This window comes from Ips typographus, linkage group LG12 (genome assembly GCF_016097725.1).
Source record: "Ips typographus isolate SLU linkage group LG12, UJ_Ityp_2.0, whole genome shotgun sequence".
Taxonomy (NCBI): Eukaryota; Metazoa; Arthropoda; class Insecta; order Coleoptera; family Curculionidae; genus Ips; species Ips typographus.
In genome coordinates this window covers 3,607,718-3,678,826 of record NC_138433.1, presented here as the reverse complement: position 1 = coordinate 3,678,826, position 71,109 = coordinate 3,607,718, and the positions used below count along the sequence as shown (strand labels likewise).

The following is a 71,109-nucleotide window of genomic DNA, read 5'->3' as shown; positions in this document are numbered from 1 at the left end:
GTGCATTCTTGGTGGCCATGTCAACACCAGCTAGCATGGCATCGACGCGGGATGCTGGGCCATATCCCCCGGCAGGCCAGTGGGGCAGAACACACTGCGTCTGCGGGTTTGCTGGCCATGTTCCTGGATTCCCGGAGTAAGTAGTTGCGCAGCTACGTAGACTGAGCAGCACCGAGCTTGCGCTCAGCGATCTCCACGAAACTAATGTTCTGAGCATGATGGGATGAAAAATTCCCATGGTTGAATGAAAAATTCCCTCATATGAATATTTTTAATGTTTTTATTGCAACGATAATCATTGTTTCATAAGGTGATTCGGGCTGTGCTAGCAGTTTAATTCACATGTCTGTAAATATCGACATAATACATGGCGGCTACCCCGGCGCCCTGGACTAAGACATACCGCGAGGTGTCGCTTCCTGACCCTTATTAGGGCTTGAGCCTATTCCGTTACCCACCATCACACGAAACCACTCTCAAGGGAACCCACCATCCTCCACGTCTCCTAAAACTACCGGGGAAAGCCATGACCTATGTTGGGTTTTTTTTTTTTTTTTTTTTTTATATTAGTGCCACTTCTGTTTTCTTTATCATTTTTCCACTACATATGTTCTTTTTGTTTTGCCTTTTATTATTTTTTTTTTTTTTTTTTTTTTGCCACTTCCGGATTTTTCCTTTGGCCCTTGTTCTTGGTTTTTTTTTTTTTTTTTTTTTTTTTTTATAACATTTTAATTCTAAGAACTAACCTAGCCTAACCTATGTACATGTCCGCCGGGAACGACCTTTTTTTTTTTTTTTTTTTTTCTACAATCGTAAGTCTAAAACTATAATCTAAAATATATCTAGCCTATATGTACATATTTAATCATCCGCCGTGCCACCTTCACCGGGTTCGTCTACTTCATCCTCCTCCATTAGGGCCAACTCTCCCCACTCATTCACCCTATTTACATCCTCTCTGTTTGTTTTCCCATTCACTCTAAGTTTTAAATTACCCCAGATTATCCCTCTTTGCCCCATTTGATCCCTTATTTCCCTTCTACCCCTTGCCTCACACTCCTCTCTTACATGCCGCGAGTCCTCCTCGCCCCTTCCACACTCACACATTCCGTCCTGTTTCAAACCCATTCGCTTCAAGTAGGCGGCCAGGTCGCCGTGGCCAGTCAGTAGCTGGGTACCCCTGAATGACAACGGCAACCTGTCCATACCCACTTCCTTACAGAGTTGGTACACCTCCCTCCCCTTGGTGGAGGTGTCCCAACTGCTCTGCCATTCACTCCTTATCCATTCACTCATTTCTCGTTTAATCCCCTTTCGCTCCCACAGCCTAATGCCGCCCCACCTTCTCTGCTCGCCCTCCCATTTCGCCCTTCTTGCCAGTCTGTCGGCCTTGGCAATTCCCTCATTTTCTCTCCCCTTCCACTCTATCGCCACTCTAAAACCCATACATGCCAGTCCTGCTACCCTGTTCCTAACTCTCTCCACCACCCTATGGAGGCTTGACTTGCCCAGCAGTTCAACCGCCGCCAGACAATCCGTACGGATTATGTAGTTCCCCCTGCCCATTCTCTCGATAACCCACACCGCTTTCCCTATTCCCAGCAATTCCGCACTTAGGCTATCCCGGTCTCTATTTTCCCAGAAACTGTGACCTATACCACACTCACTCCATACTCCCACTCCCGTCCATCCCTCATGCACTCCGGCGTCGACCCAGACGACCTTGACCCCTTCCTTGGCTATCTCCTCCATCCCCGTCCAGATCTCCCATCCAGGGTATGGCCTGTCCTCCTCCGTCGCCCTGTCTCTTACCCTTACTCTCACTGATTCATCCCTGAATTTGGCAGCGGCGGCGGCCGCCAAGTACCACGGTGGCGTGCCATTGACGACCCTGAGGGTTTCCGTAGCCACCGTCCTGTAACATCGGACGGAGGCCAGCAGAAACTTCCTCTCCGCCGCCCCCAAATGCCTCTTCACCCTACTATCATTTGCTCTAACCCCCCAGATCTGACTACCATAGAGCACCGCTGGTGCCGCCACTCGTTCCGCGATTGCCCTCACTTTCTCCTTGTCCATTCTACCCTTGTTTCTGCAGAGCCCCGTCAGCTTGCTGGCGACCTCTGCCATTCTCTCCCTTACATACTTGGCATGCTCAATGAACATGCCTTTCCTGTCAAACCTGATCCCTAGTAGATCAATCCATTCACTGCGCTCCACTCTCTCGTCTCCCAACCTAACTACCGGAGGTCTTATTCGGCCGTAATTTTCAATAAACATCGCTCTCGTCTTACACTCGTTGTATTTCATCCTTCCCTTATTCTCCCACCATCTACACCTCTCCCACACTCTCTCCCACCTCTTCTCTATCTCCTTGACAGACACCCCGGCAACCAGTACCACCTGGTCGTCCGCGAATGCCTGCCCATAGACCGCTCCGCGGTCGTCCTCCGAATCAAACATCTCCAGCCACTCATTCATACAAACCAGCCACAGGGACGGCCCCAGGCTGGATCCCTGCGGGCAGCCCCTGTTCACCCTTTCACTCACGTCCCCACTCTTAACTACCCTTTCATTCAAGAAATGCCAGGCTATCTCCCTAAGGAGCCCCGGCACTCCATCCTCTTTCATCCTCCGGTCGACGTACGGCGGCCACGCCATGTTGAAGGCGTTCTTCAGGTCCAGCGTGACCACCAGTACGTGCCAGTTTGCCTCCTTGTATTCCCTCAGTTTCTCTCTCATGTTCTCTATTGCCGTTAAAGTGTCCCTAGACCTCCGGAAACCGAACTGCCTCTCATTGAGACAGCCCACCTGTTCAGTTTTTAAATTTTAAAATTAAGCGCGAGAGCTTCGCTGTTAGAACGTTTCCGTTTCCTCCGAGAGTGGGGACGAGACGGTGCGAGAGAGACCGAGCGATATGTTTTGTGTGCGTGGTTGATAACTTGGCCTTCCTCGTTAGCGGTTTTAGCGTAAGAAAACACGTGAAAGAAATCCATGTTTCGGACCTCGGTCAATTTTATCCAAATATAATTCAAAGTTTGTTGAGTAAAAATCGCGGTGTTTATTTCCGATATTGCTGAGGAAAACCCCATCATAACACCACCCTTTCATACCAATTGACTAGTCTGGCGTTGACCAGCCGGTCAAGCAGCTTGCCGAGCGTCGGTAGCAGGCTGATTGGCCTGTGCCCTCCGCTCTTTTTTGGCAGCCACCTGACCCTAGCCTCCTTCCACACCCGCGGAAAAACTCCCCTTGCTAAACTCTGGACTAAGACAGGCATTTATTCAGGGAGAAAACAGCGGCTGTTGGCATTAAAAAAATTGTTTACACGATATCGGGCACATGCAAAGATACACATCCGCTCTCCAGCAGCACATGTGCGCCATTGCCAGTACGGCAGGCTGCCTGGTGCCACTCCGTGCCGGAGTATCCAATAGCAGGCCCCATAGGTGGCCATAGGCGGTCCCCCAGACCGGGATGGCCGCCGGCAAAAATATTCTAGGCCGGAAATGGCGGCATTGGTGCGCCAAACCCACAGTCCGCACCAATGGGCGCGCATGGCCTGCGGGTGTTTATGCAGCACCCGCGGTGCGATCAGAAAGTTCACCGCTGCCGGGCATCACTATTTAACTCATCCAGATCCCTAGAGTCCGGACAGCGGACGCCGTTCCACTGCAAAAGAGCCGAGCAGCATCTAAACATCGATTAAAAAGTTAGTTTAATAGCAGACACAGGGCCCACTGGCGTTGCTGCGTATTCTCTTCGACTTGCAGATACAGAAGCGCTCCTCTGTCAGGCAGGGCCTGGGGAGGTGGGCTGTTCCTGATAGCCAGCCTTGGTAAACTATCCTTATGACGAATGGGCTCCATTAGCTCCATATGCTGTACATCTCTGCGACCTCGCTAAATATCCTTGTGATGCGCCTGAGTTCGCGGCTCATCGCCCCAATGTACTCTTCTAAGCAGTCATGTATAATCAAATGTATTTCATCCGCAATATACTTTTCATAACAGACATGCCTGTGGCTCTGCGGCCGCCTCTTGTCTAGGCTCTCCCCAATTTTTTTAATTATAAAGCTGGTTCTGCGGTGCAGGCTGCGGTGCAGGCTGCTGTGCAGCCTGGAAGAGCTGTTGCCGTAGTAGAGCATGCCCTGGCAGTACGTCTGCAGTGCAGCGGCTACGCGGTCGTAAGGCGCAAAATCTGGCTGTGCAGCGCCTGCTGTGGCCTCTTCGTGCTGCCCGTTATCTGGTCGTTCATTTCCATCAGGAATTTTCTACAGCGATGGAGCTTTGACAGGTCGTCCTGAAGATCGTCTTCATTTATAAGCACATTTTCAAGTTTGCGGTTCGGTTTTAGTTTTTTGAGATCTGAACAGAACTCTACGATGGCGCTGTTACTGATGTTAAAATACTTGAAGAGTATGGCTCTTAGAGTGTCGGCGTTGTCGTGCGCCGCTGTGGGGCGGCCATATATGAGATTGGCGAATTCAGGCCGACCACGCGCCGGCTCGGGGAGTGGAGGCCCCCTTGGATTCTTGGCCTCTCTTTCCTCGATTTTGGGCTCCAGTGTCTCTGCGTACGTCGCTAGCGTCCTGCAGAACTTCCGGATAACCTTATAATTCCTGGGGATTGGGCTCGCCTTATAGGCCCGGTAGAGAGAGTACCCGAGGCTGGCACAGCTCTTGTAGAAGGCCGCGAACGGTGTGCAGTCGCTCTGGCAGGCCTTATAGGCGATGGCGATCTTGTCGAGCGAGAGCGTCGCGATGGCTGCCCTAATAATATCGCTTGTGGAAATCCGGCCATCCTTGGCCACCCTTGGCAGATCGGGCAGATAGAAGCACAGGTCTGGCCTGCCAATGTGAATAAACAGCCCAACGATGGTGCTGATGTGCTTGGCGGGCCGCAGCCTTCTTAGTATCCTATTGAGCGATGCGACGGGATCGCTGCAGTCTATGAACGCGTCGTCCGCCGGGGTATCCGGCTGGCTATCGCGCCCGTCCAAAGCAAACAAACGGTCGCCGTATGGAGTATCAAACAGATGGCCAACAGAATCGTTCCTAATAAAAAGGTCATTTGACCTGTGATCCGCAGCACACGCCCCGCAGCTGCCGGCGCCGCAGCCGCTCCCGTATAGCCTGTATTCCTTGTAAACCCCCTCCGCCTGAAACACCCTCCCGATCCTTTCCAATGAATCATGCTCGTGGGGCAGCGGCCCGTCTACCTTCAGAAGGCTTGCTAGTGACAGTATCTGCCTGTCGTCCAGGACATCTACCAGGGCTGCAGGGCACCTCCCGCTGCCGCAGCCTGTCTTTGCTCACATAAATCAAATACTGCTTATAGAGGAGGAATGAACTGACGTCATCGATAGATGGCTCGGCCGGCGGCTTGCCAGCAGCCGATAAATCCGGGCCAGCCACGCACGCATCAGCACCAATATGGATATGCGTGCCATTCGCGCACATGTTGCTTGCCACCTGCAGTGTATTGTCGCTCAGCAGATAAATCTTCTGCACGCTGTTGGGCTCTGCATCCTGGGGTTGCGTATCCTCTGGAGCATCCAACTTAAAGGATTTGCTGATATCTAAATTAAACTTGTGCAGCACTGCCAAGCTGTACATGTTTATGTGTGTGTATATCACCGGGCGTGGCAGAATTCTTACACACGTGGCTGGAGTTACCGCCCACGTAGCCGTCCATCTGCTCACAGTCGGCAAGGCGCACCACAGGGCTCACATTTTCCTTGGACACACAGCTGGGGCAGCAGCCCCTCAGATCGATGCATCCAAAACTGCCATCGACAAATAAAATGCCCAGCCGGCCCGCAGCATTGCAGAGCCTCGCAACCGCCGGCCTACTGAGCCTTGCGAGGCAGGCTCCATCGAGCCCATAGATGCTGCTGCCGCACCGGAGCAGCAGCCGCTCCCCGAGCAGCAGCATCTCATTGACCGCTTCCGGAAGCTCCGCAGCGAAGACATCCTCCGCACAGAAGCAGTCCTCGCTGTCAATCCTGTACTTGTGCACCTTTCGGCGTGTCAGCACGTACAGCAGGCCGCCCGCACAGGCGTAGGAGTCGACCTGGGCATCAAACGCGAGCTCCTTGTAAAAATAAGGCGGCGGAATGAGGGACACCGACAGATTGGTGTACTTTAGGGTGCAGCCATCGATTACAAATCTGCTGCTCATCTCCCTGTAGACACGCAGCAGCGCAACGGACAGTGGCTGGCGGAGAACAATGCTGTTTCCCTCGCAGCACAGGAATGCACCAGCCACAGCCATCTTCCTGTACCAGTAGAAGTTCTTCATGTAGAAAATCTCAACCCTCTGCTTGGAAATGGCCAGCAGCATCTCGTCATCGTCTACTCTGAGCAGCGCCACCGACTCACAGTCGACAGGCAGCGGATCCCCGTGTTCCAGCCCGTTCGGCTCGATGAACTTTATGGCGCCCCCGACCCCGCAGGCGAACTTGTTGTATCTGCTGATAAATGCGGCAGACGCGATGGGCTGGCCTGGAGAGCTGAGCAGCTCTAAATCCAGATCGAAGATAAATGTGCCGCTAGACGTGACCAGACAGAACAGCTCATCAGCCCACACAAATTGGCACCCGCTAGGGTCAGTATGGCCTGCGCGCTGCGGGGAACCACAGTCCTGTATGTTGCTGGCCCCGCATCCGACGGGCATTCCGTGCTTCTTGCTCTTGGTCAAGTCAAAATAGGCATTGAAGATGAATATTTCTTTTTCGGTCACGATGACGATGTTGTCGCGGCCGGCGCCCACAGCAAGGATGCGGTCGTGCAAGACACCGACCTCCTCGATCTCCAGCCTGCACTTGTTGATCCTGTAGAAGACGCGGTCGGCAGAGATGAGCATATAGTCGTACTGCAGATTGCGGAAGTGGAGCACCGGGAACGGCAGGGCCATCTTTGTGGTGCCGTCGTACAGCAGAGCTGTGCCAGGATGTCGTATATTTTTATTAGTTAATCCTCTTAGCTTAGCTTGGCTGCTGCAGCGGCCACCGGCGTGCCGCGGTGTGGGTTGTTTAGCGGGATGCATCGGGCGGCTGCGCCGGGACACAGCACAGAGCGCAGTCCGCCGGCGACAATAGCGCCTCGAGTGCCTGCGAGCCAATCCTTTTCTGATTAATTCTCCTGGGCCCCTTAACCTGTTCTGATATGTAAGGGCAAACATCATTGGTTGCCGGGGAGAGATAACGGCGTGCACGGCTCTGGGGGATGGAGGCAGTGACGTGCAGGATCTGCTACTCCAACCAGAACCCGTTCACGAACGACAGCGACCTCATCAGCCCGTGCAGCTGCAAGGGGTCGCTGAAGTACGTGCACAGCACGTGCCTCAAGTACTGGAGATACAAATGCAGCATATTCAGCGAAATAAAGATCTGCGAGCAGTGCCTGTCGACCTACTCCATAGCAGCCGACGGGGCAAGATACCGGTACACGGTCGTCCTTGGGGCAGGCCTGTTCATCCTGTCGCATGCATGTACATGCTCTGCACGTTCTTCTTCAGCTCGATATTCAAGCTGTGTATTTTGATGTTCGAGGATGCGCTCTTCAGCGACATGGGCGGCGTGTCGAGCGGGTACGTCGCGGGCACGGGCTGCAGGTACCATCTGATCTGCGCAGCCCTCATGCTGATGGCGTGCAAGCTGTTCCTCAACCCCACCCTATTCACGGTCTTCAACTACATCTTCACATTCTGGCGGATAGTGCAGTTTGGATTCCTCATCGACAAGGGGCTCTTTTTGCTCTTTTCGGCCTACTTCCTCAGGGAGCTGTACTGGGCCGTGTATCACAAGATTGACAGGTTCTACTTTTTGATGAGGAACAGAGATGCGATGCTTTGAGGCGCGTTCGCAGGCAGGGGTGCTGTGCATGCCGGGTGCCGAGCCATCCCAGGTGCTGCTGGGCGCAGTAATAAATCGAGAATCTGGACAGCGCACGCGCGCCCCTTGGGCCACCGCGTCGCGGGGATGGATAATAAACTTTTAGAAGATACTTGTCGGGCATCGAACTGTAGGCAGGTCTTTGGCGCACTGGCTAGGCACCGACCGAGGCCCACCCGGGGATGTGGGCCTGTTTGTTATGAAAGGCTTCTGGGCAAGAAGTGCCGCTGATGGCCCAGCTTTATATTTATCCAACAAGTAGCTCCTGTGGCTGCAGCGTCTCCTAACTGCGCCCAGACACAAGCACGGGCTTTAGCAAAAATGCCGCCTTTGCCGATGGATATATGCTGCTCCGGCCTGTTCTTATTACAGATGCCTGGCCACCCACCGGGTGAGGCGCCAGACATGAACCCCTCGCAGTGGTGCCGCAAGCCGCCGGAGTGATATTTTTATTAGCACGGGCCAATGAACCGCACTCCGGCCCGCCTCCCTGTTCTCCACGCCATTTTAATGTTGTTTGTTTGCAGCCCCACTTCTCAGGCCTTCGGCTTTGATCAAGTGTAGCATACGTTCTTGCCAGTGTAAGAGCTGGCGTCCTCCCCGGAGGACATATTCTTTGGAACGGCCAGGGCTGCTTATCCGGACGGGTGCTTGCATTCTACGGCGGGCTGGCCGTGCTGGCTGCAGCACAGCTGCATCTTTTATTAACAAGTGCTGTTCCTGTCAAGCGGGGCTGCGAGGCGCCGGCCATGCACTCTTACCCTCACAATGCTGTCGGGCAGGCTGCACAGACTCGTCCAGCTCTGTGTCGCCACGCTCGCACGCGAGGATTGGCAGCAGCCACAAACAAAATATTGAATATTGCTGCTAAGCACAATTTATCCAAACAATCGTCGGCACGGGGCAGCGCCAAACCGTGCCGCATCCATCCATACCAAATAGGACTACTCCAGCTTCTTGCACTTTTCGCACACCCAGCCGTTCTGCGGCACGCTTGCGACCCCGACACACCTGCAGTGGTACCAGCGCACCAGACAGGTCGGCGAATCGCAGCAAATCATCAGCCCGCCGTCGGTGCTGCTGCAGAGGCAGACCTTGGACTCCAGGAGTGCATTATCCTTCGTCTGGAGCACAGCCGTCTCCACGGGCGCCAGCCTCTTTAGCTGCAGCGTGCTGCCGTTCATCCTGTTATACTCCTCCAGATTGACGAGCTGGCACTTTATGCGCTGCATGAACTTCCTGATAATTTTTTTCTTCTGCTTCAAGCACTGCTCGAGGCGCCGCTGCGCGACCACGAATGGGCGGTGGCCCGGCTCCGGCATGCGCTCCAGGATCTTTTGGTACTTCGCGTGCATAGGTCTTGTTCAGCCGCTTGATGCTGCGCTCGAAGCAGTTTGCGTCCAGGGGAAACTGCTGGATGCTGTCCAGCATATTGTCGTAGCGGTCCATGGGCTCGGGACGGGCCGGAGAAAAGTGGGGAAACAGGCAGCTGTGGGAGCATGCATATTTAAATGGCATGCCTTGGATAGCTACCGGCAGCACCGAAGACGGCGACGCATGCTGGACGACTGCGGGCAAGGCGCTGCGGTAGACGGCTAGGGTGCGAGCGCACACGGCGGCCATGCCCGGACGAGGCGGCAGCGCCGGAGTGCTGATGTGTCTGTCCCCGCTTGCCTAGCACCGGCGCTGGCAGGCGCTCTACTCGCCCGGAAATGCCGGCTTTTGGGCTCTGCCCGGCCGCCGTCGCCCTGATGCTGCGCCTGCATAATACAGCATGCTGCAAACAGATTTAAAAAAATAGCAATAAACAATCCCATGAGCAGTGTCTGCCAAAATTTCTACCGGACGAGGGGAGAGGAGATGGAGATACAGATAAAAAAGATGGAGGCCCAGCTGCAGAGGCTGGAGCAGCAGCGGGCTGCGCTGAACAGCCAGGTGAAGGAGATCAGGGAGGAGATCTCGATCGTGCAGGAGGCGTCGTCGAGCGTGGGGACGGTGGTCAACAAGATGGGCGGCAACAAGTGCCTCGTCAAGACGCAGCCGGATAGAAAGTACATAGTGAATGTGGAGGACCATGTGAGCTATGCGGAGCTGAGGCCTGGGACCCGCGTGGCCATGCGTGCAGACACCTCGGACATACACAGGATCCTCCCCACGAAGGTGGACCCCATAGTATCGCTGATGATGGTTGAGAAGGTGCCGGACAGCACGTACGGGATGATCGGCGGCCTCGACGAGCAGATCAAGGAGATACGGGAGGTCATAGAGATGCCCATAAAGCACCCGGAGCTGTTTGAGAATCTTGGGATTTCGCAGCCGAAGGGCGTCCTGCTGTACGGGCCGCCCGGGCCGGGGAAGACGCTGCTTGCCCGTGCTGTGGCGCACCACACCAAGTGCAAGTTCATACGGGTGTCCGGCTCGGAGCTCGTGCAGAAGTACATCGGCGAGGGCAGCAGGCTGGTGCGGGAGCTGTTTGTGAGTGCGCGCGAGCATGCGCCCTCGATCATATTTATGGACGAGATCGACTCTATCGGGTCGGCGAGGGCCGAGGCGGGGAAGAGCAGCGACAGCGAGGTGCAGCGCACGATGCTTGAGCTGCTGAACCAGCTGGACGGCTTTGAGCTCTGCAACAAGATCAAGGTGATAATGGCGACGAACAGGATAGACATACTGGACCCGGCACTGCTGCGCCCGGGGAGGATAGACAGGAAGATCGAGTTTCCGGCGCCGAAGTCCTCTGCCCGTCTGGAGATACTGAAGATCCACTCTCGGCGGATGAACCTGACGGAGGGCATTGATCTGACGGCGCTTGCGGAGCGCCTGGTGGGCAGCAGCGGTGCAGAGGTGAAGGCGGTGTGCACGGAGGCGGGGATGTTTGCGCTGCGCGAGCGGCGGGTCCACGTAACGCAGGAGGACTTCGAGATGGCCGTCTCCAAGGTGATGAAGAAGAGCGAGGGAGAGAATTCGTTCATGAGGAAGTTGTTGAAATAAAGCGGCGTTTCGCATTTTGCGTGTCTATCGTTGCTGTGCAGTCCAGCACCACTATTGTGTATTTAGACACGGGGCGGCATTCGGGGACAGTGCGCGCCAGTGCCGTCTTCGGCGTGAGCATTAGGTCTACGTGCGGCGGATCTTGTAGGCCGACTCCTCCAGGTCTCGCCCACTGCAGCTTGCCGCTGTCCGCCCGAGAGCCTCGCCTTGAGCAAATACTAGGCCGGCCCTCGATATGAGAGTGGGGACCGCAACAAATAACAGAGCCGAGGAGCTGTGCATCGGAGGGGCGGTGAAAGCTTCCTTTTATAGTTAGAATTGACTCGCGGTGGCTGAGAGCATGTAAAAATTTTCACTTTCATACCGGGGCTGCAATAAGATCTAGACTCGCAAGGTTTTACCAGAGACTGGCTGGGCATCATCGGCAAACGCCTCCCAGGCCCGCGGATGGGGCCAGCCCAGCGAGCAGAGGCGCCACTAGTCTATTGAGGGCGATCCGCGGCTGCACTCCCCTCCTGGACTGCCCCAGCCCATCAGCCTGTTTATTGCACAGCCTTGGGTCCGCACCACTGTTCAAGTGAACACATGCTAGAATTGTCGAGTAGTCATTTATGCCACCCACACCGTCAGCCCCGCGGGTCCACCCGGCAAGAACTGCGGGGAGGCACCCCATTCCTCCTCAAGCACCACCGCCCAGATCCGTGTTGGCACTCTGTGATGGGCCGACATTTCCCGCCTTATGCAGGAGGAAACTCGCCCGCACATGGGCGACTATCTGAGCCAGGCCCTCTGCGCTCGGGCTTACTCCCAGCCTGGGCATTTGATCCCTCTAGGCTTTTTAGCCCAGAGTCCTAAGACAACACCATTCAAACAAATACCATGCGGATAGAGGAATGATTTAATCAGGAGGGCAAATAAAGTTCGGAGTTCAGATGGATTGCCAAGGATTCGATCTCGCTGAGGAGCTTGCCGAGCAGCTCTCTATACTTGGTATTGAGGAAAGCAAGGTACTCGCTGCTTGTCCGCAGCTCATGGGTGAGAGTCCATAATTTCTCCTCATAGGCAGAAAGAATTTCAAGCACGTAGTCTCTATCCAGCAGCTTGTCTGTAGGCGAAGAAAGATACGTCCTTCTGGCCGGCCTCTTACTCCTTAGCAGGGTTGATGATGAGGTGGGTGTATGGGGCTCTCTGGGCCTAGCATCGCCGTCGCTATCCGATGAAGTGACGCCGTAACAGGAGCGCAGAACGCCCCGGAAGAACCCCTTTTGCCGCCTGCCGCTCCTCGGAGGGTTCGGCCCCGCAACATGAGCTGTCTTTTTAGTTGTTCCCATATGCTGGCCGTCAATTTCGTCGTAGCACTCTTCCGGGTCTCTCAGCTTGTATTTTTCGTCAAACCGAGCCCTAATTGCCTGGCGGTATTTCTCGATCATGACGATGGGGTAGTCACCGCCTCTGGAAAAGTACGACTGCAGAAAAATCGCAGTCGAGTTCAGGTAGAGTCGCACGCCAACGGCCGTGCGCCTCTCGTCGCTCAGCTCGCTGGATACAGGAGGACCGCAGATACTTCGGTCGCACACGTCCTGCGCCAGACAGTAGTTGTAAAGCAATATCATGTAGGCAGTTTCGCACCGGGAGTACGACAACTCACGGTTTTCGTACAGCGCAAGCTCCACCGTGGGGTCGCTGGTATCGATGCTCTCTTTCATTTTGAACTTCATGCTGTTGAATTGATTGTATTTGATAGCATGGGCCGCCACCCACATGCCCGCCTCATTGCCGTACATGCTAGGCAATTCCTCCAGGAGCCTCGGATCGTTACATAGAGTGTCCTTTCGGTAATAGCCCGGAAATAGGTTCGCGTTCTCCGAGCGGCCACCCGAGATTGTATAGGCATCGGAGAATGAAGATGTTAGATTGGCAGGCACGGCGCATGCAAGCCCGACCACAGACAAAAGGGCAACAAACGCAGACATTGGCGAACACCCACTGTACATGGGCTGGCAGTAAATTTTTTTTCATATAGTTCAAATTAAATTATGCAGCTGCAGTTCTAAGATTCCGTAAGGGGATTTTTTTGAATCGGGAACTTACTGGCTCATGGGGCACGTGCTTAGGACAGCTGTGAGGGCAACAACGGCAGCGGCCAGCGCAGACGAAGGCGTAAATCAGCATGGGCTGCTCGCCATTTTAGAACGGTGTTTCGTGCACTGGCCATTCTAGTCGTGCCAGTTTTCCCCGTGCCCTGCCTCACAGGCCGGACATCCTCCGGCAGGGTCCGCGGCAGCACCTGAAAGAGTACTCTGGGGTCTTGTTGAGGAGTAGCGCCTGGCAGATATTTTTGCAGAGCCCGGCACACCGCAGCCCCGCCACACGCCATGTATAAAATGGTCCGCACTGCTCACCCTCTGGCTTGCGGTGCACAGCGTTCCCAATTCCCTTTCTCGATCGAATTAAAAACGTAATGCAATTTAAGATGGACACGGGGCCTGTTCGAAGAATATTTCCACCGTACATGTTTGTGCGCAAATTATTTGCAAAATTTACTGCTCAAATCCTGCACAAGAGGGCCGATATAAATATTCGCAAAATTTACTCTAAAATTCCACACGAGGAGGCTAATAAATTAGAGTTTCCGAACAAAATAAATTTGCCGAAAATGTCTTATAATTTGCTATTGCCCGCGCCACCACAGTCTAAGCCGATTAAAATACTGCCTGTGCTCAGTCTCATTGCATTGTCCTCCGCCCAATCCTGGCAAGCTCTGCGGCGATGCCCAAAGGAGATGCCTCCCAGCGTCTTCTTGAGCACCTCTGCCTCGGCGCCCTTCTGGCGGCCCTGCGCTAGCTCGCCCCACACGGCGCAATCAAAGCACTATTGCTGGTCTCGTGGTTTGACGCCCCTGTCTGCACTCGTAATAGTCTTGGGTGACAAACCCGGCTCCACAGATAATGTATGCGTGTAAAATAGGCCACTGCTGTGCCTTCACATGGGGGCTGCCAAAGCGTCATCATTAGATACTGCGGCCGTGGCCGGACAGCACTGATACACGGCGGTAGACGTGATGCCGCACGCATCTCTGCAAAGGGCCTGTTGTTGCGGTGACACATCCGCAGCTGCAGTTCACCCGGCTGCATGCAAACAGGCCGGTGGCGAATGGTGCGCTCGTTCAGATGCGCCATGTTCTCCCTCACAGCTGCGCCGTTCTCGACTCGACCTAAAATAATTTATAAGCCTGCAGGCCATGGTCATCAGCGGTCCTCCAAGAAGGCAAGAGGCTGTCGGCGGGGCGCAGCAGGCTAGCAAGGGAGGTATGCCCATCACGATTGTGAAGTACACGAATGGACTGCTTGTGGACGGCGCCTTCTATGATTACGGTGTCCCGGAGAATAGAGAGCTCCTCTGCATGCTGCAGAATGGGGAGTTCGACGGGGGCCTGCTTGGTCTGTCGGACAGCCACGCCGAAGCCCTGGTTGACGAGCGGAACGAGGCCTATCCACAGGAGCAGAGCGGTGCCAAGAGTGCACCAGCGAGTCGGAAGTGCAGTAGCATGCCCGTCTGCCAGACGAGGGCCCCTCCTGCCATTTGTGCTGGCCCGCGGAGTGGGCCGGGGAGGATGCTACCCGAAGAGATAGACTTGGCGCAGGGCGGCCTCTCTGGGATCAGATTTAAGCTCTGTTCGAGTGACGGCACAACAGTGTTTCGAGTTGCAGAGCATCTCAAGGTCAAGGACGTTTTGTACTATATAGAACGGGCCACAGGACTGCGTATGGTGCTTATGAAATGCGATGGAATAGTTGGCGGCGAGGAGTCAGTTAGGGTTTTGGACAGATTTATGATTGATGCTGTGCTGCTGGACGACGGCTTTCGCTAGTCGCTGCTGCCTCGGCATCTTTCCGCTGAGCTAAGTCTCCAGGCATAGAGCGGGCGCGCACACGCAGATTTTCTTGTGCCGGAACCTAGCCTCATCCCCATGGGCACAGATAGGCCTAATCTTTGAATATCCACTTAACCCATTATGCTTTACCATGGGCTGTAATAAATAGTCATGCATTATGGCTGCCTTCTTTAAATTCCACTTGGGCACAGGCTTCAGTTTCCTGCTTACTGACCGCCGCGGACTCTACAGGCAAGAGACAGCAGTAATATGATGGGAGGGCTATGCCGCCCTACATAGAGTCGTAGGCTGTTAAAACTTTATTTAGCGGCTGCTCCGTTCCGTATCATTTCTAGGATCCTGCGGCGGATGTTTGACCATCTTGCATCCTTGTCTCCCTTTAAGTCTGCGAGGATGCCCACGTTATTGAGCTTAAATAGGTCTTTGATGGTTTCGGCAATAGTGAGACTGTGCAGCTCCACGTTGCCCTGGGATGATTCCGCAGAGTGCTGCTCGATGTACTCGTCCAGTGCCATGATGCACACCATATCCACAATATCGTAGAGGCACTCCTCAATAGCGAGTGCCTTGTACAGCTTAGATCGCTCGGCTATAAAACTCCTCCAGCCTACAAAGACCCCCGTGAAACTGCCTGGTCTCTGGTCCCCCGCTGCGCCGTTATTTTCTCGCCGTGTGCCTCTATGGCGGGTAGCGCTGCAGCGGGCGATAAAGGCCACACAGCACATTATGGAGCCAAGTGTGCCGAGCATTCTTGACGGGTGCTAAAAGTTCTCTCTTAATATTATTAAAAAGCGACAGGCACCCATCGCACGTACACCGGGACATGACCTCGATCGGGCGGCCGCAGGGCAAATTGCCCCTGGTTTGCTTGCAGAAGAACCGCGCAAGCAGAATGGCAGCATTTTGCACACGGCCTCCAAAAGAGCTGTGGGCCACATCCGCGGCGGCAAGGCTGTGCAGTCGAAACGCGCCATCCAATATGTGGCCCGAACCTGGGCTCCGTATGCAGCACACGCATTGTCGGACTGTGTTCAACAGCGGGCGTGGAGTAAAAATCTGCCTGCCAAGCACCTTAGGCCACATGGCGCAGTGGTAGCGCTTCTGATTCCAGTCCAGAAGGTCATCGGTTCGAATCCGGTTGTGGTCATGTTTTGTACATCCTTTTGCCAGCAGCACGGCGCACCTTCTTGCTGGGTGCGCGCCCACTGTCGTCGATGCTGCCCGCTGGGCGAGGGCAGGCGCGGGGGTGTTCTGCGGGAGTAGAGTCGGCCGCATCGCCCCACTCCGCTGTGCAGGGCTGCACATGCATGCTCGGGACGTCCTTGTGTGCGCGCCGTCAGATTGGTGGGCAGCGTCGTGGACGATGTCCATAACGCAATATTGATCGAGGATGACATCCTGCCGGTTACGTGCTTCTGCACGGCCCTCGAGTGCGTCAACAATCCCCTGCTCAGCCGGATGGTTGCTGATATCTCCTTTGAATATTCCCATCCTGCGGCCGTGCTGGGGAAAATAATCCACGAGATAATCCAGGTCTGCATTATGGAGAAGTCGAGCAATCTGCAGTTCATTGTTGCCACGGCCCGCAGGCTGCTCTCCGCGCACGAAAGGGAGCTGTATGCGTCGAACACATCGGACAAGGCGCTGCTGAACGACCTCCTGAAGTGCGTGAGGCACATTGTGCAGTTTCTGGAAGCGAAGCTGGATATTTCGACGGCCGAGCAGGGCGTTCTCTCTCGCGATCTGGGGCTCCGGGGGTACATCGACTGCTACGGCCCCGGGCTTATTGTAGAGATCAAGACAGGCAAGGCGCCGCAGGTTTTCCACCGGGCGCAGCTGCTGCATTATACTCTGCTGATCCTGGAGGGCGAGGACCTCCTCGACGCGGGCGGCAGACACCGCAGGGCCGCCAGCGCAAGCAGCACGAAGATGGACGGGAGGCACACGCTGCACACGCTCAGCAGCCTAGCGAATGACGCGGGGAGCACGAATACCAAGTGCACCAAGGAGCCCAGCTACAAGCCCATGATTTATTATGTCAAGACTGGCGAGTTTGTAACGCTGAACCTGAAATACTCAGAGATAGCGCCATTGCTGCAGCTCAGGAACAAAGTAGCAGCCACGAAGCAGATCGTGGAGTGCAGCTGTCCAGAGCTCAGGCCGTGCCGAGTGTATAGAAGGATCCAGGACTTGGGCGCGTCCCACTTCCTGAGGATGCAGCTCGAGGGGATTGAGGAGGAGTGCCGTGCAGAGTCTAAATACCTCAAGGCGGTGGTGACCAGGCGTGATGGGGCCGTGGCGGTTCTAAAGTTTACGGAAGAGGTGCCGCCCAGCGACTACCTGTCGCTGTACAGCAGGACCCACAAGCGCATCGCGGACGGGGTCGTAGATAGGGTGGAGGGGCGAATTGTGCATGTGAAGCTGCGGGAGCAGCTCTCATCCGACCGCGTGGTCTTTGCGTGTGCCGACCGGTGCGATGTGTTTTACAGGTACATGCGCTGGTCTCTGATATACCTGGCGTATCCCAAGTATTTCCAGTCATGCAATCCCGGCGCACTGAGGGGCGTCAGGCTGCCAAATGAGGGCAGTCCAGTGGCACTGCCGGCCAGGCCTGACTTCCCTGGAGCGGACGAGACCGCCTCAGACAGCTGCTCGTTCGATTCCAACGCAGTGCTGGACGAATCGGATGCCGGCCATGCCCGTCCATCCCCATGCCCGAAGGCTGCTGTGGGCTCTTCGTGCGATGAACGAGGAGCCTCGAGCGGCGCCGGGAGCAGCGATTCGGCCAGCTCACCGGACATTTTTGGCAGCGCCGGAAGTAGCACTGGCCTGTCAAACATGGAGTTTTCTGACTCCAGCGGTAATCAGCCGGGCGAGGATGCGCCTCTAACTGGGCTGTCTCTGAATGGAGAAGACAGCGATGGTAGCATCGATGGTAGCATCGATTCAATTTTCTCGCTGCCTGCGGGCGGCTTAAGCGACGACGATATTGAGCGGTCGAACATGGAGGCTGCAGATACGGCGGGCCGAATGTCCGGATGGAAAGCCGGCGGGGCCCAACCGGACGCTGTCCGCCCCAGGCCTGAACTCCCCTCGTTAGAAAACAGTGCAGTGGAGAGGGGGCCCAAAAGACCAAAGATAGCGTTCAATCATGCCGACATACCATTTCTAACCGATGCCTCTGCGGAGTCCCCTCCATACACCGACTCGCAGGACAGTCCCAGGTTTCGGGCGTCGATTCCTGATGTGCATTAAAATACTGGCGTTTCACGGGAAGAAGGTGCTCGTTATTTGCTACACCCATTTTGCCATAGATAATATCATAAAGAAGCTCGGGGGCCTGCGCTATTACAGAGCCAACAGGGTCGAGAGGGAGGATTTCCGGGAGGCCATCGCCTCTTCGCAGGTTGTCCTCGGAACCTGCTTCTGCTTTGGCGACCCTGTTTTCGTAGCTAGCAGGTTTGACTTCTGCATTATAGACGAGGGCTCCCAGATGCACCTGCTCCTAGCGCTGATTCCCATGTCCCTTTCGGAGCGGGTATGCGTGGTGGGCGACCATCTCCAGCTGAAGCCCCTCGCGAAGCGGAGCGGGGCGATGCGACACAGCATATTCGAGCACCTGATGGGCGGGTGCTCCATTCTGCGGAAGCAGTACCGAATGAACGACGAGATAATGCGGCTCTCCAATACCCTATTCTACGGCCAGCAGCTCGTAAGCGGCCGCGGCTCGGACTGCATGGCCCGCGGGCCGTCCGTAGTATTTATCGAAACGGACCACACCACTTATAAGGAGGCGGTGCGTTCGTTCAAGTCGTGCACCATCCTGTGCTATTTCAATTCCACGGTCAGGGAGCTGAAGATGCTGACGGCGTGCCATGTTACAACGATAGACCGGTTCCAGGGAAGTGAGGACAGCCGGGTCGCGGTGGTATTTGACCCGGTGAAGCCGTGCGAGGTGATCGAGAGCCGCGAGCGTCTGAATGTGGCCCTCACAAGGGCCAGGGACCACCTGGTGCTGGTTGGGAGCCGCAGCGCAATGGCGGGGATCGGCGTGCTGAAGGAGCTCCTGGATATTCTGTGATCGTGGACCCGCAGATAGAGTGCTGCAGAATGGAGCAAGGCGGCGCGGCGCCGAAACTGCTGGGCATTCGTGCAGTCTCGGTCTAAGCCGGGGGCTGCGGCCGGGTCCTGAATAAATATGTCAATAATACTTTAACATTTATTGGGGAGACGCGGTCGCCCATGTCCCCAGCAGCTTTAACCGGTGTTGCCAAAACGATGCGCAGACAGACTCGCCCTGTCTGCTGGGTGTTCCCAGTCGCCGGGGGCACGCCTGCTCCCACACATTCGACGCCGCTCTCAGGAGAAAAAAGAGCCTGAGATGCGTCATACGGGAATCGAACCCGTGTCTGCAGGATGGCAACCCACTATTATACCACTAAACCAATGACGCTCGTTCCTGGCGAGAAACACGCCCAAATGTGCCTCTGGGTGCAGCCCACTCAGGCTTGACAGCCTGCAGTCGTGGAGTGCGGTCTTCAGGGCCTGCGGAGGCGCATCGCGGTACCGCCTGCCTCCGGAATGCACCGCTTGTGCGACATGCTGCGCCTGCCAAACACGCGGCCCCATACGGGCTGGGCGCATCAGCGATAATTTTTCACCCTGTCCAGGCCGTTTTCACCGCCAGGCAATGCTCTCGCGCCCGGCGGCTGTGCCCCCGCTGGGCCCACTCTTATCCACAAACCGGCGCAGAGCTTCACAAATGTGCACAGGTCAACCATAACGAAGGTGGCATACTACGGCGATATAATACTGGCGCTGTGCAACAACACGGTATCGGCGATCTACAGCAATGCCGACCTGGAAAAGCTGGACGAGCTAGACAAGGAGAATCTAGGCACGAGATTCCTGCCGGGCAATCCTGTATTTATCGGATCCGTAGACTTCTACGGCGACTACAAGACATTTACAGTCGCAGGGCATGTGCTGCTAGGGCTGAGCTCAAACGGGGACATATACCTATACGATCTGCGCAGCCTGTCTGAAGAGACAACCCCCTACATCATAGAAACCAGGCTTGCCCACGCCGAGGACTTCGTCCTGGTGGAAGACCACATCTATATTTCCACCGGCGGAGCGATTCACCGCCTCCCGCTGGACATGTCGAGATTCAACGATGCTGGCGAGTACTAGGGCCATTGGCATGGTGCGTATGCTGGCACCGCGTCCGGCGCTCGCACTGTCTGGCGCGTGTTGGTGTAGGGTTGCTGAGGCCCGTATGCGCAGAGCGTGCTGGGCACTGGCCCAGAGGCTTAAATAAACAGTCCGTATGTTCTACCGTACCCTTCCTGCGTAGTCCGTCTGTCCAGGCGCGGAAATTAATTCTGAGAGCGCGTTTGGCCCGTCCTCGAGGACATAGGGCCTTCACCGGAAACAGCGAGATTTCTGGCCCTGGGCTGCCAAGTTCTACTGCCCTGCAGAGGGGCCTTCGAAGATGGCCACGCGGGAATGTCTGGAAAGACTGGCGCCCGGAGCCCGACGGAAAGCAAAAACTCTTCGACCGAGAATCGAACTCGGATCTTCAGCGTGACAGACTAATATGCTAACCGTTACACCATCGAAGACTGGTGTGGGTGCTCGTCTCACCAAAGTTGGGGTGTGTGGGCCCAAGGAAGAGATAGCCAGAGGGAGGCAACACCGTGCCATGCCGAATGAGGAGCGGAAGTATACCAGGAACAGTTTATTGGTGGAATAGCGCGCAACCCGCAGTCCCTGCCGGGCGCCTCGGCACTCCGGGATGGCACGGCGGCGAGCACAGACAGCCCTAGCGCAGCAGGTAATTCGCGATGCTGAGAGGGGCGACGACGCTCAGTATTTTGGCGATCAGCACCGAGGATGAAACCTTCGTAAAGTCGCTGTCGAGGCAGTGCAGCGCAAATATATTTTCGCAGCAGCTCAGCATGTCTATGATGATGAAGTACTGGATGATGTTGTAGTTCCAGACCGAGAACACGGTAGCAGCGGCCTCGTGGCTCTGAACTGGCACGACCTAGACGGATGGCTGCACGCGGCTACCGCGCCATTCCGTCGCATATTAAAAGTGGCATCACAACATTGCCTCTATTGGCAACTATATCAATCTAGGGGTGCTGACAGGAGTATTTCCCACATCATCTGTAATTACGCATGTTATTAATGATTTTGATTTAGCCAATATGCTGTCGACAAATCATCCTGCTAGTGTGGATTAAATTCGCACAATTTAATAAATTGCCACATGCGCTGCGAGGAAGGCGCCCCGGGCAGCCATCGACCCGTGTGATGTGGCCTGGCCGTTCCTGCGCCATTTTGGGGCTCCAAGACGGCTGCACCGGCATGCGCCGGGATAAACCATGCCGCACTGCTCCGCCTGTGCAGCTCGGTATTTGTCAAATAAATTAATTTCCTCGGCTATTAATTTTGCGGCTGCAGCATTTTATTGCCGATGCGGAGCTTCTCGAGCGCGCAATTGAATTGCGAAAATTTTGTAATTTGGATTGGCAAACAGAAAATTGTCGGAAATGCCGGTACAATTCGCCGAATTTGGACGCTGCGGGCGCGGCGTCCGCCAGCAGCCCGGGCACCCGGCACCCGGCCCTCGCTGCAGGCTCACCTCTGGCTCCGACCCTGCGGCGCCCTCCTTCTTGGCCGTTTTCCTGTCTTCCCTCTTCTGGGCCTCCTTCTTTTTCTTGGGCTGCTCGATGTCTGCGGAGTTTGTTAGAATGAGCGCGCTGTGGGGCACCCACGTGTCGTACCTCCGGTTCAGCCCGCTGAAGTGGACGTAGACCTCCGAGTCCTTGAGCGCCAGCACCTCGCATTTGATTACCGACGCCCGGTCAACCGGGCTCAGGATGGGGACTTTGCAGCCGATCTGAATGCGTCCGTCGAGCATCGAAAAATCTGCTGCCCCTCGAGGCGGCTAATTTATATTTGCTCCGAAGGCGTCCTGTGGGCAGGACAGCAGGGAGCTGTCGTCATACACAAAAAATTACCCCCATAATAATGCGATGCAAGGACCTTACGCTGTTTGACCTCGGCACGGCAGGCGACTATGTGGTGGTTGCGGGCGGCGGCGGAAATAAGGCCTATGGAAAGAAGAATGGCGTGCTGATTGTAAACAAGGAGGACATAGATGCCCCGACGGGGGAGCGGGGCGTTTTTTACCGGACAGAGGACCTAATCAAGGATGTGCAGGTGTACGCCGAGGGGGCGCACTACACGGACTTCGGCACAGACGAGTGCTCCCTGGGAGAGAGCAGCATTTTTGAGGGCAACGATGCCTCGGAGCAGAAAGAGGATGGGGGCGACAACCCCGCTGGTCCGAGAGCCGAGAGCTCTAGGGGTGTCGTGTACGTCGTGGCGACGGGGGACGACTGTCTCTACATGCTGAGGTTTGACGGTGCCTTCAAGCTGCTCGCGCGGGGAAGCTTTCAGGCTGCGCAGGTCTACTTTCGCCGGCACCTTGTGGTGCTGGTCGATGGCACGGTGTATGGCTTTTACGATCCGGCCAGCAGCCCTGGCTCTCTGAAGCTGCACAGCAAGAAGAGCAGCCCTGCAGGCTCCCACGAGGAGTACTTTTACAAGATATACAGACGCAACAACAGGCTCATCTACAAGCGCGAGGGCGGGACTGTGGATGTGCCCGATGGCTGGAGCAGGTTTTTTATCCACCAGGACAAGATACACAAGGTCGTCTACGCCGGCGGGGTGAGCACCTTTGTGTTCAACAGCAAGAAATACTCGTACGAGGGCGAAATATCCCGAATTTACGCATCTGCAGGCATGCTTGTCTTTTACATTGTGCATGCCAGGAATGCCCATCTTTACTTCATCGCCGAGGAGGAAAAGGTGTTCCAGCTCCCGAAGATTACGTGCCTGTGCATGGACGGCACCACGGCCATAGTGGCAACATGCACCGGGGATGCGATCGTGTACGTCGCGGGCGTGTATTACAGCAAGATGCAGCTGGCCAGCGTCCCCATCACCGGGCTGGCGCTGAGTGCCGGCTATGCCTACTTTACCCTGATTAACGGCGAGATCGGCCGTGTGAAGATATGGCTCAATCGGTAGAGCATCAGACTCTTAATCTGAGGGCTGCGGGTTCGAGTCCCGCATCGGGTGTAGTGTTTTTCTGCTGGCCTGCGCAAAGCTGTCTTGCGTCAGCGGTTGCAGACACATTGCAGAAATATCTGCTGGGTCATGTCGGCGCAGGCGCTGTGATCCGGTCTTTACTTATGCTGCCGCATACCCGCCACTATGGCGCCCTACAACAGGTCAGAGGACGGCTGCGCACCGCCCACCCCATTGAATTAGTGTTTTTTAACTAAGCCCCAACTATAGTGAGGCGGACTTAATATCCTCGGGCACCAGAGCAGGCACGCGCAACAATAGACACAGTAGAAGCAGACCTCGACCTTTAATTCCAATTACTGGGACTCCAAAATACCGCCTGGTTCTGGCTGCAGGGCCCAACTTGAGCGCGCAGCCAAGCCATCACTGCCAGTTGTCCAGGATAATCCTGTGCTCCGCGGCAAGCTCAGGATAAAGGCGCCTGACCTCCACAAAGGTCGACCGCTGCATCGCCATATTTCCGCATATCACAACGCTGCATTGCTTTCTGTAGGGCTCTATAATATTGCAGTGCTGCGTGACACGTGCGCCCTCCGATGACTTGACCCGCAAAACATCGCACTCCAGGTCATAGAGCCGCGAAATATCATCTTCATCGTTCCGATAGCCGTAAACCAGAATAGTCTTCTGGCCCGCAGGCCTATTCTTGTAGAGCGATAGGAAAAGCGCTATGCCTGTGCCCGTGCAGAAGCATATCAGGCACTCCGTATCAATCCTGCCAACAAGCGGGTTTCTCCTAAAGGCAATTTCGACATCAGGACAGCACGCATGCTGCATTCTATGGCCGGCCGGATCTGCCGCGTGTGTGCTCGTCGCATTTTCGCGGCTCCCGTGGTACAGAGCGTTGACGTATCCAGAGACATGCCCGTACTTCACAGATCGCCCCTCCTGCCGCGTGATCTCCCCCACCAGTATTTCGCAGCTGTCTTCCCTACTGTTTATCAGCGTGTAGTATCTTGGCTTAATGATTTCGCAGTTCCTGACCAGATCCTCGAGTCCCGGCCTGCAGCCAAAGCACTCTATTATGTCGACGAGACTGTGCCAGCCGAGCCCCAGCCCGATGTAGTCTCTGGCGCCCTCGGGGCTGCAAATATACTCCATGTGCGTCTTCATTGGCGATGTTTTGGCCAGATTTAAGAGATGTATCTTCCTCGGTATTCCAGAAATGTCGTATCTGTACTTGAAAAAGTCACGAATCTGCCCCTCGAACGTAAAAGGCGCCTTGCCTGTCCTTTCAATCCTGTAGCAGCCGCTCGGAATATCGCACAGCGCCATCAGCCTGTCCACGGCTGCATCGCTGTTGGGCACGACCAGCCCGACGGCGTCCCCCGGAATAAAATCCATCTTGTGGCCCAGCCTTACCGTGTAGACGTTCCTCCAGCTGCAGGGCAGCTTGGCTATATTCAGCAGCCGTGTTTTTTCTAATACTGCTGGCGTGACCGATGTAAACTTGCCGGTGCCCAGCGATGGTGCGTCGCAGGCCCCCGTCAAGGGCCCAACCGCAACATCATTGTACTCCCTCGGCGTGAGAGGTGTATATCCGGCTCTGTAGCTGTATTTGATTGTGCCGACCATTCCCCAACGGTGGCCGTGACAAAATTTTTCAAGCCCACCCATCCATGGAAAACCTTCTGGCACTCAAGGAGGCCATATTCACGCGCGGTGACCCCGCCGAGGCTGTGGAGAGGTGCTACAGCGACTTCCTAGGCATATTTGATCCGCAGCATGCGGCCATATTTATGGGCCTTCTCGAGATGCTGGAGCAGACTCCACGGGTCGGGGAGATCCTACGCGTGCTGGACTATGTGAGGTTTCCTGTGAAGAAGGCCCTGGGTGTCGACAGCAAGTTTGTATAAAAATGTATTCCGGCACACGGGGTGCGTACCCCGGAGGGCCGTATCCATTGCCCGGGCACACCGAAGGCTGCCACAGCTTGGACAGCAAAAGGCAGGAACGCTCCAGACAGTGCAGTACAGCGGGCTTGCACGAATATAGAGCACCAATATGGGTATAGGTGCATATTTTCTACGGCCGTTATTCCCACACAGTTATAAATTACATCCGGCCAAGCCATACTTACATAGCCAAGCACTACTTATGATGGCTCTTGTAGTCCATGGGCAGAACCGCATTCCTCTGCGACCACATTCCAAGCCTGCGTTTCTTGGCCGCCTTCTCCGCCTCTTCAAACTCCTTCTTGTAGGGCCCATACTCAGCGCCTGCCCGATCGTACACGCAGGCCATCCCGGCCTGGAGCATGGCTAGGTTGACATTCTGCCAGGATATCCACCCCGGTTTCACATGCACCATCACTACGATACGCCCATACGTTATATGGACCATCTTGCCCAGTATTCGCCCTCTAAGATACCCCCGGGCCTCCTCGGCAAATGGCTGGCCAGGCGTGCTAAAGCACCTCATTTCCGGAGCATCTATGCCGGTAAGCAGGGCAGCTTAGGCGAGCCCCTGCCATATTTACTGCTGCGCATCTAAGGCACGTGGAACAGCCTGAATCCATCTCCATCGCCCACACTCGTGACAATACCTTTGAATTTGTAGTTCCTAATTTCCCGGGGAAGGTCTATTACGCTCTCCATGCGCATCTGGCTTTTGTAGATAATGTACCCCGCAATTATTGTAACAAGGGAGACGCTTATTAGGAAGTACGGGTTGGCGAGGGTGGAATGCTCAATCATACGGGCTCCTAGTTAAAATTTTACAGCCGATTAAATTTGTCCGGGACAGGTGGGCTCTGCTAGGATCCCGGAACATGGGATCTGTATCAGCTGATACTGCCGAAAAGGCCATGTCAGCCATGTATTGTTAGGGGCAGGGTTTTGCCCGAGCACAAGATGGCGCTTGTGCGCGACGGATATATCAATGCCTGCTGCCAGCACACCTGCGGGGTATCCCGAGGCCATCGGCCGAAATGTTGATGGCCAGGTTTCGGCCGTCGCCTCGGCATATAGACAGCGGAGTGACGCCAGGACGGGATGTCGGCAGCGAGCCACATGATAGCAAATTAGTCGGCTGCGACTACTGGTCAAAATCCCACAGCACCTCACAGCATTCATTTATTAACTGCAAAGAGAAGGGACTGTTGCTGTTAAATACTGCCAATATGTATAGTCTTGCGCTTACAATGCCACTAGGTGCTCTTAAAACAAATAGATTGGTGGGCCAGTAATCGTGGATGGCCTTGCAAGGGCAGCCCGCGGCCCATTCACAGCCCACGCTTACCCCGAATCTTATTAGACACGTCTATAGCATCTGCCAGTGTTCTGCCCTTCTTGAATACAAAGCTTGCTATTTTGCACCGCTCGCCGTCCATAAATACATCTCCGCCAGCTACCCTAAGCTTGCCAGAGGAGTAATGGAATTGCGACGGCTCGGAAAATGCCTCAGGCGTGTTCACAGTGTAGCTGTCCAATGTAAAATAGTCAGACAAGTTGCGCGATATGCACGGCCCACCGTCCATTCTGCCACAGTCCGCAGCATCTTTATAAATAATCGGATTATACAAATTATCCTCATTTCTATGTGTAAAGATATTGTAGCCACGGGGTATCCTGCCAATCTTGTGGCCTAAGCAATAGGCGCCGCCAAATAGGCAGGAGCAGATGGTTTTGTACTCCTGCAAATCCCTCTGCACCATCGATGCATCGTCTGGAGGGGCGCCGCAGTCTGCCTGTGTTAGATGAGGTGAAGGTGAAGAGTGAAAAGGCGGGCGCTTCAGTAGCCTAAATTTAGAAGCCCACAAATGGGCAGCCAGGAGAGCAAGCCACGGGTCAACGACCTGGAGGTCAGGAAGTTCAGCCACTTCCCGGGCAGCGATGTAAAGGAGTGGTCCACATACTTTACGGCCAACTACCCCGACGGCTGCATGACGCAGGCCGACTTGGAGGAGATTTTCCTCGCCTTCTTTCCATTCGGAGAGGTCAAGAAGTTTTGTGCCAGCCTTTTCCAAACAATCAACATCGGGCAGACGGGCAACATCGACTTCAACGAGCTGCTCATAGCCTTCAGCATCCTTGCGAAGGGCTCCAGCTTTGAGAAGATGCGCTGGATATTCCGCTTCTACAACCGGGACCGCGATGGCTTTGTGAGCAGGGGCGAGATGATGGAGGGCATCGAGGATCTCCAGGCCATGGTGCGCGGGGCTGTGGACGCAGAGGCGGATGCCAAGGCAATTGTAGATCGGATATTCCTAAGCCTGGAGAACGAGAGCGGCTTCTTGACCTTCGGGGACTTCGAGAGGCTCAGCGAGATAAACCACGACGGCTTCAGGCAGCTTTCATTTTTTACGGACTAGCCAGCGACGGGCAGCACCGCGCGGAATAGACAAGATGCGGTGGCAGCCGCTGGGTAGTCCGTAAAAAATGAAAGCTGTGCAGCCGGCAACCTTGCTAGAAGTAGACGGCAGTGCTGGGGCCAGCCAATCTTTACCGGCGCAGGGGACGGCGTGTTGGCACAGATATGGACTTACCCCTGTAAATATGGCAGATTTATTTTACGGATACCGAGTATTATTACAGGGTGTTGTCGAGTGGCGTGGGGCGGCTGAGACTCACAACCGATATGCTTCAGTGTGAGTCGTCTTCAGCTGCGGCATTGTTACGCACAGGCCATCATACTCACATGGGGTGTACGCGATGGCGGGAAACAATGAATTAAATAACTTCACGCCAACACAGGGCATCCTGAAATAATAGCCACCCCAGGCGATGTGTTCGATAGGCCATGTCGCATGCTCTCCGTGGCGGAGGCCCATTAGAGTTCCGCCTTCATGTAGCTCCAAATCTCATCCAGCTGTATTTTGTAGATACCATCGAGCTCGGTGTTCTCGGCAAGAAAGTCCTGTATCAGCTCGCACGCCTCGGCCGCTTCTATCCGGGCCTCCCTCCTTACTTCAATGTCGGCCTGCGGATCCATATGGCCTTAAAAATGTTGTCCAAAATCCGCCACCGTCGCGCATTCCTGTGGTTCTGGGCGCTCCCCGACTAGCGCCGACGGGCGTGCTATTCTCCTCCCTGCGACCCGGCCGAACCCGGGCCAGCGGGTGCAAGTGAGGATGCACAATAGGAGCCCCGGAGCCGGTACCCGTCTACTTAGGCCTGACGGCCGGGGCCAGCGGCAAGCACAGACAGAGAGGCGGCAGGAGAGCTTCGGGAAAATAAACTGGTGATGGCCTTTAACTTTATTTCTTACAGAAACCCTTGAAGCTGGGGTCAGAAATCGGAAGGATGTCCATTCCAATCGCACGCTCGTACATCTGCAGCAGCGCGGCCTCCTCCTCTTCCACCAAGTTTATTGCGCACCCTCTGGTGCCGAAGCGCCCCGCCCGGCCGACACGGTGCAGGTAGCTCTCGGAGGACGAGGGCATGTCAAAGTTGATCACCACGTTTACGCCCGGCGCGTCTATGCCACGCGTTGTTATGTCCGTGCTGACGAGTATGCGGCACTTTTTGTTGGAGAAGTTGTGGTACACGATGTTCCGCTCCTCCTGCGCCATGTCGGAGTATCTACAGTGCGGTGATCTTCCTGGCCAGGTTCTTCACGTTTCCCCGCGAATTGCAGTAGATGATGCACTGGTCGATGTCCAGCGTGGTGAGCAGTGATTTCAGACACGGGAGCTTGGTCGCGCCCTTGATCTTCGCGAAGTACTGTCTGACGTTCTGCAGGTTCTGCTCGGAGACTTTGATCTTGCGCGGGTTGCTCATATTTCGCTGCACGAATCCCTCGATGGAGTGGGGGAACGTGGCAGAATAGAGAAGCATCTGCCGCCTCTCGGGGACAATCTTCAGGAGCTCGGAGATAGAGCTGTAGAACATGGAGTCGAGGAGCTTGTCGGCCTCGTCGAACACAATGATAGGCGAGCTTTCGACGAGGCAGACCTTCTTGCTCAGGATGTCGAGGACCCGTCCGGGGGTCCCGATAACGACGTGGACTCCGGCCGTAAGCCGCATTATGTCATTTTGACGCCCATCTGCCTTCCAAAGATCATGAATATCTTGGAGATCTGCAGGGCGAGCTCGCGGATGGGGACCAGAATCACGGCCTGCAGGCCCTTCGTCACGTTAATGCGGTTGATTATTGGAATAATAAAGGCCGCGGACTTGCCAGTGCCGTTCTTCGCCCGCACCAGCAGATCCTGGCCCTTGATGGCATACGGGATGCTCAGCACCTTTCAGGGCACCTTTCTCTCTCTGCCATGCGGGATCTGCTGCACGGGAGCGCCGAGCAATGCTGAGCGGCGCAGCGCTGGTGTACTGCTGCCCAGAATGAGCTATATCGGTACTTCGGCCGGCGGCCCGGTGACAGGGGCATATATTCCTAACAGCAGCTGCCGGCTCCTTTAGGCATCCGCCCAGATCGGTCCGGAGAAGAATTGCATGCCATTGGCGCGGCTGTGGCATTGTTGAGTGAAAGCACTGGAAAAGGGCAGTGCTGGCCCGGCGCCGGTGTACTGTTCAGTAAACTCTGGGCCACGTAGCTAACGCACCATTGGCAGACCTTAGCCTTAAATTTACTAAACAAATTGCCCTACGGCTAATGAGCTCCATTAATCATCTACCGAAACAGCTCCATATCTCGGGTACGCTGCAGCCGCGGACTGCTTTGCCGCAAACCTCCCGAAACGTCGGCTGCTGCGTGTGCGCTGAAGCGTTATTAATACCGTAGCTGTTGTAAAATAAATCTGCCTGTGAATATTGGTGTATGCAATGGTGCGAGTGGGCGATATCTGTTTGCCGCAAAAGTATGTTGCGGAGGCGGGAATCATAGGAGCGTACGTCAAATGCGCGTGCTCGAGCCGTCTCGCCTGGGCATTGGCTGGGGGCTGAAGGATTAGAGAGAGATGCGCACAGCGGTGTGAAGCTGCGGAGGATGGAAGACCCACACAAGTGCCCAGCATAAAAATAACCATCTGCCTTTCAAAAGCACCGAGGGCCGAAGCCCACGCCGCGCAGGCCAGCAGGCCTCGGAAGCAGCACCCTGCGGAGCAGGTCTGCGCGCAGCAATGAGCAACCTGTATGCACATTAACCCTCAATAAAATTTCTCATTTAATTAACCATTTAAATAAATTCATTACTTGCAATTATTGATATTTATTCCTGCCTTGCGGCATGCAACCTTTGCACGCGTCCAGCCGTCTGCCCGGTGCTTGCATGCGGGCCTGGCTGGCGCATCTTCTTGTCCACGAGCCCTGTTTCACGCGGGCGCTGTGGAGGGGCACATGCGGGAGTTTTCCACATCTTAATACTCGGTCCGGTTGCAATAACTCCTTTATAATTAAAACTGGCCTGTCTGGAAAGTCTCGCCTGCGCGGGTGGGCCGGGCAGGGTGGGATATTTGGGCTGGGCATGCGCCGGCCATCCCCGGGCGTTCGGCCGCATGGCCGTGCACCGCCGGCAAAGCAGAAATATTTCCAGATCTAATCGGCGCGTCGACGAAACAGGGACTGTGTTGAAACAAAAGTTGCCCAGCATCAAACTGCACATGAACGACACCCAGCAGACGGCGAAGGCAGAGGAGATACTACTGAATGCAGCAGACAGCAGCGGGTCCTCCCCGCAGAGCACGGAGAGAGACCAGGCTGTGCCCTCGTCTCTGAGGAGGGTGCCGAACTTCCAGCTCCCCGATGGCCACGAGTACACCAACCTGCGGAACAGGAACAGGCCGAAGATCGAGTGGACCGGGGAGGAGATCGATGCGCTGCTCAGGGGAGTTGAGCGGCACGGACAGGGCAACTGGTCGACCATACTGGCCGAGGAGAGCGATGTGTTCCATACGGAGCGCCGCGTGATCGACCTGGTCAACAAATACAAGCAGTATCTGAAGGCCTCGTCGTTCTACACGGCGGTAAAGAGGGTGTGGCTCTATGTGGACGAGGATGGCGAGCCCAAGCTGAACTACCTGAACGAGCCGATTACCTACTCTGAAAAGTTTCCCTACACTGCGGCGACAAAAATTGCGAAGCGGCTGAAGTTGGATGAAGGACAGACAACGGAGATTATAATTCGGTCTGCGGAGGACGGCGACTCCATCCACTACTACAGGGTGAGTCTTTACGATGAGAAGTTGAGAATCAAGAAGATAGTCCCCACACATTAGCTTGTTAGTATAGTTCATTTAATAAATATTTCATAAACGCGCTCTGTCTTCTACTCTTGACTGCGGCGTTTGGTGTGCGACAGTGGATTTTGGAGCACGGAAATGCTGGGGAAATGGACGCTGTGCTGCCTCCTACGTGGATGCAGCTTCAGCCGCGCGCACCAGGTGTGCGGCCCGCCCTGCATGGATGGAGCTGCGCGGCTTGCCATGTGTGCAGGGCTCCTGAGGGCCCGCTATGGGCCCCTAGGCACCGGTATATGAGCGCGGGTTGCTGAAGCAACTAAAACCAAACTCCACGCATGGAAGCACATGCAACAGCCTGCCATCTGGATGGCTGCCAACGTTTTCCAATTAATGCGACATTTGTGCCGGCTTCAGAATGCCTAGTGGCGTCTAGATGCCGCGGGGCGAGATTTAATGTTGGGCCCAGAATGTTCTATTGGAGATGGAAATGGAGACGTATGCGATTTGTAATAAACAGTGGGATGAATAATTAATTTATACAACAAAATGCTTTACAACAATATAATAAAGTCGGCAGGTGCACCGCCCTGCCAGCAGCGTGCTGCTGAGTGCTGCGTTGTCGCAGCCAGTGTTGCGCGCGTCTGGCGAGAGGCTGGCCTCATTCCCCGCCGACTATGCGGATGCACTGCCGCCGCTAGTGTCCCAAGGTTTCGGATCGTCGCGCGGCGAGCTGGGGATGCACCTGGCACGGGCCAACGCGGCGCCCTAAGAAAGCCACGCTAAAAAGTGCGGTAGCAGAACCTGGCCCCTCGACCGAGCGGGAGAAGCTACACGGACAAGCAAATTAAAAATCCATCCTGACACGTAGCACAGACACGCTCTTTACAGGAAGAATGGCACGGCCAAGACAATACCCTCTCAGAGAAACCAATTTTTAATTTATAGAACCTCCCTATCAGCTGCCTTCGAGGCGCCAGAAGCCTCCTCAGCAGCCTTCGAAGCGGCAGCGGCCTCTTCGGCGGCGGCCAGCTCAGGCTCGACCTCGTCGGTAACTTCAACACTGTCGGATGACGCCAGGTCTTCGGAGTCGATATTGAATCCGGCTGCAGGCTCGGCAGGCGCGGCCGGTGGAGCATCGACATAGTCCGCCGGGTTGACTATCGCACTCACGCCCTCCTTGGCGACGTATTCTACAAGAGCCTTGAGCGACCGTGCCTCGACCGGAAGCCTGTGCAAATCGGAAGAGCCCTTCTTGATGTAGAACAGCGCGGGCACGCCCGTGATCTCCGCGTGCTTGAAGTTCTCGTTCGCCACAACGTTGTACTCGCCGACATAGATGTCCACGCCCTGCTCCACAAACATGGTGGCCATCTGGTTCAGCACAGGCTTGAGCTGGCTGCAGTACCCGCAGCTCGGGGAAGTGAAGGCGAGAAGCCTGTCCCGCTCCTGGCTGCCAAGAATGGTCTCGACAGTCTCGGTGTTCACGACCTTCACCGCCCGCTTTGCGTTGTCCTCGGGGATGACGGCTGAGAACCGGGTGAGCTCCGCCGTCTTGTTGCGCAGCTTCATGAAACCCTCGTCAAAGTTCTCTGCGTTGATATTCCGCACCAAAAACTTGTGCTCCTTGGACATGCTGAGCAGCAGCGGATAGTCCTCGTCCTTGGAGCCGATCAGACTCACGAGCGAGGATATTTCCTCGGGGGCAAAGTATATGAACTTCACATCAGATGAATACTTCTTCATCGCCGGGCTCAGCTGGTACTTTACGGCACGGTACGCCTCGCGCCTCGCAATGACGTAGACAATGGACTGGCTCAGGTTCTGCAACATCCGAATGCTCGCCGGAGTGATCTTGGAGAAGGCCGGAGTAGTCATGGCTGCATGGAGGGATGCAAACTGCTCGTAGAAGGGGAGCGACAGCACGGTCCTGTCGACTTGGGGAAGGGGGCACCAAGCTTCTTGGCCAGCTCCTCGTCGGAGCTGATAGATAAAGTACTGCATACCGCTCGTCTCCTCGATCCCCTTGAGGCTCTTGACCTGCTTCTGGTCCTTCGTGAAGAAGACCACGAAGGAAAACGCACCGGACTTAAGATCCTCCAGCATGCTTATCCTGCGCTGCCGGAGAGCCTCGACAATGTCGGCCAGCTGGGCGGGCGCCTCCTCGAGCTTCTCCGTTATGCCAATCACCGACTTGAGCTCCTCCTTGCCACTCACCGGGATGGAGATGTCGCCTGCCTCGACGACAAAGGAGTTCTTCTCAAGCTCGGAATTCAACTCGATTTTGAGATCGCCATCGTAGGTGCCGTAGATGTCGGCCAGCTTCGACAGATCCTCGTTCGACTGCGTCCTGAACACAATGAACCTCGCTGCTACGGCTGCCAGATACAAAATCATGGGCTAAAATTTTCTTTGTTTTTTAAATTAAAAGACTTCGCGTGACTAACCAGAAAATGCCCGCAACACCGCGGATAGAGGTGGACGGGGCGTACGGCACCACGGCTTCTTGTGCGAAGTGCATGGCTTGCGAGGAGCGAGCGGCCCCAAGTTGATGCAAATGAAAGTACACTTGCGTATATTATATTGCGTGTATTTAGCTATCTCCCCCATCAATTTTCCTGATAAATTCTTTCAGACGGATTAAATAAGTAAAGGTGCAAGAAGAGAACAACGCCGCCGCATGTTATAATACCCCGGCCTGTGTATTTGGCACACCAGGGCCGGGTTTTGGCGGCCCGGCGCCCCGCGCAGCCATGCCCCAGGTTTGCCCGCAGGCCAGACTTGCTAGGTCCGCGTGGACTAGCGCCACGCGCCAAAGGTATCTCCGTCAGGCATCGAAGATACAGGATCAGTGCGCGGGCACTGAGCTTTATAAGAATGCCAATTGGGAATAGCTGCTGCTCCTGGGCCGGGACTGCATTCCCCGATAACAATTGCAGGCCTCCCCAGCGCATGGTATTAGGCGTGGCAGCCATCACTTATTACTATTGTTAATTAAAAACACATGCGCCGCCACATAGATAGATAGTAGGGATGCTGCAGCCCACCGGGAATCTCCTGCGTGGAGGTGCGGGGCGGGCGGCCCCAACAATGGCGGCGGGATTTGCGTTCCGTCGGCGATAAGTAGAGAGGACGAGGCGTCTTCCCAGCGCGGTGCAGCCAAAGGATATTAGTTAGTGTAAACTAGTCTTCATCTAGAGAGAGAGTAATCAGTAAAAAATTTTCGCAGCGCAGCTGTTCGATGATCGGTAGGCCGGAGCTATCCAGGACCGGCAGGCTGGCCAGGAAAGACATACCGAGGGCCGTACAGCTCATTCTGGAGGGGGTTAAGCCATACAACAGCGCCCGGCTCCTAAAAAGCTCCAAGCTCAAGAGCGTGTCCAACAAAGAGAGCCGGTTCATCACATTGAGACGCGATGAAGGTCTGGTCGGATTTCTGATGTACAGAGTGGAAAAGCGCCTCTGCTACATATACGAAATACACGTGGCTGCCGAGTACAGGTCCTTTGGGGAAGGACAGCGGATGCTGGACGAGCTCATCCGGTCGATGAAAAAGGCCGGCCTAAGCGGAAAATACGCCGGCTGGATAGCCAGGCGGGTACATCCGCATGTGCTTTGCACAGAGATAGCGGTGCAGCCCATGGCGAACCTCCGCATATCTCATATACTTAACTAAGCGCAGAAAAGCACATCTGCCACATCTCGATGCCAGGATAGTCGATACAGGCGTCGTGTGCCTGCTATTTGCCACTTGGACACCCGAAGAGGCGGCCTTCGAACAAGCCCCACAATGCAGGCGTGCTCTGGCCGTGGACCGCCCCGCAGCGATAATCAGCGCGTGGCTGCAAAGATTGCGGCGAGCTGCTCGCCATCCAGGTAGGCGTTCCGCTGTAGAATTTCACGCAGCTCTGCAGCCCCCATCTTTCCGGCTTGGATGAGGTAGTTCACAGCCTCGGCAATGGACACATCATAACAGACCCGCTGCAGAGACCACCTTACATTGTCGAGCCTGTCATTCTGGATGGAGATGTACAGAAGCTGCTTCATGGCGGACTGGTCATGCAGAGCAACAGATTTTAAGGAGCTCAGCGTGTTTTCGATGTCCTTGAGCCGGTAATAGCAATACGACAGGTTCTTCGAGATGCTTTGGCTCTGGGGGTTCTCGCACTTGAGTATTCGAAATATTCTGAGCGCCTCCTCCACGCGGCCCAGCTCCACAAGCGAGCATGCGTAGGAAAAACGCAGCTCCTCGCTGCCGGGCGTCAGCTCGAGCGCCGCCTCGAAGGCTGCGGCAGACTCCGCATACTGCTTCTTGCTGAAAAACAACAGGCCCTTTAGCTGGTAGGGCCTCGCGCTGCGGAATATCGAGGCCGCCATGTCGAAATACTTGGCATCCTGGTATATGTGCCCGAGCTTTATGTGCAGGCCCGACACGAGGATCTGGTCGCTCCGGTCGTCGACGTTGCCGATCAGGGCAATGTAGTCGTATATTTCGCGCACCGCGAGCTCAGGTTTTTTCATCGCTATGAGGCAGTCGATTTTCTCGTCGAACAGCGGGTAGCCGCTCAGTACTCTGTACGCCGCGCCGTAGTCATACGTCGCCATGTAGGAGCGGCCTACCTGCACGCATACCTCGTGCCTGAAGGTGATGGGGCTGCTAAATGTATCTGCGGTGAGGACAAGAGGGCCCTTCAGCACTCCCTCCAGATCGCGCACTTCATTTGTGACTTCAGCTTTGATAAGCAGGAATCCCGTTCGGAGCGCAGGGTTTAGTTCGTTCGCCTCGTGAAGGGCCTGATTGGCGAACGCCAAAATACGGGCCCTGATCAGCGCTTGTTCTCCGTCGCTGGACTGCAGTTGCTTGGCCTTTATATAAAGATACAGGAGCTCGGCATGGTTCAGTGGTTCGATCTTGTAGTCGCGGTAGACGAGGCCGTCGCAGCCGAACTCGCACAGGTCGGTGGAGGATGTGCCAGTTAATTTAATGGCGAGGGCGGTTGCTATGGCCCCCGAGCGGCCCGTGGTCTCTACCCCGACAATTTCGCAGCTGAGGGGGATGCCCAGCGCGGCGAGGGCCTCCTCGTGGGCGCCGTACGAGCAGTACATCAGTGCTCGCTCAGCCGCGTCTAGATCTGCAGGGACCCCAAACGGGACCGGCTGCAAAAGCGCCAGATTCTTCACGTACATAACTCGGGCCGCAGTGATGCTGTCGAGCGGGGACGGATCTATGCTCTCCAGGATTTCCCACCTGGCCACTCCAGGCCTATACCTCCGAGAAAACGTGGCCGGAGCTTGCTCGGCGATGTTAGCACGGAGGAAGTCCAGAAAATCGTCCATATGGGAAATTTTTGGCACGATTTATATTTGGAATGCAGCGGTGTGCTGGGCCCCACTATGGCGCGCAATGCCGGGCGTTCTTTATGGCATCTGTGTCTCCCGTACAGCCGCGCGGGCAGCGATGTTAGGATCCCAATGGCCGGCCAGGAGGGGTCGCCATTCGTCAAATAAACACTGGGTGACACCGGTACTCGGCAGTGAACAGCTTAGCTTGCTTTGTGTTTCTACGGCAGCATGGAATACGGAGATCTGAGACCGTGGTATCTATTTAATAAAGATGGATATCGCACGACAGCTTTAGCCTGGCATCGCGGAATACAAATACATAGTCCAAAACTAGGGGCGAGAAGGTTTATTAACACTTCGACTCTAAATACCTCAGAATATCGACAATCCTGCACGAGTAGCCGTACTCGTTATCATACCAGCTTATGAGCTTGAAAAACCTCGAATTCAGCTCCATGGACGCTCCGATGTCAACAATAGAGCTCCGCGAGTCGCCAACTATGTCCGAGCTCACTACTGGGTCGACAGTGCATCCAATTACGTCCTTTATCCCGCAGGCCTCTATCAGGCTTCTGATGTCGGCGAGGCTCGTGCTGCTTTGCAGTCTCACGACGAGGTCCACGACAGAGCCATTCAGCACGGGCACCCGGAATGCCATCCCGTTGAGCTTGCCGTGCAGCTCCGGCAATACCGCGCACACGGCGGCGGCTGCACCAGTCGTCGCCGGTATGATATTCATCGCGCTCCTCGCGCTCCGCCACTTTGAGCCCTTTGCATCCGTCACCTTTTGGGTTGCGGTAACCGCGTGGACCGTGGTCATAAGCCCCTCTTCGATCCCATAGGCCTCGTTGATGAGCTTGACAAGCGGCGCCAGGCAGTTGGTGGTGCAGCTGGCGGCGCTGATAGCCTTCTCACCCCCAATGTCCGCATGGTTGACGCCGTAGACATACATTGGTATGTCCTTCCTCGGCGCCGTCAGGAGCACCCGCCTGCAGTTGTGCTTCTCGCACTCGGCCTTGGTGAGGAACACGCCGGACGCCTCAATGACATAATCTACCCCATACTGGGCCCAGGCAATGTCCTCCTGCTTCATTTCCTTGCTGTCTAAACTCACATTTAGTCATAAAAAATATTATCAGTTTATATATTTCATAAACAACACAAAGGTAATTAACTAGGTTATTGCGGCTAATGCACCGCCAGCAGGTCACCGGGCAACCAGGTACCAAACGCAGCGTCAGCAGGAAAATCACCAAACCTTCGAATGTGGAGCACAGAACAATATTGGTCAGCAATTATTATTTTCATTTGTTTATAACGTTTGTAAATGTGTATAAATAGTCGTTAACTGTTAAATAAAAATCAGTATTAATCCAACAGCGGTTCTTACTCAACCTTCCAACCTAAACTACTATAAACTACCAAGTATCCTGAGCATTCTTCCTGAATTCCATTACAGGAATTTACATTGGTCCTTCGAGCCGGATTGAAGAGATTATAGCAGCTGCGTCCAGAAAGATTCCTTCCAACATCGAAATAATATCCTATCCTGTGCTCCAGACCAGAGTGGAACACAGTGAAGAATTTATCCACGTCTATGGATATTTTGTGATGATAAACCACAACGAATTTATGCTAATCAGATCGACTCCAATTCCACTGAAGACAGAAAATAAGTCCTATTGGATCCTGGATATTCCAAACGAATTACTAACAGTCGACTATGATTCACAGTTGTACTTCCAAATTTCTGAATATGAGTTGAACAACAGTCTGAACATTGCGGAAAATGTCTTCGTATGTTCACCCACTACAACAAGAGGCATAGAGACTAGTCCAAATTGCGTAATAGACCAAGTATACCAGCGAGAAGAAAATACCTCATGCAAAATCACACAGCATTCCATATCATCAATAATATGGAAACAGTTACACACTCCAAACTCATGGTTAGCAATTACGCCTGAAAAAACTAAAATTGCCATTATTTGCGATGGAATCCGAAACGATGTGTCTCTAAATCAGACTGCTGCTTAGATTCAAAACCGAAATATCGACCAGTGATACCATCACTAAGAGAAGCATCCTCTCAGAAGTTGCCAAGTTATTCGACCCCCTAGGATGGTTAGCTCCAATAATCATCCGAGCGAAGCTCCTTATCCAAGAATTATGGCTGCAGAAACTGAATTGGGATGATCCTGTACCACTCGTCATTAAAAGCAAATGGGAAATGTTTCGAACAGAGTTAAAACATGTCGAAAAAATTACTATATCCAGGTGGACCCACCAAGTCAAAAGCAGTCAGGTGGAACTACATGGGTTCTGTGATGCTTCCGAAAAGGCATATGGAGCCGTAGTCTACATGAAAGTAAAGAACTCTCAGGATAAAGCAGAAATAATTCTGCTAATTGCCAAATCCAAAGTTGCACCGGCAAGAATGAAAGTTACCTTACCAAGACTAGAATTATGTGCTGCCGTGCTTCTTTCACATCTAATAAAAAAGACTGCTACAACCCTATCACTAGAAGATACCCCCGTACACGCTTGGACAGACTCAACAATAGCACTATCGTGGATAAAAGGGGACCCGTCCAGGTCTTTTGTAGCCAACCGAGTAGCAGAAATCACCAAACTAGTTCCAAACCAACATTGGCACCATGTACGAACCGACGACAATCCAGCTGATATTATATCAAGAGGAATAAGCCCAACTCTATTAAAAGACCATGCAATGTGGTGGTCTGGTCCATCGTGGTTAAAATCGACCATCGTAACGCCGACGAACCAAATAGAAGTCACCACAGAGGAGGCCAGAATGTGTCACTATGTTACAATCGCAACTCAAAACAGTAAAACAAAAAATGAACTTATAGAGCGATTTTCTTCATTAAACCACATGACTCGAGTTATAGCATACTGCAGACGATTTATTCAAAAATGCAGGAAACAAACGAATTCGCATACACTACTCACAGTTGATGAATTGGGAGATACCCTAACACACCTAGTCAAGATTGATCAGATCCAACATTTCGAACCAGAAATACAAAAACTAAAAAAGAACTCTCAACTAGACACTAGTAGCAAAATACTCAATCTTACTCCATGGCTGGACGACAATGGAGTCTTACGAGTTGGAGGAAGATTACAAAACTCAATGTTAAGCTACGATAGCAAACATCCAATGATCTTACCATATGCTAGTCACCTGACAAAGTTAGTAATACTGAACGCTCACGCCAATACACTACATGGAGGAAATAAGCTGACATTATCTTATACAAGAAGCCGTTTTTGACTAGTCTGGCGTTGACCAGCCGGTCAAGCAGCTTGCCGAGCGTCGGTAGCAGGCTGATTGGCCTGTGCCCTCCGCTCTTTTTTGGCAGCCACCTGACCCTAGCCTCCTTCCACACCCGCGGAAAAACTCCCCTTGCTAAACACGCCCCATACACTCTCGTCATTCCCTCTCCCCAGACTTCCCAATGGGCGGATTGGGCAGCGCGGAATTATTCATATCAAATGGATTTGTAATCGTAGATACCGGCTGCGATGCAAAAGGCTTGTGCACGGCTGCCGCATCCGCACCCGAGCTCCGGGGATACGAGCCCAGAATTGCAAAGGGATTCGAAGGATTGGTCGATGAAACAGAACCCCCGGTAATTACCGCAGGATTTGCGTGCTTTTGGTTGTCTAAATTGGTAGAAAAGCCCACACTTTTTGCACCACCGGGTTGTGAAAATAGCATGCCGCCGTTAGCAGGCCATATATTTAAGGCGGGCTGCTCGGCGCCAGCAATACCATCGGTACCATTTGTGCTGGAGCCACCGACTGCTGCGTCCTTAGGGGGCCTGGTAGTGTGCAGCTCAAACGGGCTGCTGGCAATAATGCTCGAAAGCGGGCTGGTCGCAGTGGCGTTCCGGCGTTGAATGGATTGGCGGGGGCTGTGTTGCCGAATACCCTACTCTGGACAGCCTCTTCTCTAGCGAGCTCTGTGCTGTAGTCGCCGTTTCCCGGTTTTTTGGACAAAATGTTATTGCCACGATCCTTCCTTGCGTCAACATCCTCGGCGAAGACGCTCTCCTGCATCTCCTTGTCTGTGTCCCTGAACATTTCCTTGTTCATCTGTCCAGCGAGCTGCCGATTGTTTTCCTTCCACCGCAAAAACTCCTCTCGATCTTCGCTGTCGAGCTCGTCCAGCGTGAACGCGTCATCGGCCAGCGACCTGGCGATGAGCAGAGGGCATCCCAGGCGCTCGTTCAGTGCCGTCACAACCTTCCCATCGTTCTCCAGCCGGCGCTTTTTGGCACGCTCCTCCCGCCGCATCTCCTCCTCCAGCTGCATCTTCTTAGCTATTTCTCTCCTCAGACGCGCCTCGATGCAGGATTTGCACCGGGTGTCTTCGCAATCAAATGAGCACTGCTTCTTGCGGAACGGCAGGCTGTTCAGTGCTTGAACGTTATCCCCAGTGAAGTACGTACGCTCCTCATCGCTGTCCACGTCGCCGTAGACTATGTTTCCGTTCACCCCGTACGATACGTCCCTGTCCCTGTCGATCCTCCGCTTTGCCAGGCGGTCGTGCTCATTTGCTATAAACATAGAGTAGCGCGCCTTCACACCGGCCCCGAGCTGCTTGCGCTGCCTGAGCACCATCCGAAGCAGGCGGAACCGCGCAGCCAGGCCAGTCCTATCCTGCACAACGCATCCCAGGACCTCCTCCATCCTTTCGAGCTCTGGAATGTCGAGAGGAACGGTCGTCCTGAGTATGTTGATAAGCTCCTCGTACTCCTTTTGCAGCCTCTTCTTGCCGACCGCGGCACACAGCTGGCGGTACAGACCTTTGAAGAAGCCCATCATGGGCTAAATTTTTTTTGCTCCTATGCAACTGGGGAGGTGCACCTTAGGAAAAATGGATCGCCATCGGCGCAGCGGGGTGCTTGATGGTGGACTGGCTGTAAAATATGCCTGGGCACAGGTGGCAGGTTTTCCGTGTGCGCGGCTTTAAAGCGGAAATAAGGCGAGGTTATTCAATCCCAGAACACCAGAAGCATAGGCAGGCCGCAGCAGCAATCTGATATGCTTTTTACTGCAAGGCGGTGATATCTGGTGGGCAGGGCGGGAATACTGTACGCATGTGCACCGTGGCTGGATCGGCTGCATCCATGGGCGCTCTACCCAAGTGCTGGGTGGGATGTGGACTGGAAGGGCCAAAAGTGCCGCTCCTGGCCCGGCAAAGTAAAGGTATGAACGATAGGGACAGCGGTTTCACTAGCCACTGCACAAAAACACGAAAGGCGCGGGGCTAAGAGGGTGTTGAGCTGTGTTTGTTTAAACTTTAATAAAGATACGGGCAGCTCAGGCTGCTGAATCTGGGACTCCGCCTATATTTGCATGGAATCACGCACCAGGGTCTGACGGTGTCCATCAGGCCTGAGTGTTGCTGTAGTACTCAGCAAGTGCCTCCTCCTTGATATTGTAGAACTCCGAGACGTCGCCAATAGACACTCCCTTGCCGCGCAACTCCGTCAGCTCCAGGCGGATGCCCGGCGGAATGTCGCTGGACGGTCTCAGGGGCGCCTCTGAATATTTATCAGCCTCGAAGTAGACAATCACCGGCACCTTGTTGTAGAGAAATATGGGCTTTTTGAGGCGCCTCTTGGGCTCCTCGACTATGCTGTCTGTGCTATCCGCACTTATGAGGCTGTCAGTGCTCTCGGTGCCGCTGCTGCTCTCCGAGACGTCGGCACTGTCTATGTCAACCGCGCTGTCATTGTCGCGCACCTCCCACCCCTCCGAGGAGTCGTTTTCATACGATATTATCTCCCTCATTTTCAGGTAGCTGAAGGCATTCTTTATTATTACTCCCCGTGGCCGGTATATCGGCGGACGCCGTTGGTCGTGGTGCTTTATGAACTGCAGCCTTATGGGCCGTTGGAGGTCGTCTCGCCTTCGCACCGTCTCCAGTCTTATGGAGCTCCGGTCATAGATAAAAGTGCTGCCTGTGAGGTCGACCGGGGCAAACCTTCCAATCTTTTCAACACGCCTTGCTTCGGTCTTCTGGAATTTGAGGATATTCGTCTGTATAGACCGTCTTTTCGCGGCTTTTCTCTGCGACTGCTGATGCGTCCAGTGCTGCCAGGTCCTGCTGGCTGGACAAGCGCGATGCGTCTATCTCCGATGTGAGCACAGCATGCTCTATATCCTGGCTCCTGGTCCGCCTAGCCCTTTTCTTCCTGGCGCACTGGCACCTGCCAGCTATAGCTATGTTCTGCCGGTCTAAATTCTCCTTGGTATCCGGCTCGCAGGGCGGGCTGCCATGCACCTCCATTGTGCTGCCCGCGGGCACGCGGAAGGCCTGGTCTGGCGGTAGTTTCTCGAGATGACCCACAAAATTGCACGGCTCCCGCTCCACAGACGAGAGGCACAGCTGTCCTGGCTCGCCTGCTCTATGCCGCAATATTATTTCCTCGACCTCGGCCGGTGGATCGGGCCAGATGCAGACTGTGCGGCCGGCATGGCAGACGGCACGCGTCTGGGCGGCAAGAATATCCTTAAGCCTAGCAACACTGCCTCGCCCAGTATGGGAATATAGAATGTAAAGCAGGTCCTCGATCTTAATAAAGGACGTATAGTCGGTGAGAAGGGCGAGAAGGCTGGACGACGGCATGTCTGCACCGGATGTTTTATGGAGATGGAGAAGCTCAAGCGTCTTCGGATGGAACAGCATCGAGGACTCAAATTTTTAAAAATTGATGTTGGCCTGCTTGGTATGTGGAATAGACCCCGCTGCAATCTTGCCATGATACTGGCAGCATATCTAGCCGGACCCGGGCTGCCCACCGGCCTATGCGACAAGCAATTAGCTTGGCCAAGTAGGCATTCCTGGAAAGATCCCAGAATGCCATTTGAGCTGAAAGCCGCCACTGTAAGAGTGGATCAAGCCAGTGTTGCTACCTGGGCGGCACGCTGTGTGCCGGAAATAAAACAATAGCGCACGAAAGGCCCAGTCCCAAGTACATTCCACATTATTTCGCAATTCAGCAAATGCATCTTAATTGCAGTTGCACTCCGACCGCATTCCACAATTTTAATGTTTCCGCTCAAGTAATATAAACATTCCACATTTTTTAATGTTTCCTTTCAAGTGAAATAAATTTGATTTATTATCCTTCGTGACATTTGCCCCTTCTCCATGAAACTGGTCCTCCAGTTTAAACTAAGAGAGGTAACTCCTACATTTGACAATTCTAAATATTAATCTAAGTTATCGCTAGCCTTATATAAAATTCATCTTATTATAACAGTATTAGAAAAAATGGAGTAAGCAAAAATTTTGATTTTAATTTTTTTTTTTTTATCATATATTTTCTAAAAAGCTTACTTTCTCCATCCTACGTCATCGCTTCGTCGTACCTTAAACTTATAATAATCCTAATCATTAAAGTAACCCTTAAATTAACATAACACATTTGAAACCTTGGGTAGCCCTTAAATACGCACCATTTTACTCTAATATAAGTAGATCTGATGTTGCGAATTATATTGCGCCATTGTTCGCACAAAAATGTTTGTCACAATCATACATTGCCCTGTCTATGACTTAACACATCGTCTTTCACTGGTCACCAAATAGTCCAGTAGCTGAAGTCTAGCAATATCCATTCCATAGTCCCTTCTGCTTAGGCTTCATTTTTATCATGTGGTTGACTCTGGTGATAAGGTTAAATGTCATCTTCACTGGTCGTCCATTACTGGCTTTGCACAGCGCCATTTAGTACATTGGCTTCTTATGGCTCCCTCAAGCGGTTTTTACATGTAATGAAAATAAGAACAAAGGTTAATATGCGTTACTTAAGGCTTAATAATAACATATAATAATATATAATATTACACGCATATTTCTTTTATATCACAATCAAATTAATAACCTTCAACCGAGTGAATTTTATTCACTGGTATACCTCAAACCGATTGCAATAACTTCTGCATATGTTTAACTAATGTCCCAATTTCCATATCAACTAAGTTGTTCTAAAAACTGGAACATTGAACGTTCTAACTTCATTTCAAATCCATGCGGAGAAATACTTTATTTATCCAAAAACAAAAAATAAATTGACGATAACGTTTGATTGCTTCTTCCCTAGATTAACTGTAAACAAAAATAAGAAAGTAAATTATCAAAACGTAAACACAAAACAAAATTTACGGTTGTCTAATGACCCTATGGTTTGAAATGCACTCTACCTAAGTAGTGTAAACAACCTATACTCGGTTTATTTTGTCTTGTCAGCGGTTTTGAGGTAGGTCAGGGTAACGCTTGTGTCATCCTTATCATATTAATAACAGTGACGTACTTGACGCCTTTTAAAACTTATTACGCCTGTATTAACTTTACCCATCTTACCTTTAATTAAACAAGAAAAATGGTTAAATATCATTTATTTTCTTCGTGCTACAATAGTCATTATTATATAGATAAACTTTAAATATATAGTATATAATATTGATATAAAATATTGAACAATAACTGTTTCACTTGTCTTGTTCGGTTTGGGTCTCTCCGGGTTTTGCCTGACCAGTGTTCAACTGATCTTCATTTCTTTCCTCACGTATAGGCACTTGATATGGTGCCGTACCACGTACACGTGTACGATTTATTTGTCTTCTAAGAGGCGTGGCAATCACCTGCCGAGTCCAATTTGTCATGTTTGCTGTATTTAGTGGTGGCTCAACGGGGTTCCAATTCTGTCGCAAAGTCACCCTCGGCACTTCAACTAATGTAGGTTCACCTCTTGATGGCACCCTAAATGGATGTCCCATCATTCTTGGTGGCAAATGGGGTCGGGGAGGTTCATGTAGTTCACGCCGCCTGAATTGTGAATTCCTTCTGAACGAACAAACATTGCATGCGCAACCATCCACAAACAGACTTCCCCAAATTTCCCAAAATTGTCTTGGTTGATAGAATTGCACCCTCGGAGGTGCGCAGATTGCACAACCACATCTTTCCGTAGGGTTTCTTCCTTGTCTCACCAATAAATCAATATGAATCATCTGGTATTCCATGTGAATTATTTGGGCCCAAAGTGCTAGTAACGCCTTTGTGACTCCCAAATACACTATTCCTGGTCGCTGTATTTCTTGATGTAACTCCCATAAATGGTATAACGCCATGTCATATAAATGTAATTTAACATTTATGTCCGAAACACATCGGGCATAATATAGAAACATCAAATCAACTCCATTTTTTATAAACTCTCGATCAGTATTTTTTCAAGGAAACGCACTCGCGGTACTATCACGGTACTTCGCTAACTAAAATGCAAATCACAGCGATGTAATTATTTATATTCTCTTAATTTCATGTCAGCACTTTTACGGGACAAGTGCGGTCGCATATTATTCATTTGATGCATTTTTTTTCGAGCGAATACATTATGCTGATATTCAAAAATATCCAACACTAAAATAAAACGAAAACTCGTTATTTTAATTTGTCTATCCCCCCATTATCACATACCCCTGACATTTATATTTATTCAAGTATTTACTTGTTCGGCACCTATGGCATTTCCCGATATATTTAACGTCCCTCGTATTTTTTGTCTAAGTATGCCATTTTAATTATATCATTTTTTCCATTGTAGTCAAATAACTTGTAACACGTGCGCTTAGATAATCATTTTACACACTTTTGGTGTAACTGCGGAAAATTAGACTAATATCCGTTCGTGAATCTTTCAATTGGCCATTAAATTCAGACGCGGATAAGAGAATAAAAATCGCTGAGCTCAGTAACTTCAAATTTAGGTACCACTCGGTATGTGAAGTTTGTACCCAACAAACGTAATATTTTCATTTCAACAAAATTATTACTTTGTATACAAAGTGTTACAATCTTTATGTCAGTTAGGGATAGATGGTGCCTTATTATCGTTTATTTATTTTACTTATACAGCACTGCATTCACAGCAGTTTTGTCATTTTATGGACGAAACGGTCCTTCACTTTTTTCCTCTCCAGTCACTTTCTTTGTGTGCCTTTGCGAGTGCAGTCGTTTTTTCTTTTTACTCCATTTGAGTGTAGTAGTGTTTTTTTTTCCGTGTTTTCATCATGAACCGTAAGTAAATTTGTTGGCTTTGTTATTCACATTATAAAGTAATCCAATTTGTTGTTCTTTTCAAAACTAAAGATCCACAATCTTGCCCCCCAAGTGACAACCAAACTGGGTTTGGAAGGGGTTGCCGTCTCCGGGACTCCGGAGACTTTTAACGATGCGCCGCCCTGGTGAAGGGCTAGTCGACGTTTGGTCTGATAATGACAGGGACATTGGTGCCAGGTCCGCTTCACCGTCCATTGGGCGCCACCAGGGTGTTACTTATCCGTCACCCTCATCTAACACCTCTGCGTGGGGGTCACCAGTACCAACGAGGCCATCGACGCCCCCGGTCCGCAAAGAGCGGCTCCCGAACGGGATTCCTGCTCCAACGGCGGACAATATTGAGGAGACAACCTCAGGAGACAGCAATTCTCCAACTTGGTGGTCTGGTGACCAGGTAACCATAAATGGTACTGGTCACCGCATCTACTTCCACCACCACCATTACTGAGTTTTTTTTTTTTTTTTTTCACATTACTTTTTTTTTTCAATTTTATTGTATTTTTTGTAAATGTGTAATTTTAATTGTATTTTTTTTTCCTCTTATTATTGTTATTATCTTTTTTTTTTTATTCTTATTATTTTATCTTATTTCGTTTGTTTGTTTCTTTTTTTTTTCTTTAGTAGTAATATACTCTTTAGTTATTCAAAGTTGTCTCTTTTGTGTGTTTTTCCCATCTTGTCCTCTTATAAAGGCGTGCATTCTGGGGTCCAGGGATCATAATAGGGTAATATTCTGCTTACGTGAACAACTTCTCTTTTTGCTTTGTCTGATCTGCCTTTCTGTATCTCATAGTCCACGTCTGACATTTTTCGTCTTATATAATAAGGTCCGAACCATCTAAGCAGCAATTTTTCACTTTTCCCTACTTTCCTTACCGGGGTGAAAACTTTCACTTGGTCACCCTCATTAAACTCCACATGTCTATGTTTACAATCATAGCGAAGTTTATCTATGTTTTGTCGTCTTTTTATGTTTTCAGCAGCAAAATTACGTATTGCCAGACTAGTTTCCCTCATTTGATTGCTATTAAGAGATTCAGTATGCGGCATAATGTTCGCTTCAGTTGGTAAAATAGGTTCTCGTCCATATACTAACATAAAGGGCGAGAACTGCGTGCTGTCTTGTTTCGCTGAATTATAGGCAAAAGTTACATGTGGTAAGTATTGGTCCCAATTTGACTGATTTGTGTTGGTGTACATTGCCAACATATTTGCAAGAGTCTTATTAAATCGCTCCGTAAGACCATTTGTCGCTGGATGATATGCCGTTGTAAATTGGCTTGTAGTACCCATTTCTTTCAATAGTTTCGTCACCAATTCTGATTGAAACACTTTTCCTCTGTCACTTAATAATTCCTTAGGCGCTCCATGTCTTGTAATTATTTTTTCCAAAATAAATTTTGCTACCGGCCCTGCTTTTCCACTTGGTAACGCCTCAGTTTCTGCCCAACGTGTTGCATAGTCTGTTGCTACCACTATCATGGTTTTACCATTGCTACTTCGGCGAAAAGGGCCTAAAAGGTCAATCCCCACCTTTTCAAATGGTGTTCCCACAGGAATTGGGTGTAAAAATCCTATCGGCTTTTGATTTTGCTGACCTTTTCTAGCTTGACAATCTGGACAACCCTTAACAAAATTTTCAACATCTTTTTGCAACCCTTGCCAATAAAACCGTTGCTTAATTTTTGATAGCGTTTTCGCTATTCCCAAATGACCACTCAGCGGTTCCGAATGGTGAGAATACAAAATTTCTCCCACTAACTGTTGCGGTATTACCAATAGCTTATCTCGACCTAAATCATTCGGATTTACTCGGTATAAAATTCCGGATTCAATCCTGAAGTTTTTTGCCTGCTTACGTAAACCAATTGTAGCATTTTCCGGGTTTTTGATTGTCATTATTATTTGGGAAATTTTTTCATCTTTCTTCTGTAACTCCTCAATATTACGAGTATCCAAAATAAATGTTGGTATTTCTTCAACGTCGTGTTTATCCGTATCTGGTTGCAGTACCGGATATCTACTTACACAGTCAGCGTCTTTGTGCGCAATTCCTGATTTATGGCACACCGTGTAATCAAATTCCGACAGTTTTAATGACCATCTAGCCAATCGACCCGTGGTGTCTTTTAATGTCTTTAGCCAACATAAAGCATGATGATCAGTTACGATTTTTACAGGTTTACCATAAATAAAGTGTCTTAAGTATGAAAGTGCCCATATAACCGCTAATCCTTCTAATTCAGTTATAGAATAATTTTTCTCCGCTTTGCTAAGACTTCTGCTTGCGTAAGCGATAGGGTGTAACTTATTTTCTGTGTCTTCCTGCAATAATATAGCTCCTATTCCATCTTTACATGCATCTACTCTTAATTCACACCCTTTGTTTGGCTGAAAATGTGCCAACACTGGTTCACTAATTAATTTCTGTTTTAGTGTTTCAAACGCTTTGTCATGAATGTCCTGCCAATCAAATTTATTCTGTTTCTTTGTCAGATCATGTAAGGGGCGTGCAATTTTTGCAAAATTTTCTATAAACTTCCGGTAATAGTTACAAAGTCCTAAAAAGCTTTGTACACCTTTTACATTTTTTGGCCTTGGAAAATTCTCAATTGAAACTAATTTTGATTTATCAGGAAAAATTCCATCTGTCGAAATTGTATAACCAAGAATATTAATTTTTTCTTTTAGATATTCACATTTTTTAGGTTTTAACGTTAGGCCTGCACTTCGAAGTCTATTGAAAACTTTACGTAATTTTTCCAAATGTTCATCTATTGTTTCAGAAAAAATTATAATGTCGTCCATGTAAATTAAAACTTCTTTCCATTTTAATTCTCTAAACACTACGTCCCCTAACTGTTGAAATGTTGCCGGGGCATTGCACAATCCAAAAGGCATTACATTAAATTCCCATAATCCATGACCTGGCGCCGTAAAGGCAGTAAGTGGCTTACTTTCTTCTTTTACCTTGACTTGCCAATAACCTGAATACATGTCTAACGATGAGAAATACTGGGCGTTTCCTAAGTAAGTCAAAATATCCTCAATATTAGATCCTGACCAGGAATTTTTTACTGTTACATTGTTTAACTTGCGATAATCGACACAAAATCGCGTCTCTCCAGACTTTTTCTTTACTAATACGACGGGACTTGCCCAGGGCGAGTTACTTTGCCTTATTATATCGTATTGTTCCATTTCCCTTATTTGATTATCTATTATTTCTGTTTCTTTTTGTGCTACCCTGTAAGGTTTTTGTTTTATAGGTTTAGCATTTCCTACGTCAATTTCGTGTTCAATCACATCAGTTCTCCCCATATATTTTGGTGTTTTTGAAAAAACGTCACTATATTCCGCAAGTAGCGTTTGCAACTTATTATGTATTCCTGAGTTTGTTATATTACTTAGACACAGATTGACCACGAACGAGTGAAATCCATCGACCAAAGTAGTCCCAACAGACGTAGAATAGCTCAAAAGGATCAAATATGCAGACTAGAACATAAGCGGAATAGAAATATGCCGGTTTTGAGGCGGAATCGATCTATGCCGGTTTTGAGACGAAATAATACAATTTGGCACAGATTGACCACGAACGAGTGAAATCCAGCGATAGTCCCAACAGACGTAGAATAGCTGAAAAGTATCAAATATTCAGACTAGAACATTAGCGGAATAGATCTATGCCGGTTTTGAGGCGGAATCGATCTATGCCGGTTTTGAGACGAAATAATACAATTTGACACAGATTGACCACGAACGAGTAAAATCCAGAGACCAATGTAGTCCCAACAGACGTAGAATAGCTCAAAAGTATCAAATATGCAGACTAGAACATTAGCGGAATAGATCTATGCCGGTATTGAGGCGGAATCGATCTATGCCGGTTTTGAGAAGAAATAATACAATTTGACACAGATTGACCACGAACGAGTGAAATCCAGCGACCAATGTAGTCCCAACAGACGTAGAATAGCTCAAAAGTATCAAATATGCAGACTAGAACATAAGCGGAATAGATCTATGCCGGTTTTGAGGCAGAATCGATCTATGCCGGTTTTGAGACGAAATAATACAATTTGGATCAGATTGACAACGAACGAGTGAAATCCAGAGACCAATGTAGTCCCAACAGACGTAGAATAGCTGAAAAGTATCAAATATGCAGACTAGAACATTAGCGGAATAGATCTATGCCGGTTTTGAGGCGGAATCGATCTATGCCGGTTCCGAGACGAAATAATACAATTTGACACAGATTGACCACGAACGAGTGAAATCCAGCGACCAAAGTAGTCCCAACAGACGTAGAATAGCTCAAAAGGATCAAATATGCAGACTAGAACATAAGCGGAATAGAAATATGCCGGTTTTGAGGCGGAATCGATCTATGCCGGTTTTGAGACGAAATAATACAATTTGGCACAGATTGACCACGAACGAGTGAAATCCAGCGATAGTCCCAACAGACGTAGAATAGCTGAAAAGTATCAAATATGCAGACTAGAACATTAGCGGAATAGATCTATGCCGGTTTTGAGGCGGAATCGATCTATGCCGGTTTTGAGACGAAATAATACAATTTGACACAGATTGACCACGAACGAGTAAAATCCAGAGACCAATGTAGTCCCAACAGACGTAGAATAGCTCAAAAGTATCAAATATGCAGACTAGAACATTTGCGGAATAGATGTATGCCGGTTTTGAAGCGGAATAATACAATTTGGCACAGATTGACCACAAACGAGCCAAATTCAGCGTTCAATGTGGTCCCAACAGACGTATAATAGCTGAAAAGTATCAAATATGCAGACTAGAACATTTGCGGAATAGATCTATGCCAGTTTTAAGGCGGAATCGATCTATGCCGGTTTTGAGACGAAATAATACTACTTGGCACAGATTGACCACGAACGAGTGAAATCCAGAGACCAATGTAGTCCCAACAGACGTAGAATAGCTCAAAAGTATCAAATATGCAGACTAGAACATTAGCGGAATAGATCTATGCCAGTTTTGAGGCGGAATCGATCTATGCCGGTTTTGAGACGAAATAATACAATTTGGCACAGATTGACCACGAACGAGTGAAATCCAGCGATAGTCCCAACAGACGTAGAATAGCTCAAAAGTATCAAATATGCAGACTAGAACATTTGCGGAATAGATGTATGCCGATTTTGCGGCGGAATCGATCTATGCCGGTTTTGAGACGAAATAATACAATTTGGCACAGAGTGACAACGAACGAGTGAAATCCAGCGACCAAAGTAATCCCAGCAGACGTAGAATAGCTCAAAAGTATCAAATATGCAGACTAGAACATTTGCGGAAAAGATGTATGCCGATTTTGCGGCGGAATCGATCTATGCCGGTTTTGAGACGAAATAATACAATTTGGCACAGATTGACCACGAACGAGTGAAATCCAGCGACCAAAGTAGTCCCAACAGACGTAGAAAATAGCTTAAAAGTATCAAATATGCACCTTAGAACATTTGCGGAATAGATCTATGCCGATATTGAGGCGGAATCGATCTATGCCGGTTTTGAGAAGAAATAATACAATTTGACACAGATTGACAACGAACGAGTGAAATCCAGCGACCAAAGTAGTCCCAACACAGGTATAATAGCTCAAAAGTATCAAATATGAAGACTAGAACATTTGCAGAATAGATCTATGCAGGTTTTGAGGCGGAATCGATCCATGCCGGTTTTGAGACGAAATAATACAGTTTGGCACAGATTGACAACGAACGAGTGAAATCCAGCTACCAAAGTAGTCCCAACAGACGTAGATAGAATAGCTCAAAAGTATCAAATATGCAGACTAGAACATTAGCGGAATAGATCTATGCCGGTTTTGAGACGAAATAATACAATTTGGCACAGATTGACCACGAACGAGTGAAATCCAGAGACCAATGTAGTCCCAACAGAAGTAGAATAGCTCAAAAGTATCAAATATGCAAACTAGTACATTTGCGGAATAGATCTATGCCGGTTTTGCGGCGGAATCTATCTATGCCGGTTTTGAGACGAAATAATACAATTTGGCACAGATTGACAACGAGCGAGTGAAATTCAGCGACCAAAGTAGACCCAACAGACGTAGAATAGCTCAAAAGTATCAAATATGCAGACTAGAACATTAGCGGAATAGATCTATGCCGGTATTGAGGCGGAATCGATCTATGCCGGTTTTGAGAAGAAATAATACAATTTGACACAGATTGACCACGAACGAGTGAAATCCAGCGACCAATGTAGTCCCAACAGACGTAGAATAGCTCAAAAGTATCAAATATGCAGACTAGAACATAAGCGGAATAGATCTATGCCGGTTTTGAGGCAGAATCGATCTATGCCGGTTTTGAGACGAAATAATACAATTTGGTACAGATTGACCACGAACGAGTGAAATCCAGCGATAGTCCCAACAGACGTAGAATAGCTGAAAAGTATCAAATATGCAGACTAGAACATTAGCGGAATAGATCTATGCCGGTTTTGAGGCGGAATCGATCTATGCCGGTTTTCAGACGAAATAATACAATTTGACACAGATTGACCACGAACGAGTGAAATCCAGAGACCAATGTAGTCCCAACAGACGTAGAATAGCTCAAAAGTATCAAATATGCAGACTAGAACATTAGCGGAATATATCAGTGCCGGTTTTGAGGTGGAATCGATCTATGCCGGTTTTGAGACGAAATAATACAATTTGGCACAGATTGACCACGAACGAGTGAAATCCAGCGATAGTCCCAACAGACGTAGAATAGCTCAAAAGTATCAAATATGCAGACTAGAACATAAGCGGAAAAGAAATATGCCGGTTTTGAGGCGGAATCGATCTATGCCGGTTTTGAGACGAAATAATACAATTTGGTACAGATTGACCACGAACGAGTGAAATCCAGCGATAGTCCCAACAGACGTAGAATAGCTGAAAAGTATCAAATATGCAGACTAGAACATTAGCGGAATAGATCTATGCCGGTTTTGAGGCGGAATCGATCTATGCCGGTTTTCAGACGAAATAATACAATTTGACACAGATTGACCACGAACGAGTGAAATCCAGAGACCAATGTAGTCCCAACAGACGTAGAATAGCTCAAAAGTATCAAATATGCAGACTAGAACATAAGCGGAATAGATCTATGCCGGTTTTGAAGCGGAATAATACAATTTGGCACAGATTGACCACAAACGAGCCAAATTCAGAGTTCAATGTGGTCCCAACAGACGTATAATAGCTGAAAAGTATCAAATATGCAGACTAGAACATTTGCGGAATAGATCTATGCCAGTTTTGAGGCGGAATCGATCTATGCCGGTTTTGAGACGAAATAATACAATTTGGCACAGATTGGCCACGAAGGAGTGAAGTCCAGCGACCAATGTAGTCCCAACAGACGTATAATAGCTCAAAAGTATCAAATATGCAGACTAGAACATAAGCGGAATAGATCTATGCCGGTTTTGAGGTGGAATCGATCTATGCCGGTTTTGAGACGAAATAATACAATTTGGCACAGATTGACCACAAACGAGCCAAATTCAGCGTTCAATGTGGTCCCAACAGACGTATAATAGCTGAAAAGTATCAAATATGCAGACTAGAACATAAGCGGAATAGATCTATGCCGGTTTTGAGGCGGAATCGATCTATGCCGGTTTTGAGACGAAATAATACAATTTGGCACAGATTGACCACGAACGAGTGAAATCTAGCGATAGTCCCAACAGACGTAGAATAGCTCAAAAGTATCAAATATGCAGACTAGAACATTTGCGGAATCGATCTATGCCGGTTTTGAGACGAAATAATACAATTTGGCACAAATTGACAACGAGTGAAATCCAGCGACCAATGTAGTCCCAACAGACGTATAATAGCTGAAAAGTAACCATTCTGCAGACTAGAACAGCAGCGAAATCGATCTTTGCTGGTTTTGAGACGAAAGAATAAAATTTGGCACAGATTGACATCGAACGAGCGAAATTCAGGGTCCAATGTGGTCCCATGAGACATAGAATGGCTCAAAAGTATCAAATATGCAGACTAGAACATTTGCGGAATCGATCTATGCCGGTTTTGAGACGAAATAATACAATTTGGCACAAATTGACAACGAGTGAAATCCAGCGACCAATGTAGTCCCAACAGACGTATAATAGCTGAAAAGTAACCATTCTGCAGACTAGAACAGCAGCGAAATCGATCTTTGCTGGTTTTGAGACGAAAGAATAAAATTTGGCACAGATTGACATCGAACGAGCGAAATTCAGGGTCCAATGTGGTCCCATGAGACATAGAATGGCTCAAAAGTATCAAATATGCAGACTAGAACATTTGCGGAATAGATGTATGCCGATTTTGCGGCGGAATCGATCTATGCCGGTTTTGAGACGAAATAATACAATGTGGCACATATTGACCACGAACGAGTGAAATCCGGCGACCAAAGTAGTCCCAACGACGTATAATAGCTCAAAAGTATCAAATATGCACCTTAGAACATTTGCGGAATAGATCTATGTCGGTTTTGAGACGAAATAATACAATTTGGCACAGATTGACCACGAACGAGTGAAATCCAGCGACCAATGTAGTCCCAACAGACGTAGAATAGCTCAAAAGTATCAAATATGCAGACTAGAACATTAGCGGAATAGATCTATGCCGGTATTGAGGCGGAATCGATCTATGCCGGTTTTGAGAAGAAATAATACAGTTTGGCACAGATTGACAACGAACGAGTGAAATCCAGCTACCAAAGTAGTCCCAACAGACGTAGATAGAATAGCTCAAAAGTATCAAATATGCATACTAGAACATTAGCGGAATAGATCTATGCCGGTTTTGAGGTGGAATCGATCTATGCCGGTTTTGAGACGAAATAATACAATTTGGCACAGATTGACCACGAACGAGGAAATCCAGAGACCAATGTAGTCCCAACAGAAGTAGAATAGCTCAAAAGTATCAAATATGCAAACTAGTACATTTGCGGAATAGATCTATGCCGGTTTTGAGACGAAATAATACAATTTGGCACAGATTGACAACGAGCGAGTGAAATTCAGCGACCAAAGTAGACCCAACAGACGTAGAATAGCTCAAAAGTATCAAATATGCAGACTAGAACATTAGCGGAATAGATCTATGCCGGTATTGAGGCGGAATCGATCTATGCCGGTTTTGAGAAAAAATAATACAATTTGACACAGATTGACCACGAACGAGTGAAATCCAGCGACCAATGTAGTCCCAACAGACGTAGAATAGCTCAAAAGTATCAAATATGCAGACTAGAACATAAGCGGAATAGATCTATGCCGGTTTTGAGACGAAATAATACAATTTGACACAGATTGACCACGAACGAGTGAAATCCAGCGACCAAAGTAGTCCCAACAGACGTAGAATAGCTCAAAAGGATCAAATATGCAGACTAGAACATAAGCGGAATAGAAATATGCCGGTTTTGAGGCGGAATCGATATATGCCGGTTTTGAGACGAAATAATACAATTTGGCACAGATTGACCACGAACGAGTGAAATCCAGCGATAGTCCCAACAGACGTAGAATAGCTGAAAAGTATCAAATATGCAGACTAGAACATTAGCGGAATAGATCTATGCCGGTTTTGAGGCGGAATCGATCTATGCCGGTTTTGAGACGAAATAATACAATTTGACACAGATTGACCACGAACGAGTGAAATCCAGAGACCAATGTAGTCCCAACAGACGTAGAATAGCTCAAAAGTATCAAATATGCAGACTAGAACATAAGCGGAATAGATCTATGCCGGTTTTGAGGCAGAATCGATCTATGCCGGTTTTGAGACGAAATAATACAATTTGGATCAGATTGACCACGAACGAGTAAAATCCAGAGACCAATGTAGTCCCAACAGACGTAGAATAGCTGAAAAGTATCAAATATGCAGACTAGAACATTAGCGGAATAGATCTATGCCGGTTTTGAGGCGGAATCGATCTATGCCGGTTTTGAGACGAAATAATACAATTTGACACAGATTGACCACGAACGAGTAAAATCCAGAGACCAATGTAGTCCCAACAGACGTAGAATAGCTCAAAAGTATCAAATATGCAGACTAGAACATTTGCGGAATAGATGTATGCCGGTTTTGAGACGAAATAAAACAATTTAACACAGATTGACCACGAACGAGTGAAATCCAGCGATAGTCCCAACAGACGTAGAATAGCTCAAAAGTATCAAATATGCAGACTAGAACATTTGCGGAATAGATGTATGCCGATTTTGCGGCGGAATCGATCTATGCCGGTTTTGAGACGAAATAATACAATTTGGCACAGATTGACCACGAAGGAGTGAAATCCAGCGACCAATGTAGTCCCAACAGACGTATAATAGCTCAAAAGTAACAAATATGCAGACTAGAACATTAGCGGAATATATCAGTGCCGGTTTTGAGGTGGAATCGATCTATGCCGGTTTTGAGACGAAATAATACAATTTGGCACAGATTGACCACGAACGAGTGAAATCCAGCGACCAATGTAGACCCAACAGACGTATAATAGCTCAAAAGTATCAAATATGAAGACTAGAACATTTGCAGAATAGATCTATGCAGGTTTTGAGACGAAATAATACAGTTTGGCACAGATTGACAACGAACGAGTGAAATCCAGCTACCAAAGTAGTCCCAACAGACGTAGATAGAATAGCTCAAAAGTATCAAATATGCAGACTAGAACATTAGCGGAATAGATCTATGCCGGTTTTGAGGTGGAATCGATCTATGCCGGTTTTGAGACGAAATAATACAATTTGGCACAGATTGACCACGAACGAGTGAAATCCAGAGACCAATGTAGTCCCAACAGAAGTAGAATAGCTCAAAAGTATCAAATATGCAAACTAGTACATTTGCGGAATAGATCTATGCCGGTTTTGAGACGAAATAATACAATTTGGCACAGATTGACAACGAGCGAGTGAAATTCAGCGACCAAAGTAGACCCAACAGACGTAGAATAGCTCAAAAGTATCAAATATGCAGACTAGAACATTAGCGGAATAGATCTATGCCGGTATTGAGGCGGAATCGATCTATGCCGGTTTTGAGAAGAAATAATACAATTTGACACAGATTGACCACGAACGAGTGAAATCCAGCGACCAATGTAGTCCCAACAGACGTAGAATAGCTCAAAAGTATCAAATATTCAGACTAGAACATAAGCGGAATAGATCTATGCCGGTTTTGAGGCAGAATCGATCTATGCCGGTTTTGAGACGAAATAATACAATTTGGATCAGATTGACAACGAACGAGTGAAATCCAGAGACCAATGTAGTCCCAACAGACGTAGAATAGCTGAAAAGTATCAAATATGCAGACTAGAACATTAGCGGAATAGATCTATGCCGGTTTTGAGGCGGAATCGATCTATGCCGGTTCCGAGACGGAATAATACAATTTGACACAGAGAGAGACCACGAACGAGTGAAATCCAGCGACCAAAGTAGTCCCAACAGACGTAGAATAGCTCAAAAGGATCAAATATGCAGACTAGAACATAAGCGGAATAGAAATATGCCGGTTTTGAGGCGGAATCGATCTATGCCGGTTTTGAGACGAAATAATACAATTTGGCACAGATTGACCACGAACGAGTGAAATCCAGCGATAGTCCCAACAGACGTAGAATAGCTGAAAAGTATCAAATATGCAGACTAGAACATTAGCGGAATAGATCTATGCCGGTTTTGAGACGAAATAATACAATTTGGATCAGATTGACCACAAACGAGCCAAATTCAGCGTTCAATGTGGTCCCAACAGACGTATAATAGCTGAAAAGTATCAAATATGCAGACTAGAACATTTGCGGAATAGATCTATGCCAGTTTTAAGGCGGAATCGATCTATGCCGGTTTTGAAGCGGAATAATACAATTTGGCACAGATTGACCACAAACGAGCCAAATTCAGCGTTCAATGTGGTCCCAACAGACGTATAATAGCTGAAAAGTATCAAATATGCAGACTAGAACATTTGCGGAATAGATCTATGCCAGTTTTAAGGCGGAATCGATCTATGCCGGTTTTGAGACGAAATAATACTACTTGGCACAGATTGACCACGAACGAGTGAAATCCAGAGACCAATGTAGTCCCAACAGACGTAGAATAGCTCAAAAGTATCAAATATGCAGACTAGAACATTAGCGGAATAGATCTATGCCAGTTTTGAGGCGGAATCGATCTATGCCGGTTTTGAGACGAAATAATACAATTTGGCACAGATTGACCACGAACGAGTGAAATCCAGCGATAGTCCCAACAGACGTAGAATAGCTCAAAAGTATCAAATATGCAGACTAGAACATTTGCGGAATAGATGTATGCCGATTTTGCGGCGGAATCGATCTATGCCGGTTTTGAGACGAAATAATACAATTTGGCACAGAGTGACAACGAACGAGTGAAATCCAGCGACCAAAGTAATCCCAGCAGACGTAGAATAGCTCAAAAGTATCAAGTATGCAGACTAGAACATTTGCGGAATAGATGTATGCCGATTTTGCGGCGGAATCGATCTATGCCGGTTTTGAGACGAAATAATACAATTTGACACAGATTGACCACAAACGAGTGAAATCCAGCGACCAAAGTAGTCCCAACAGGTATAATAGCTCAAAAGTATCAAATAGGCAGACTAGAACATAAGCGGAATAGATCTATGCCGGTTTTGAGGCGGAATCGATCTATGCCGGTTTTGAGACGAAATAATACAATTTGGCACAGATTGACCACGAACGAGTGAAATCGAGCGACCAATGTAGTCCCAACAGAAGTAGAATAGCTCAAAAGCATCAAATATACAGACTAGAACATTTGCCGAATAGATCTATGCCGGTTTTGCTGCGGAATCGATCTATGCCGGTTTTGAGACGAAATAATACAATTTGGCACATATTGACAACGTGTGAAATCCAGCGACCAAAGTAGTCCCAACAGACGTAGAATAGCTGAAAAGTATCAAATATGCAGACTAGAACATAAGCGGAATAGAAATATGCCGGTTTTGAGGCGGAATCGATCTATGCCGGTTTTGAGACGAAATAAAACAATTTAACACAGATTGACCACGAACGAGTGAAATCCAGCGATAGTCCCAACAGACGTAGAATAGCTCAAAAGTATCAAATATGCAGACTAGAACATTTGCGGAATAGATGTATGCCGATTTTGCGGCGGAATCGATCTATGCCGGTTTTGAGACGAAATAATACAATTTGGCACAGATTGACCACGAAGGAGTGAAATCCAGCGACCAATGTAGTCCCAACAGACGTATAATAGCTCAAAAGTAACAAATATGCAGACTAGAACATTAGCGGAATATATCAGTGCCGGTTTTGAGGTGGAATCGATCTATGCCGGTTTTGAGACGAAATAATACAATTTGGCACAGATTGACCACAAACGAGCCAAATTCAGCGTTCAATGTGGTCCCAACAGACGTATAATAGCTGAAAAGTATCAAATATGCAGACTAGAACATTAGCGGAAAAGATCTATGCCGGTTTTGAGGCGGAATCGATCTATGCCGGTTTTGAGACGAAATAATACAGTTTGGCACAGATTGACAACGAACGAGTGAAATCTAGCTACCAAAGTAGTCCCAACAGACGTAGATAGAATAGCTCAAAAGTATCAAATATGCAGACTAGAACATTAGCGGAATAGATCTATGCCGGTTTTGAGGCGGAATCGATCTATGCCGGTTTTGAGAGGAAATAATACAATTTGGCACAGATTGACCACGAACGAGTGAAATCCAGCGACCAATGTAGACCCAACAGACGTATAATAGCTCAAAAGTATCAAATATGCAGACTAGAACATTTGCGGAAAAGATGTATGCCGATTTTGCGGCGGAATCGATCTATGCCGGTTTTGAGACGAAATAATACAATTTGGCACAGATTGACCACGAAGGAGTGAAATCCAGCGACCAAAGTAGTCCCAACAGACGTAGAAAATAGCTTAAAAGTATCAAATATGCACCTTAGAACATTTGCGGAATAGGTCTATGTCGGTTTTGAGACGAAATAATACAATTTGGCACAGATTGACCACGAACGAGTGAAATCCAGCGACCAATGTAGTCCCAACAGACGTAGAATAGCTCAAAAGTATCAAATATGAAGACTAGAACATTTGCAGAATAGATCTATGCAGGTTTTGAGGCGGAATCGATCCATGCCGGTTTTGAGACGAAATAATACAGTTTGGCACAGATTGACAACGAACGAGTGAAATCCAGCTACCAAAGTAGTCCCAACAGACGTAGATAGAATAGCTCAAAATTATCAAATATGCAGACTAGAACATTAGCGGAATAGATCTATGCCGGTTTTGAGGTGGAATCGATCTATGCCGGTTTTGAGACGAAATAATACAATTTGACACAGATTGACCACGAACGAGTGAAATCCAGAGACCAATGTAGTCCCAACAGAATTAGAATAGCTCAAAAGTATCAAATATGCAGACTAGAACATTAGCGGAATAGATCTATGCCGGTTTTGAGGCGGAATCGATCTATGCCGGTTTTGAGACGAAATAATACAATTTGACACAGATTGACCACGAACGATTGAAATCCAGAGACCAATGTAGTCCCAACAGAAGTAGAATAGCTCAAAAGTATCTATCTATGCCGGTTTTGAGACGAAATAATACAATTTGGCACAGATTGACAACGAGCGAGTGAAATTCAGCGACCAAAGTAGACCCAACAGACGTAGAATAGCTCAAAAGTATCAAATATGCAGACTAGAACATTAGCGGAATAGATCTATGCCGGTATTGAGGCGGAATCGATCTATGCCGGTTTTGAGAAGAAATAATACAATTTGACACAGATTGACCACGAACGAGTGAAATCCAGCGACCAATGTAGTCCCAACAGACGTAGAATAGCTCAAAAGTATCAAATATGCAGACTAGAACATTAGCGGAATAGATCTATTCCGCTTACTATATTGTATTATTTCGTCTCAAAACCGGCATAGATCGATTCCGCCTCAAAACCGGCATAGATCTATTCCGCTTATGTTCTAGTCTGCCTATTTGATACTTTTGAGCTATTATACCTGTTGGGACTACTTTGGTCGCTGGATTTCACTCGTTTGTGGTCAATCTGTGTCAAATTGTATTATTTCGTCTGAAAACCGGCATAGATCGATTCCGCCGCAAAATCGGCATACATCTATTCCGCAAATGTTCTAGTCTGCATATTTGATACTTTTGAGCTATTCTACGTCTGCTGGGATTACTTTGGTCGCTGGATTTCACTCGTTCGTTGTCACTCTGTGCCAAATTGTATTATTTCGTCTCAAAACCGGCATAGATCGATTCCGCCGCAAAATCGGCATACATCTATTCCGCAAATGTTCTAGTCTGCATATTTGATAATTTTGAGCTATTCTACGTCTGTTGGGACTATCGCTGGATTTCACTCGTTCGTGGTCAATCTGTGCCAAATTGTATTATTTCGTCTCAAAACCGGCATAGATCGATTCCGCCTCAAAACTGGCATAGATCTATTCCGCTAATGTTCTAGTCTGCATATTTGATACTTTTGAGCTATTCTACGTCTGTTGGGACTACATTGGTCTCTGGATTTCACTCGTTCGTGGTCAATCTGTGCCAAGTAGTATTATTTCGTCTCAAAACCGGCATAGATCGATTCCGCCTTAAAACTGGCATAGATCTATTCCGCAAATGTTCTAGTCTGCATATTTGATACTTTTCAGCTATTATACGTCTGTTGGGACCACATTGAACGCTGAATTTGGCTCGTTTGTGGTCAATCTGTGCCAAATTGTATTATTCCGCTTCAAAACCGGCATACATCTATTCCGCAAATGTTCTAGTCTGCATATTTGATACTTTTGAGCTATTCTACGGCTGTTGGGACTACATTGGTCTCTGGATTTTACTCGTTCGTGGTCAATCTGTGTCAAATTGTATTATTTCGTCTCAAAACCGGCATAGATCGATTCCGCCTCAAAACCGGCATAGATCTATTCCGCTAATGTTCTAGTCTGCATATTTGATACTTTTCAGCTATTCTACGTCTGTTGGGACTACATTGGTCTCTGGATTTTACTCGTTCGTGGTCAATCTGATCCAAATTGTATTATTTCGTCTCAAAACCGGCATAGATCGATTCTGCCTCAAAACCGGCATAGATCTATTCCGCTTATGTTCTAGTCTGCATATTTGATACTTTTGAGCTATTCTACGTCTGTTGGGACTACATTGGTCGCTGGATTTCACTCGTTCGTGGTCAATCTGTGTCAAATTGTATTATTTCTTCTCAAAACCGGCATAGATCGATTCCGCCTCAATACCGGCATAGATCTATTCCGCTAATGTTCTAGTCTGCATATTTGATACTTTTGAGCTATTCTACGTCTGTTGGGACTACATTGGTCTCTGGATTTTACTCGTTCGTGGTCAATCTGTGTCAAATTGTATTATTTCGTCTCAAAACCGGCATAGATCGATTCCGCCTCAAAACCGGCATAGATCTATTCCGCTAATGTTCTAGTCTGCATATTTGATACTTTTCAGCTATTCTACGTCTGTTGGGACTATCGCTGGATTTCACTCGTTCGTGGTCAATCTGTGCCAAATTGTATTATTTCGTCTCAAAACCGGCATAGATCGATTCCGCCTCAAAACCGGCATATTTCTATTCCGCTTATGTTCTAGTCTGCATATTTGATCCTTTTGAGCTATTCTACGTCTGTTGGGACTACTTTGGTCGCTGGATTTCACTCGTTCGTGGTCAATCTGTGTCAAATTGTATTATTTCGTCTCGGAACCGGCATAGATCGATTCCGCCTCAAAACCGGCATAGATCTATTCCGCTAATGTTCTAGTCTGCATATTTGATACTTTTCAGCTATTCTACGTCTGTTGGGACTACATTGGTCTCTGGATTTCACTCGTTCGTTGTCAATCTGATCCAAATTGTATTATTTCGTCTCAAAACCGGCATAGATCGATTCCGCCTCAAAACTGGCATAGATCTATTCCGCTAATGTTCTAGTCTGCATATTTGATACTTTTGAGCTATTCTACGTCTGTTGGGACTATCGCTGGATTTCACTCGTTCGTGGTCAATCTGTGCCAAATTGTATTATTTCGTCTCAAAACCGGCATAGATCGATTCCACCTCAAAACCGGCACTGATATATTCCGCTAATGTTCTAGTCTGCATATTTGATACTTTTGAGCTATTCTACGTCTGTTGGGACTACATTGGTCTCTGGATTTCACTCGTTCGTGGTCAATCTGTGTCAAATTGTATTATTTCGTCTGAAAACCGGCATAGATCGATTCCGCCTCAAAACCGGCATAGATCTATTCCGCTAATGTTCTAGTCTGCATATTTGATACTTTTCAGCTATTCTACGTCTGTTGGGACTATCGCTGGATTTCACTCGTTCGTGGTCAATCTGTACCAAATTGTATTATTTCGTCTCAAAACCGGCATAGATCTATTCCGCTTATGTTCTAGTCTGCATATTTGATACTTTTGAGCTATTCTACGTCTGTTGGGACTACATTGGTCGCTGGATTTCACTCGTTCGTGGTCAATCTGTGTCAAATTGTATTATTTCTTCTCAAAACCGGCATAGATCGATTCCGCCTCAATACCGGCATAGATCTATTCCGCTAATGTTCTAGTCTGCATATTTGATACTTTTGAGCTATTCTACGTCTGTTGGGTCTACTTTGGTCGCTGAATTTCACTCGCTCGTTGTCAATCTGTGCCAAATTGTATTATTTCGTCTCAAAACCGGCATAGATAGATTCCGCCGCAAAACCGGCATAGATCTATTCCGCAAATGTACTAGTTTGCATATTTGATACTTTTGAGCTATTCTACTTCTGTTGGGACTACATTGGTCTCTGGATTTCACTCGTTCGTGGTCAATCTGTGCCAAATTATATTATTTCGTCTCAAAACCGGCATAGATCTATTCCGCTAATGTTCTAGTCTGCATATTTGATACTTTTGAGCTATTCTATCTACGTCTGTTGGGACTACTTTGGTAGCTGGATTTCACTCGTTCGTTGTCAATCTGTGCCAAACTGTATTATTTCGTCTCAAAACCGGCATGGATCGATTCCGCCTCAAAACCTGCATAGATCTATTCTGCAAATGTTCTAGTCTTCATATTTGATACTTTTGAGCTATTATACCTGTGTTGGGACTACTTTGGTCGCTGGATTTCACTCGTTCGTTGTCAATCTGTGTCAAATTGTATTATTTCTTCTCAAAACCGGCATAGATCGATTCCGCCTCAATATCGGCATAGATCTATTCCGCTAATGTTCTAGTCTGCATATTTGATACTTTTGAGCTATTCTACGTCTGTTGGGACTACATTGGTCGCTGGATTTCACTCGTTCGTGGTCAATCTGTGCCAAATTGTATTATTTCGTCTCAAAACCGACATAGATCTATTCCGCAAATGTTCTAAGGTGCATATTTGATACTTTTAAGCTATTTTCTACGTCTGTTGGGACTACTTTGGTCGCTGGATTTCACTCCTTCGTGGTCAATCTGTGCCAAATTGTATTATTTCGTCTCAAAACCGGCATAGATCGATTCCGCCGCAAAATCGGCATACATCTTTTCCGCAAATGTTCTAGTCTGCATATTTGATACTTTTGAGCTATTATACGTCTGTTGGGTCTACATTGGTCGCTGGATTTCACTCGTTCGTGGTCAATCTGTGCCAAATTGTATTATTTCCTCTCAAAACCGGCATAGATCGATTCCGCCGCAAAATCGGCATACATCTATTCCGCAAATGTTCTAGTCTGCATATTTGATACTTTTGAGCTATTCTACGTCTGCTGGGATTACTTTGGTCGCTGGATTTCACTCGTTCGTTGTCACTCTGTGCCAAATTGTATTATTTCGTCTCAAAACCGGCATAGATCGATTCCGCCGCAAAATCGGCATACATCTATTCTGCAAATGTTCTAGTCTGCATATTTGATACTTTTGAGCTATTCTACGTCTGTTGGGACTATCGCTGGATTTCACTCGTTCGTGGTCAATCTGTGCCAAATTGTATTATTTCGTCTCAAAACCGGCATAGATCGATTCCGCCTCAAAACTGGCATAGATCTATTCCGCTAATGTTCTAGTCTGCATATTTGATACTTTTGAGCTATTCTACGTCTGTTGGGACTACATTGGTCTCTGGATTTCACTCGTTCGTGGTCAATCTGTGCCAAGTAGTATTATTTCGTCTCAAAACCGGCATAGATCGATTCCGCCTTAAAACTGGCATAGATCTATTCCGCAAATGTTCTAGTCTGCATATTTGATACTTTTCAGCTATTATACGTCTGTTGGGACCACATTGAACGCTGAATTTGGCTCGTTTGTGGTCAATCTGTGCCAAATTGTATTATTCCGCTTCAAAACCGGCATACATCTATTCCGCAAATGTTCTAGTCTGCATATTTGATACTTTTGAGCTATTCTACGTCTGTTGGGACTACATTGGTCTCTGGATTTTACTCGTTCGTGGTCAATCTGTGTCAAATTGTATTATTTCGTCTCAAAACCGGCATAGATCGATTCCGCCTCAATACCGGCATAGATCTATTCCGCTAATGTTCTAGTCTGCATATTTGATACTTTTGAGCTATTCTACGTCTGTTGGGACTATCGCTGGATTTCACTCGTTCGTGGTCAATCTGTGCCAAATTGTATTATTTCGTCTCAAAACCGGCATAGATCGATTCCACCTCAAAACCGGCACTGATATATTCCGCTAATGTTCTAGTCTGCATATTTGATACTTTTGAGCTATTCTACGTCTGTTGGGACTACATTGGTCTCTGGATTTCACTCGTTCGTGGTCAATCTGTGTCAAATTGTATTATTTCGTCTGAAAACCGGCATAGATCGATTCCGCCTCAAAACCGGCATAGATCTATTCCGCTAATGTTCTAGTCTGCATATTTGATACTTTTCAGCTATTCTACGTCTGTTGGGACTATCGCTGGATTTCACTCGTTCGTGGTCAATCTGTACCAAATTGTATTATTTCGTCTCAAAACCGGCATAGATCTATTCCGCTTATGTTCTAGTCTGCATATTTGATACTTTTGAGCTATTCTACGTCTGTTGGGACTACATTGGTCGCTGGATTTCACTCGTTCGTGGTCAATCTGTGTCAAATTGTATTATTTCTTCTCAAAACCGGCATAGATCGATTCCGCCTCAATACCGGCATAGATCTATTCCGCTAATGTTCTAGTCTGCATATTTGATACTTTTGAGCTATTCTACGTCTGTTGGGTCTACTTTGGTCGCTGAATTTCACTCGCTCGTTGTCAATCTGTGCCAAATTGTATTATTTCGTCTCAAAACCGGCATAGATAGATTCCGCCGCAAAACCGGCATAGATCTATTCCGCAAATGTACTAGTTTGCATATTTGATACTTTTGAGCTATTCTACTTCTGTTGGGACTACATTGGTCTCTGGATTTCACTCGTTCGTGGTCAATCTGTGCCAAATTGTATTATTTCGTCTCAAAACCGGCATAGATCTATTCCGCTAATGTTCTAGTCTGCATATTTGATACTTTTGAGCTATTCTATCTACGTCTGTTGGGACTACTTTGGTAGCTGGATTTCACTCGTTCGTTGTCAATCTGTGCCAAACTGTATTATTTCGTCTCAAAACCGGCATGGATCGATTCCGCCTCAAAACCTGCATAGATCTATTCTGCAAATGTTCTAGTCTTCATATTTGATACTTTTGAGCTATTATACCTGTGTTGGGACTACTTTGGTCGCTGGATTTCACTCGTTCGTTGTCAATCTGTGTCAAATTGTATTATTTCTTCTCAAAACCGGCATAGATCGATTCCGCCTCAATATCGGCATAGATCTATTCCGCTAATGTTCTAGTCTGCATATTTGATACTTTTGAGCTATTCTACGTCTGTTGGGACTACATTGGTCGCTGGATTTCACTCGTTCGTGGTCAATCTGTGCCAAATTGTATTATTTCGTCTCAAAACCGACATAGATCTATTCCGCAAATGTTCTAAGGTGCATATTTGATACTTTTAAGCTATTTTCTACGTCTGTTGGGACTACTTTGGTCGCTGGATTTCACTCCTTCGTGGTCAATCTGTGCCAAATTGTATTATTTCGTCTCAAAACCGGCATAGATCGATTCCGCCGCAAAATCGGCATACATCTTTTCCGCAAATGTTCTAGTCTGCATATTTGATACTTTTGAGCTATTATACGTCTGTTGGGTCTACATTGGTCGCTGGATTTCACTCGTTCGTGGTCAATCTGTGCCAAATTGTATTATTTCCTCTCAAAACCGGCATAGATCGATTCCGCCGCAAAATCGGCATACATCTATTCCGCAAATGTTCTAGTCTGCATATTTGATACTTTTGAGCTATTCTACGTCTGCTGGGATTACTTTGGTCGCTGGATTTCACTCGTTCGTTGTCACTCTGTGCCAAATTGTATTATTTCGTCTCAAAACCGGCATAGATCGATTCCGCCGCAAAATCGGCATACATCTATTCTGCAAATGTTCTAGTCTGCATATTTGATACTTTTGAGCTATTCTACGTCTGTTGGGACTATCGCTGGATTTCACTCGTTCGTGGTCAATCTGTGCCAAATTGTATTATTTCGTCTCAAAACCGGCATAGATCGATTCCGCCTCAAAACTGGCATAGATCTATTCCGCTAATGTTCTAGTCTGCATATTTGATACTTTTGAGCTATTCTACGTCTGTTGGGACTACATTGGTCTCTGGATTTCACTCGTTCGTGGTCAATCTGTGCCAAGTAGTATTATTTGGTCTCAAAACCGGCATAGATCGATTCCGCCTTAAAACTGGCATAGATCTATTCCGCAAATGTTCTAGTCTGCATATTTGATACTTTTCAGCTATTATACGTCTGTTGGGACCACATTGAACGCTGAATTTGGCTCGTTTGTGGTCAATCTGTGCCAAATTGTATTATTCCGCTTCAAAACCGGCATACATCTATTCCGCAAATGTTCTAGTCTGCATATTTGATACTTTTGAGCTATTCTACGTCTGTTGGGACTACATTGGTCTCTGGATTTTACTCGTTCGTGGTCAATCTGTGTCAAATTGTATTATTTCGTCTCAAAACCGGCATAGATCGATTCCGCCTCAAAACCGGCATAGATCTATTCCGCTAATGTTCTAGTCTGCATATTTGATACTTTTCAGCTATTCTACGTCTGTTGGGACTATCGCTGGATTTCACTCGTTCGTGGTCAATCTGTGCCAAATTGTATTATTTCGTCTCAAAACCGGCATAGATCGATTCCGCCTCAAAACCGGCATATTTCTATTCCGCTTATGTTCTAGTCTGCATATTTGATCCTTTTGAGCTATTCTACGTCTGTTGGGACTACTTTGGTCGCTGGATTTCACTCGTTCGTGGTCAATCTGTGTCAAATTGTATTATTTCGTCTCGGAACCGGCATAGATCGATTCCGCCTCAAAACCGGCATAGATCTATTCCGCTAATGTTCTAGTCTGCATATTTGATACTTTTCAGCTATTCTACGTCTGTTGGGACTACATTGGTCTCTGGATTTCACTCGTTCGTTGTCAATCTGATCCAAATTGTATTATTTCGTCTCAAAACCGGCATAGATCGATTCTGCCTCAAAACCGGCATAGATCTATTCCGCTTATGTTCTAGTCTGCATATTTGATACTTTTGAGCTATTCTACGTCTGTTGGGACTACATTGGTCGCTGGATTTCACTCGTTCGTGGTCAATCTGTGTCAAATTGTATTATTTCTTCTCAAAACCGGCATAGATCGATTCCGCCTCAATACCGGCATAGATCTATTCCGCTAATGTTCTAGTCTGCATATTTGATACTTTTGAGCTATTCTACGTCTGTTGGGACTACATTGGTCTCTGGATTTTACTCGTTCGTGGTCAATCTGTGTCAAATTGTATTATTTCGTCTCAAAACCGGCATAGATCGATTCCGCCTCAAAACCGGCATAGATCTATTCCGCTAATGTTCTAGTCTGCATATTTGATACTTTTCAGCTATTCTACGTCTGTTGGGACTATCGCTGGATTTCACTCGTTCGTGGTCAATCTGTGCCAAATTGTATTATTTCGTCTCAAAACCGGCATAGATCGATTCCGCCTCAAAACCGGCATATTTCTATTCCGCTTATGTTCTAGTCTGCATATTTGATCCTTTTGAGCTATTCTACGTCTGTTGGGACTACTTTGGTCGCTGGATTTCACTCGTTCGTGGTCAATCTGTGTCAAATTGTATTATTTCGTCTCAGAACCGGCATAGATCGATTCCGCCTCAAAACCGGCATAGATCTATTCCGCTAATGTTCTAGTCTGCATATTTGATACTTTTCAGCTATTATACGTCTGTTGGGACTACATTGGTCTCTGGATTTCACTCGTTCGTTGTCAATCTGATCCAAATTGTATTATTTCGTCTCAAAACCGGCATAGATCTATTCCGCTTATGTTCTAGTCTGCATATTTGATACTTTTGAGCTATTCTACGTCTGTTGGGACTACATTGGTCGCTGGATTTCACTCGTTCGTGGTCAATCTGTGTCAAATTGTATTATTTCTTCTCAAAACCGGCATAGATCGATTCCGCCTCAATACCGGCATAGATCTATTCCGCTAATGTTCTAGTCTGCATATTTGATACTTTTGAGCTATTCTACGTCTGTTGGGTCTACTTTGGTCGCTGAATTTCACTCGCTCGTTGTCAATCTGTGCCAAATTGTATTATTTCGTCTCAAAACCGGCATAGATAGATTCCGCCGCAAAACCGGCATAGATCTATTCCGCAAATGTACTAGTTTGCATATTTGATACTTTTGAGCTATTCTACTTCTGTTGGGACTACATTGGTCTCTGGATTTCACTCGTTCGTGGTCAATCTGTGCCAAATTGTATTATTTCGTCTCAAAACCGGCATAGATCGATTCCACCTCAAAACCGGCATAGATCTATTCCGCTAATGTTCTTGTCTGCATATTTGATACTTTTGAGCTATTCTATCTACGTCTGTTGGGACTACTTTGGTAGCTGGATTTCACTCGTTCGTTGTCAATCTGTGCCAAACTGTATTATTTCTTCTCAAAACCGGCATAGATCGATTCCGCCTCAATACCGGCATAGATCTATTCCGCTAATGTTCTAGTCTGCATATTTGATACTTTTGAGCTATTCTACGTCTGTTGGGACTACATTGGTCGCTGGATTTCACTCGTTCGTGGTCAATCTGTGCCAAATTGTATTATTTCGTCTCAAAACCGACATAGATCTATTCCGCAAATGTTCTAAGGTGCATATTTGATACTTTTGAGCTATTATACGTCGTTGGGACTACTTTGGTCGCCGGATTTCACTCGTT

General features: G+C 48.8%; 7 protein-coding genes, 3 non-coding genes and 1 pseudogene across 10 annotated transcripts; 4 read left to right on the top strand and 7 right to left on the bottom strand.

Moving 5' to 3' along the window:
• Window positions 1-861: 861 nt before the first annotated feature.
• LOC145736725 (uncharacterized) lies at window positions 862-2,739 on the bottom strand. The gene has a single exon (XM_081991140.1). It carries the CDS (start codon window positions 2,737-2,739, stop codon window positions 862-864), a length of 1,878 nt encoding a protein of 625 aa, XP_081847266.1.
• Window positions 2,740-8,421: 5,682 nt separating this feature from the next.
• On the top strand, window positions 8,422-8,590 carry LOC145736850 (U2 spliceosomal RNA; annotated as a pseudogene).
• Window positions 8,591-9,708: 1,118 nt separating this feature from the next.
• Window positions 9,709-10,884, top strand: LOC145736269 (uncharacterized). Its single transcript, XM_081990597.1, has one exon. The coding sequence runs from the start codon at window positions 9,709-9,711 to the stop codon at window positions 10,882-10,884; it is 1,176 nt and encodes a 391-aa protein (XP_081846723.1).
• Window positions 10,885-15,854: 4,970 nt separating this feature from the next.
• TRNAW-CCA (transfer RNA tryptophan (anticodon CCA)) lies at window positions 15,855-15,926 on the top strand. Its single transcript has one exon. It is a non-coding gene; the product is annotated as a tRNA-Trp (tRNA).
• A 3,235-nt stretch (window positions 15,927-19,161) lies between these two features.
• Window positions 19,162-19,232, bottom strand: TRNAG-GCC (transfer RNA glycine (anticodon GCC)). The gene has a single exon. It is a non-coding gene; the product is annotated as a tRNA-Gly (tRNA).
• Window positions 19,233-20,331: 1,099 nt separating this feature from the next.
• Window positions 20,332-20,403, bottom strand: TRNAD-GUC (transfer RNA aspartic acid (anticodon GUC)). The gene has a single exon. It is a non-coding gene; the product is annotated as a tRNA-Asp (tRNA).
• A 2,908-nt stretch (window positions 20,404-23,311) lies between these two features.
• On the bottom strand, window positions 23,312-24,523 carry LOC145736724 (uncharacterized). Its single transcript, XM_081991139.1, has one exon. The coding sequence runs from the start codon at window positions 24,521-24,523 to the stop codon at window positions 23,312-23,314; it is 1,212 nt and encodes a 403-aa protein (XP_081847265.1).
• A 2,185-nt stretch (window positions 24,524-26,708) lies between these two features.
• On the top strand, window positions 26,709-27,260 carry LOC145736723 (hippocalcin-like protein 1). The gene has a single exon (XM_081991138.1). The coding sequence runs from the start codon at window positions 26,709-26,711 to the stop codon at window positions 27,258-27,260; it is 552 nt and encodes a 183-aa protein (XP_081847264.1).
• Window positions 27,261-28,470: 1,210 nt separating this feature from the next.
• Window positions 28,471-28,914, bottom strand: LOC145736722 (uncharacterized). Its single transcript, XM_081991137.1, has one exon. The coding sequence runs from the start codon at window positions 28,912-28,914 to the stop codon at window positions 28,471-28,473; it is 444 nt and encodes a 147-aa protein (XP_081847263.1).
• A 3,050-nt stretch (window positions 28,915-31,964) lies between these two features.
• On the bottom strand, window positions 31,965-33,419 carry LOC145736721 (uncharacterized). Its single transcript, XM_081991136.1, has one exon. It carries the CDS (start codon window positions 33,417-33,419, stop codon window positions 31,965-31,967), a length of 1,455 nt encoding a protein of 484 aa, XP_081847262.1.
• A 3,295-nt stretch (window positions 33,420-36,714) lies between these two features.
• LOC145736720 (uncharacterized) lies at window positions 36,715-37,458 on the bottom strand. The gene has a single exon (XM_081991135.1). The coding sequence runs from the start codon at window positions 37,456-37,458 to the stop codon at window positions 36,715-36,717; it is 744 nt and encodes a 247-aa protein (XP_081847261.1).
• Window positions 37,459-71,109: the final 33,651 nt, after the last annotated feature.

Coding starts and splice junctions, on each gene's coding strand:
- LOC145736725 (XM_081991140.1), bottom strand. CDS start 2,739: ATGAGAGAGAAACTGAGGGAATACAAGGAGGCAAACTGGCACGTACTG.
- LOC145736269 (XM_081990597.1), top strand. CDS start 9,709: ATGAGCAGTGTCTGCCAAAATTTCTACCGGACGAGGGGAGAGGAGATG.
- LOC145736724 (XM_081991139.1), bottom strand. CDS start 24,523: ATGGTCGGCACAATCAAATACAGCTACAGAGCCGGATATACACCTCTC.
- LOC145736723 (XM_081991138.1), top strand. CDS start 26,709: ATGGGCAGCCAGGAGAGCAAGCCACGGGTCAACGACCTGGAGGTCAGG.
- LOC145736722 (XM_081991137.1), bottom strand. CDS start 28,914: ATGCGGCTTACGGCCGGAGTCCACGTCGTTATCGGGACCCCCGGACGG.
- LOC145736721 (XM_081991136.1), bottom strand. CDS start 33,419: ATGATTTTGTATCTGGCAGCCGTAGCAGCGAGGTTCATTGTGTTCAGG.
- LOC145736720 (XM_081991135.1), bottom strand. CDS start 37,458: ATGAAGCAGGAGGACATTGCCTGGGCCCAGTATGGGGTAGATTATGTC.